Below are 72,089 nucleotides of genomic sequence, written 5' to 3'. Positions count from 1 at the left end.
AAGCCTTGTGTTTTCAAGCTCAACAAAAAAAACAGAGTGCATAACCTGCATGAGTTTGCATAAGGAAATATTCAGAGCTAAAAATTACCAAATTCACTAAGTGAATAATAAGTCTGCTTGCCAGCAGAGTTTGCGAACGAAATTCATGGATGAATTTCTAGTCAAGCCAGACAGCACCTTGAACTGTTTCAATTTGCATCTGTATTTCCAAACTTTCAACAACTTGGAAAGATTCATACATATGCATCATACGTATTCATGAGTAAGTCACGCATACAAACACATCATCACATATATTCTGTTTCCAGCTACATGTCCCAGCAGAGTATCTGTGTTTTGACTTCAAGGCAGTACTGCCCAATATACCTAGGAAAAGTCACTGTTAAGATTTGCAGGTCTCACTGTGGATTGGGCTTAGCCCACAGCCACAACTTCCCATATTCTCAGAACTGCTCCAGTATTACTTGCAACATACTCAAACGTCCCTATCAGCATGAACAGTGAAGCAGTGTGCTTCCTGACATGCACTCCTCTTCTCTAGGCCCACAGGACATTGTCATAGATGAATTTATAAGGAAATCAGTAACACTACGGTGGATGCAAGGAAGGGAGGAGAAAATGAAATCCGGTTAGCAGGAATTTTCATATTCAGCAGTTTTCTTTCAATACCAGCTGTGGGTGTGGCTGGGATGGAGTTAACTCTCCTCATGGCAGCTCATGCATTTGTGATAACGTAACACTGATAATGCACCAGCGCTATGGCTATTGCTGAGCAGCTCGCACAGCAGCAGGGCTTTCTCTCTAACCTCACCTTCTCTTCTCAAAGGCCTGCAAGGCGGTGTCAGTGCAAGAGGATGGAAAGGCAGACAGCTTGGGCAGCTGACCCAGACTGAGCAGAGATATTCCTCAGCACATGATACTGCACTCTGCAATAAAAATCTGAGGGGTGGGAGAGTGGGGAAATTTGTGGTTAGGGCATTTCCTCCAAAGCAGCCATTACACACACTGAGGCCCTTCTTCCCAAGAAGTGACCGGACGTCTGCCTGGTGATAGGAAGTGGAGAATAAATATCCTCTTTTTGCTTTGGTTTTCTATGCAGCCTTTACTTTTCTCGTCAGACTGCTTTTATCTCAGTCCTTGGGCTTGTTCATCTTTTATCTTTCTGACCCACGGAGGAAGTGGATCAAGAGAACAACTGGGTCTGGCAGCCAGCTGAGGTCACCACACCATCACATCTATTTTAGAGCAAAAATTGACATTGCCTGTTTCAAAGTAATGTTGGTGTTGCTGGAAGCTTGTACATTAGATTGCCTTGAGGGTCACTGTTATGCTGCCACAACAGGAGCCTCAGGACACCAACATCACACTCACATTCATGGTTTAATAAAACAGGACAATGTTACCTCTGCCAGTTTTAAAACTTCTGGTCTTTCTGTGGAAGCCAAATAAGTCACAAGTAGCAATATGAGTATGTAAAGCTACTACACTGCTTTGATGCAGTAGCTTCTCTAAAAGGACGCAAGTTTCCTCCTAAGATTAAAACCTTAGGGAAAAAACCAAAGAAAAATCCCAAACCCTGTACAGCCCATCTATGCTTTCAGCCACCTGAGCAATAAGATTCTCTCCAGCTGCAGCTGTATCACCTTAAGTGTTTTCCTTGTTCCGTCCAAGGAAAAGAAGATTGCAACTGTCTCGTGTGCCCAGAGATATCACAAGCAAAATAATTATTCATTCTATTGTCTTATCCTTGTGCCAAGTACATGACCATCTTTTCTGAGGCTACATTTGAATCAAAACTGCTGTGTTTTGAAGAGAGCTGTCAATGATACTTATGAGTTACACAAGCCTTTCCCAGGACTTACAAAATAAAGTCAAAATCATTTAACTATCTGCCATTCATATGTGCTTGATAAGTTGAAAAGAGCTAACTTTCAAATCCCTTACAAAGAAATGAAGGCATTCTTTTATGAAGTCTGACTGTAGCTAAAGACATAACATCAGCTTGGAAAAGTAGAGTGACTCAGTTCCTCTGACCATTTAGTACAGCAGACCCCTGCCACAAGTAAAGACTTCCATTTTGAAAGCATTGCCAAAAAATGCCTGAAATTTTAACCCCAACGAAACAGATATTGATTACATCGACACAAGAGAACCTTCCACATTGCTGGGTCCAGGGAACAGCCACTAGTGTTCAGTTTCCACAGAGCCACACTGCAAGAAACCAGCTTTAAGGCAGAGCCCCTCGGTGTTGTGTGATCCCAGCTGGCACAGAATCCTGAGGTGCAGACCAGGGAAACAAGCTGAAGCTGCAGTTTCTTACTTGGGAGATGAAGTGACTAAATTGCTCTAGATTTGCAAGAAATGCAGATCTTTTCCTTTTAAAAACTCATCCTCCTTGCTGAGGCGCTGCCAGTGAAGCCATGTCTCTTCTAAAGTATCCTTATTTTCCCTCTTGCTACACACAAGTCTACCAACTCTGACTGAGCTCTGTTTTGGCCCCAGCCGCACACACTTTGATTTTCTGTATTACTTCCATTCTACTCCCAAAGTTTTTCAGCTCAAACTTCAAAAACCTCTCTTCTTTCTGCGTCTTTATTTGTATAGTGACATGTCATTGCAGACTCACAGCAGGCACAGCAGTATGTGCTAGGTCAGCTGCTGTCTACCTCTCGTGTTCTAGGACATCCTTGGCTTTGGCTGCACTGAAGTCCTAACAAAAAAGAAAGATCTGAAGACAGCAACTGGTGAGAAAAATTCTGCTACATCTAAGACCTTGTGATAGGTTTTTTCCCAATTTTTGTACCCCAGGTAATTCCTAGTTTGGGCAGTTTACCACCATTTCTGCTTCAGGGAAAGCACATTTGCTGTACTTACATGAATATAAATTGTGTGGACATCTTTACTCAGTTAGATAGTAATGTTTTAGTTCACTTTGGGAAAAAAAATAACCCCCCCCCCAAAAAAAAAAAAAAAATAACAAAACCGTAGCTAATCTGAGTTAGAATAAATTGCCTTTCCCTCAGACATTTTCCCCAAGCTGTTAACCATTATCATTAAGGGAAACAAACTCATACAGCATCCTTATGTTGTGGAGGCAAGTTGCTGATGTCAGCATTGGCTGGCATGATGTTAGACCTACGGGAAAAATTCATGAGCATACTTTACTTCTTCCCACATGCTGTTTCATTTTCATTTCAAAAATGAGGGCATCACTAGTCTTTTTGCTGTAGTTCAGAATCAGAGCAGTCTTAAGGTAGGTGAGAAAACAAACTAGAAAACAACTGCTGGCTGGCATATGACAGATCAGTCAAAAACCTACAGATTTTCATCACTGCAATCAAAATTAACCAAGAGGGGGTCTCAGAGTGCCACATTATTGTCTGACGCAGCATTGCCTAGTTGTCTACTCAATGGATGCCCCTACCCCTGGAAGCATTCTCGACCAGAAGCTTTGAGCAACATTATCTAGTGTAAGATGGCCCTGCCCATGGCAGGGAGGTTGAATTAGATGCTCTTTTAGGGCCCTTCCAATCCAAAGCCTTCAATGAGTCAGAGCCTCACTGCCCCAGTACATTTGAAGAACACAGATTAGATAATTACTTTTATTGGCTATCAGTAAAGCAGCTTATATATATTCTTTTTTCCTTGCAGAAATTTTACATGCACTTGCTGCAGTAAATGAGGATGTTATGGCCGTGTGAAAGATCTGAGAGAAAACTCTATGGAGCCTGCAGGAATTAAAACAATAGTGCATCTCCTAAACACTGATTATGACATGATAGTTAGTGCACTGACTCTTATGGGGGGAAAAAACTAGTTGGCATAAAACACATACTTGTCTGCAGTTGGTGCTTTTCCATGCCAAAATCTGCTTATAAAATGAAGCAGCAATTTGGGTATCTGAAATAAATAAATGACAGATTCCAAGGCTCCAAGTTGCCTTATACCACATGGGGCAGCTGCTGAGACGTCTCAGTGACAAAAACCCTCTTGGCAAAGCAGAGTGTGGCGTTAGACAGCCACAGAACATCCCAACAGCTCAACTGCTGGCAGACTTCTGGCTTGGTGCTGAAATGAATTTGTTAACCCAACAATCATCTACGGACAAGAAAGCAGCTCTGGGCTGCATATTTTTGCAAGCATTCTGTAGTTTCCCCTGTGCTGCTGCAGCATAATGACTTTTCATACTGACAGAAGAACAAACCAGTGTTTTAATTTTGGAAGTGTCATTACTCATGTATCCAATCCTCATGAATTAGTTTAAGTAGAAGACATAAATGAATGCTGAAGCTGTGCATTTTCCTTCAGATTTATTCTTCTTTCATATGGTGACTACAAAATGTAAAATGTATTTCTGTTCTTCCTGTAAAGTCATACAGTCAAGTGTAGCTGAATGGCATCCAAAACTTACAGATGCAAAATTCTAAACCAAGTTTGTATAACTATATATTTTTATATTTTCAGCTTTCATCAAATTACAAACTTAACTAGAAATGATATAAAGAACCTCATCACATGAATAGTTAACACTTCCTCCTGTGTTACAATCAGCCCTGAAATTAAGAAACAATTTCAGATTGCAAACAATTACTGGATTTTTGGCAATCTCACTGAAGTACTTCTTAGGAGTCCATACTATGAACTAGGTAGTAGTTTATACACTAAAAACAATGTCAGCCTCAAGTCAGGCAACATTTACATACAAAATAGCTGAAACTCAAGTGCCCAGAAGGACAAAGTGATAGAAACTTAAAAATTATTAAAAACAGTACAGAAGTGTATGTTTAAAAGAGCATGATAGAGCTCACTGTTTCCAAAGGAATTGTTTTCACTATATTTATATTCAGAACAGATAAACAAAGATATAATAGAGAAACAGATAAAGATGATTTAATGTTATAAAGAAAGTGAGTCACAAATGTTTCATGGTTCCTTAAGCAGAAATGATGAACAAGACCAAGTAGCTGCAATTTTAAAGCAGGATTTGCTAATATAATGCACTACATAGAAGTGGGAATCAACATTTAGCTACATTACTGTGTTATTGGGCCACAAGTTCTATTTTTGAACAAAAAATAAAAGCTTCTGTAAGGAAAAAATAAGATTTTGTTTATATTTCTGTCTGACTGTGTATTTACATATGAATTTTTAAAAGTAAAAAACCCCAAAGATCTATTAAAAAGTCTTGCAATGTTATTACAAGAACTGTCTTATTTACGTCCTTTTTGTTTTCCAGTCCTTGTTCAAGCTGATGGTGAATGCCTTATATCTAATCATAATCCTGCTGTTATCACAGCTGTTATGTGCTTTATTTTTGATGACTTAAAGACAGATGTTCGAAAATTGCCCTAGATTCCTGCCAGCCTTTTCAATTGCATTATACAAACAATTAAACTTTCCTGACCCTATTCCTGTCTCTAGATAAAATTCAGACGTTGACACTTCAAGAAGCAAATCATGTATGTAAATTGGTTCTAATGACAGCTATTGATGTGTAGTCATATGCAAATAGAGTATTATCAAACATTAAAATGTCCAGGAGCAGTAGTTAGATGGATGCAGTCAAGAAAAATTAACTAGAAGACACATATTCCAGATACTTCCCACAGTATGTAATGCAATTAAACAGAAGCAAAGGGAAATTCACACTAGAAACTGCCTCTCCCCTGCCATGCCTATTTATTCCCCATCATCTGTTATTATTGTTGAGAATCTTCACATTGTGTCCCAATTAAGCAAATCTCTCAGAATTAATAAGGGTTCACCTTCTCCATCACCACATCTTTAACGTTTGGAACTGAAAACATCGCCACCTCATGCTGGATGTGAGTGTGAGCAGTTAAAATAATAATTGTAAGATGTGCTCGCCAAAAAATCATTACAAGTCAAGCTTTATTGCAAGGGTGTCTTGTTTAGAAGGATTTAGCACAATTCGATGGGGTGACAGCAGTTGTCAGGCATTGATACTAAGCATAATAACTATTAAAGAGACAACTCACTTATTGAATATTCAGAGGGCTGTGCCATTTAGGCATGTTTGGAATACAGATGCTTTTTGCTATGGTTTTTTAGACCTATAATGGAGATTTTAAAACCGTTACAGCAAAAAAATTTTTTTTTGTTTGATATTCTACCCAGTGGGTTTCGTAGAACCGAATGATAAGAAAGATGACAGTATTCAAAATTTCCTGAGAGTGTGACAAATTCGACTTATCCAAAGCATTTCTTGATTCTAACTTGTAAGTCACTTGTGAGATTTCAAGGATTCTGCTGTATTCTTCTGTACATTTCAGTTGCTTCAATCTTAGCATTGTGTCTTCTATTTTCTTTCTGTTTTCAAGTCACTTCTCCTAGATTTTGCCATTTCCTTTCCAAAAATATTGGGAAAGGATATGAAAAAAATTCCTCAACAAACTCTAAGGTTTATTTTTACCTGACACTATAGGACAAGCTCTTAAGTTTAAGAACTATGAAACACCTTCCAGAATTTTCCCTGCAGTCTGAGTCCTGTTCTCCCCTTTAAGTGTTGAATCCTCCCAATAAGCGTCAACAACCATTTTCGAAAAAATTTTGTCTTTTATAGTCATCCCTGATAAAAAAATCTTGAAGTATGATTTCGTTTTAGAATTTCTAGTCTAATATGCTGGCTCAGCACAGCTCTGTTTTTTTTTTTTTTAAGACTGCAGCATATTCAGAAGAGAGAGTTAATGCTGAAGATATTTGTGTTACACCACACAGACACAGTGGTGATCCACAGCCACTCGAGGTAGCTGCCACCTCCACATTCAGGCTGCTAATGTTGCACACAGAACACTAATATTTATCACAGCCAATGTTAAAGGAAAGCAAGGATCCATTTTCCTCCTACACACCATTCCACAGAGTGGAAAATGGCAGATATGTACTTGTGAAAAAAAGTGCAGTGAAAGAAGCAACTGTTTTGGGATCCCTCTGCAACCAGAGGAAGAAAAACTCCCCCGGGAAAAAGAAAAAAGAAAATCACAGGATAGATTCAAACTCAGCCTGATTTGCCTCCTCTTTTTCCAGTCTAGCCTGGTATTGTACAGAAATTCAGGCCAATATCCTACTTTATGTTCACCTGTCTAAGGCAGAAGATAACAGGAAAATTCAACATTATTATTTAACATTTTAAAGCTACGCCATTCCATTTCTGACCTAACTTTTTCACAGTATAATTTGTACCTTCATGAGGAGTGAAGCACAGGAAGGGAGCTTGGCCTTGATTGAACACCAGCTAAGTAAACTGGGTGTCCCTATTTCTCTGTCGTGAATGCGCTGGAAGCACATTAAGATGTAAAGCTACAATATTTATCCACATTCTCCTCTTTCTTCTTCCCCTGTATTGCTCTCCTTGCCCAAGGAATCGATCCTGGATAACACAAGTAGAGACTAATTTTTAGTGTCTGGCAAGTTACCAGTTCCTCGTGTCCAGAGAAGTAGTAAGAGTTCCCAGACACGTCACAGAGCTTCCCCAGGAGTCCTGGCAAATGCTTCAAGTTTATTGTGGATTCATTAATCAGGAGAAAAAAAGTCTTCACTCACATGTAAAGTAAAACTGGGAGACTGTGACAGTCACAAACTGTTCTAGTACAGAATCACTGAATATGATATGCTCTTTAGTTAGTCAGACTTCATCATTTTTCCTGGTCTGAAGGGTGACAGAGATGAATAAACATTGCTTATTTGCCAACAAATACAGCACCTTTTCTAGCTCACTGAAATCAAAATAGATGCCTATCTCATGCATAGACAGCACAACACTAAAATTACCTGTTCAACTCTCATGCCATAGCACAAAAATGAACAGAACCAAAGGGAAAATAAATTCACAAGGAAATCTTTCATAGTGCACCTGCTATAAATACACATAAGGAGGACAACACAGGCTTGGCCTGTTTTTGTTTCAGAACAAATATGTTCCAGTCGAATTCCTGTGCTTAAGATATTAGGTGGTATTCTCATGGGAGATTTTTGACTGGTTTGTACATATATTAAATACAGGGTTTTTTCCATGAAGTACCTCTTCAAGAGTCACCCTTTCCAACGGGAAAACTACATAAGCCATATCAGATCCAAGGCCAGCTGCTGCATTTAGAAACCTTGCAGGGATGAAACAACCCCTGGGATGTGGACACAGGGGGTTTTCCACTGCAGGAATTCCCCCTCCCCTTAAGCTGTAACCACTTCAGAAATTTTAGCACCATGCAAGCTAGACTCTTTTGGGAACACGATTTCCTTGTTTTGTCTTAGGCACAAGCCCACTGGGCCCAGATTTCACTCTAGTCTCTCCCCCTTACCTCATCATAAGAAATATACTTAAGAGAACATAGGTATTTTGGTGAAATTGAGGTGAATAAAGTGGGGCATCAGACACAACTCAGCAGATTTCTGACCTAGAACTTAGATCTGAATTTAAGTTAACACTTAATTGCTGGAAAAAGAATTCTCCTGTTAGGTCTATCATATAGGTATGCACAATTATCTGAGAGACTGAAAAAGGTTTTTCATTTAATCTAACAAGCACTTTTAACCAAACAAAGTAAAATCTTACTTCTAACCCAGCACATCACTTTTCTAACAAAGCCTTTATGATTTCAGCCTTGTTTCTTCTTTCTCTGCCCTACTGAAGGCAGAGAAAAGGCTCCAAACCAAGCTAAAAAAATTTCCCCAAAATACATGTCTTCTGTGTCTGTTGTGGTCAGAGACAGCTGTGCACATAACACAGTCAGACACATCTATCCTGTGTCAGCAAGCAGGCTGGATCAATCCTCAGTTTCAGCATTTGGGACCACAAATCTGGCCAGCAGTCATATTTGCTTCCTTCACCTTTCCTCAGTCTCCACCATCTGTTACACATTTTAATTATCAGGAATCTTTTAACTGAATTAGCAGACTTTAGGTCAGGCCTTTGGTGAATGCTTTTGTCTGCTGAGATTCAGGGAGTTCAGACTTACAGGTCTTGCTGCTCCTACTGTTCCTTCAGATGGACCTGAATGAATAGTTCCCTTCTTTCTCTACAGATCGCTCCATAGTTTATTTTGAACTACCACAAAATTCAATTATCCTGAAAGATCTTTCTTCCATAGAACTATTCATCTTTAAACTCCTGCCACATTTTTGGAAGAAACCTTCTTACTCTCAAACTTATTAAACATTTGCCACAAAGGCAAGATCATGAAAATATCTATGTTGTTAAAAAGCTTAAAATCTTCACATCTTAGTGAAATTATATGCAAAAAAGACATTTGAAGGGCATAAACAAGATAAACAAGAGACTTCAATGAATAGTGACAATGTGCATAAGTGTTTTCAGATTCTAAACCACAGCATCACTGATGTTTTATATTGCAGTTATAAAAGAAAGCTGTTCTTAAGTTTAAAATAATTACCTCAAAATAGTAAGGAATGCCAGCTCTGTCATCCATTAGGCCTCCTGAATAACCAGGTATAACAGGATTAAAAGCACACATCAGAAGTAAACTCAGGAAAAGCAGTGTGGGTGTATCTTCAGCTCAAGGAGCATATCAGATCTCAGACATACACAAACCGCATAGCAAAGTAATTCCAATCATGTTTTGTTTTTTAAAGACTTTCCATGCTTTTACATAGGCATAAACTGGTTAAATGAGACCTTCCTTAAGAAAACAAGGTAGCTATTCATCTGTGTTGATGATGAATTTATATTTGACATCAAAATGTTTATTGCATCATTCATTAGGTACATTTCCCTTAAAAAGGGCCTCTTCGCTAAATTACAAAGGCTTTGTAAAAACTTAATGCATATTAAGATAGCTCTAGAGCTCTTCCAAGGAGCAGCCTAATCTGATCTACATGTGCTGTTCTTCAGGACAGACCCCATCTAAGCCCTCTTTGATCAAAACCCTTTCATGGAATCTGAAAGTAGGGAAGGTCTTCCCAAGTGTCAGAAAAATTCTCATTAAAATGTGGACTTTGGGCACAATTCTCTCAGAAGGCTTTAATTTCTCACTGCATGACCACTGTTCCACATGTCATCTTATTTCAATTTGAAGCACTTCCTAATTATCTTTTTATCTTGTTAAAGGGTAAAAATTTTCCAAGTAGTACTTTCCTCTGGAGATTTGTTTCCACCAGAGAGGCTCTGTTAATATGTACAGTCCTGTTTGCTGTCCTCTTGAATTGATCTTGGTCTAAGGCTATTCCTTTGCTACAGTCAAACAGGTAGGCTAGTTATAAAATAGCATAATTCCAATATCTTCCTTTCTTCTTTTCAAATATTTAGCATTTAAAGCTTATTTCCATTTGCAGACCTCTTCCTTCTTTACTGTTGCAGTATCTCATAGAAGATTTTCACATACACTTGTACCTGCTACCACTTTCCCACCAGACTTTTCATTATCAGACAAGGAAGTTTTCAGTTGAAAAAATGAAGGAAACAACATCTTTTTTCTATGAGTACTAACAGTCATCTGGTTGACTTCATCGGGTCTCTGCTACAATGATCAAAATACACATTTCTTCAAACTGAGAAACAACAAAAGAGGTAATTTGCCTTCAATACATGAACTTTATCTGGATTTCCAAAATACAAGTTTAAATCAGTATCTATAGTTCAACCCCTGGTAAGTCTGCATATCACGAGTCTCAATACTGAGAGAAATGTATTATTTTTAAGACATACCAGACTGAGTAACATGAAGGAATTATTCAAACCCTTGCTGAGATCTCAATACAAAATACTGAGGAAATAAGCATTACAGTCTTAAATCTCAAGATAACCCTTCCACTCTGTGGAAGAACCTACCCACCAATTTGTCATCAAGCACTTTGGAAACTTTTTCTTCGTACTACATTTGCATGAAACACCTACATTGGCAAAATAACCTTACATCATGGTACAGCTCTTCGCCCGGCAATTGGCAGACCTCATGCTATGGACTCTGTTGCTTCCAGAGGCCAATTTGTGTGTGATCTATTAACATTCATCCTTCGTTCTGAAACTCCAGTGTACAGTTCAATTTTATATTTATGAGTACTACTCCAAACAAGCGAATGGCCTCCTGCTGCTTTCTGCAGAATGAAAGCATGTGTCTGACAGGAAGCAGAGAAAGCTATTTCAGGATCATCCATGTGGCTCAAAGTTAAACAGGATTTCAAGATGAAAATGTAGCAGATCTGTAAAATAACATAACATCTTTATGTTTCTTAGGGAGTATTTAATTGCAAAACCATGAATCCATATAATTTGTTAGCTAAAAAAAAACCAAAAAGGCAAAAATACTTCAATTTGAGATCTTTAATAACAGAAGCCTCATTTCTTTAAAAGAAAGGACCTTTTTTAGAAGACAAGGATCCAGGTTAACAAAAGGTTAATATCTGTCACCTGACAGAGATCAGTATCTCCCCATTCCAGTGGCTAACGTTTCAGAGGCTACAACAATTAAACCATAAGAAAGCCATGACCAGGGTAATGTAATAGTTGTATTAGTCAGGCAGATCATTTTACATTGCTGGGTATTCTGAAAGATCCCATGAGGATTCCAGATGTAAATTCTTGACGAGAAAGGAAATGATAGCAGTGTCTCAAAGATTTATTTTTACTTTCTGTACAGCAGTGAGCACATGGTAGAATAACGAGTCCATTCATTCATAATTGCAGATGTTTTACACATCTTGCTGAAACATGTGCATTAATGTGTTATATGGAGCTCTCTCTTCTGTTTCCAAAGTGTTAGGATAATTATTCTTTGATTTGCATGTTTGAAGTGTATACATATATGCATAAACCCTTGTGAGCTCCTGTTCCAGTTATCACTGCTACAACCCATGTCAATCACAAATCAAATCATCTCCTCATTGGAAAGCGGGGATGCTGCACAGCTATTGACACGCAACTACACAGTTCACACTCTGGAAGGTTCCGGCAAGGCAAGGCAAGGCAATGGGGCTCGTTCCTGTGGGCTGCAACAGTGTGAACCTCCTCACGCGTGTTAGCTGATAAGGCACCTCACATTACATGGATATTTATACCACCGCTGGAAGGTTACTTCCAGTCATACTGGAAATCCCATAAGCTAGCTGCTTACTGCACACAAACTTTTCATGGTATTCGAAGATACTATCACAGAGACTATTTCAAACAAAGAAGAAAACTACTAAGCAGTGAGAGAAAAGGGGCTTGGTGGGTTTCTTTGTTCTTTGGGGGTTTTTTTGTGGGTTTGTTTTGTTTTGTTTTTTTCGTTTTGGGGGGGTGTTTGTTTGTTTGTTTGTTTTTAATCAAGTACTTAAACTATTTGGATTAATTTCTCTCAGTTCCACAGATTTTTTTTTTTTCCCTTTTGAGTCTCACTTCCTCTCCTGTTCTTTCTCCTTCCTTGCCCTCCAAACCAGGAAGGTGGTTTCACTATAAAATGAAGTGTTTTCTCCAGGTTTATCATCAAAGCTTTGTTACCCTGATATGCTTCTACAGTCATTTCACCTCTAACTACACTGTGCAAAAGGTTTATCTTTATATCTTTTTCAGTCCTGCCAACTTTCTCTACTCAAAAGTGCTTTGCCAATATATTTGTTTGTTAGTAACAATAGTGTCTCCATTCATGGGATTACTGCATCCCATTTCCCAAACTTCTTGTGATCTTTTCACACAGAGAAAACTTGTTTGAAAAAGTTCAACCAACACTTTTTAAACTCCAGCACATCTGACAAGTAACTAAAGCAGAGATGTAAAAATTAAAGAAACTGCCTAATTTTCAGAAGTCCCAAGCCCTTCAGCCTCCATTGACTGCAATGTACATTCTGCCCCTTCAGCTGCTGAAACCAGACGCTACTCTAGACTCAGGGACTCAACCAAAATGCAAGCTGGATCACATCAGTCGTCTTGGACTACAAAAAGATTTTATCAACCAAAGATCACCAGTATTTAGAGTTTCATGGTAGTAGAGATTAACAAAAGTAGCAGTAACCCCAGGACCATTTGCAAGGCCAAGACCAAAATACAGACACTGAACAGGGTGAAAACAAGTTACTGAACTATTGATGACCACCAAGTGAAATGACAGAAATCATAGAATATGCTGAGCTTGAAGGGACCCATCAGGATCACCCAGTCCAACTCCTGGCCCTGCACAGAACACCCCAGGAGTCACGCAACATGCCTGAAAGTGTCATCCAAACACTTCTGGAACTCAGGCAGGCTCCTGACTAGTTTTCTTTGAACAGAATAACACTTCAAATCTACAAACCATTTCAAAGTTTATTGTTTCTAAAACAGTATTTTGCCTTTGATTTCTTTTTATGTTACCACTCTAGCCATAACATAAAGCCTGACACATTAAGAACGACTGGAACTATGTGGTAATTTGAAGAACTTTGCATAACTTGCTCCAGGAATAAGAGCCTGGTACACAGCATGACAGCCCCCATAGTTACATTACCACAAAAGCAGAACGAGAAGGATTTAAAAGGCTAAAAAGAGCTGGGACTTTTCTTTTTCTCCTGAAAAAGAAATCACTGAGATAAATGATACAGGAGAAACTCTTCATAAAGATAACTTTCAGCCTGATCTTCATCATGATATCCCTGAACATCCTGGTTATGCTTGGTAACACGACAGCAGAGACACAGAAGGTCACTTGCTGCCCAACAGCCTCTTTCCTCTGGTGTTGGTCAAGCAACTTGTTGGATTAAAAGATGCATAATTATGAAAACTGCAGTTCAAAATTTTTATTATTTAGCCCAAAAACTACCATGAAGGACCTGAGCCGGCAGTCCCAGTCCACAGACACCTACTTGGATAAAGCTACCACATGACAACAGCAGTGGACACTAACCTGAAAGTAGACAAAACCTTTCCTGCTATGTCCTGTTTCACACAGAACCATTTTAAATTCTTGAAGAACTTAAAATGTTTTCCCCAGGTTGCTCTTCACTTTCTCAACTAAACAAAGGAAATAAAACCCCACATGGGCTCTTTTAGCACAAGAGAGGCGCTGCCTGATCCTCAAGGTGCATCTCAGCCCCCATGCACATCCTCAGCCAGAGAGGAAGGGAGCATGAACAGAAGGTGCAGTGTCCTCAGATTCCCACCCATGACCACAGCTCTGATGAATAATTCCTTCAGCACAAAAGGATGTGACAGTGTTTGTCCATGTCCAGTTCAAGGGAAAGGCTGATGAAGCTGTGCACTGATGGATAACAGAGCTCTTATAAACAGTGTAGGAATCTATAACAAGAGTATTCTGGTGTGTTTTGACTACACTGACAAGAATTTTGCTGCATGGACTGCACCTGAGGTCTTTCCTTTTCATGGAATATTAACACATTTCTTAGTGCTTTCTGAATATTCCTTTTCCAATAAAAAACAAAACAAACAACCCAGCCAACCAACAAAACCCCCACCACCCTCACCTGTAGATGTTTACCTATTCTTTTAAATAGAGATCTGCATTTGCCACACCTCATGGACCACTTTAAGATTCCAATTTACTTGGATTCTTGATTCCTCTTAGTTTAAACAGAGTCAGAGGGAGCATAACTGGGTTTTTGCACAGACACAGAGCTGTTCTTTTCCCCGTGCCACTGAGTTTACCTGTAGTCAGTCTCAAAGATTACTAACAGCTGGAAAAAGTATGTTTTGCATTATTTGACTAGAAAGGAACATGCTTAGTTATTGACATCCCAGCTTCCCCAGGAAAGGACTGAAAAATTTATTTTGAAGTGCTCACACCAAACAAGTTGGCCCAATCTGTACCAAAACACTGTACAAAGCAAATTTGAACTTGGAGTATTTTCTAGCACATTCTACCTTAGCTCTGGACCTTACATATGTTTTTATATAGTTTACAGCTCTGCATAAGTCATCACTGGAGAAAATTCCTATTAGTGAGGGATATATGCTGACATTCTCATTCATAAATGCTGCATCATTATTCTTGCCTGAACACAGGTAAAGTTTATTTTTACCCTGTAATTTCTACCTAGTCAGAATGAGTTAAGAGGCTTGCACTTATAAAGTGTACAGGATACAAAATGAATTATAAGCATGTCAAAGTATGAAAGGGAATTAGTGACGATGGTTGAATCTCAGAAGAGCTTCAAGTTAAATTCACAAAGGGCCTTATTTGAACTTTATACAAAACCACATGAATCTGAAAATGGGGTGAACATAAAAAACACCATCTGTCAGTCTCAACCCTGCTCTTAGCATTCCATCCAGGTGAGAAATACCAGGAATCTTATTTAGATTTTTGATATTTTGTCTTCTAATCACTGCTGAAGCTGGAAACTGCAGTGTAAGACCCAGGGAAAAAAAAAAAAAAAAAAAAAAAAAAAAAAAAAAAAAAAAAAAAAAAAAAGGAAAGGTACAGAAACATTTTGGATTTGGGATAGAGAAGCCATGTGCTAATTTCACGCTCAACATACCAGGGTTTATTTACCTAAGACACATAACTGTAGTATGCAATGGTCCCTGCAAAGAATGAGAACCCAGCCATAGACTGGGGGACTCAAAGGGCTGGAGGGTTGGCATGGAGAGCAAATTACGAGGCAAAAAATCCCACAAATCCACATTTTTTGGATAATTAAGCTATTGGAGATTTTCATATGGATGAATGCTCTTGGGACACCTGATATGAGCTATTAGCTGAAGCAATGCAAAATTTAATTTATACAAAGAGTAAAGATCTTTTCCTAACAATTTTTTGTGGCAAAAAGAGAAGGTGGAGTACAAGAAGCACATTTGCCATGAAAAGTCATTTTTCATCCGTGTGAAAGAGTCAAATTTTCCCAATATGGTGATTAAGCAAAAATAAATGATTTTGCCTGGAGGATGCATTTTTTTTCACTCTGTCATAAAAACATCAGCTATTGAACTTATAGCAGGCTTTGGTGGACAGATAATTTTTCTCTGGATTAGAAATTAAAAAAAAACCAACAACAACAAAAAAAACCCACTATCAAACCCTTGAAAACATGCTTTTTTTAAACAAAGGGTGATAACATGAAACATGAAAACTGAAGGGGTTTTGTATTTGGGGGTTTGAGGGGGTTTAAGAGTTCTATATGTTTTGCATGTCACATTTATGTTAAAAAATAAACATTTATTATGCAAAACCTAAGGCATTCTGCACACGACATTGCAATTGGGCAGGCTTTGAATTTTTTTCTTGAATACTAAAATCTTGTGTGTTGCAGACACTAAAGCAATGAAACAGAATCTACAGAAGAAAATGGAATTATATAGCCTTAAGCATTATGGAGTCTGCATGCTGTTCTTTGTTAAACAAGCACCATACTCCCTTGTCTGTCAGGACTCCCATTTTCGGCAGTAGTTCAGCACCGCCTCTCTAAACGACACAAAGCAAGGAAAATAAAGTTTTCAATGAAGCCTCACACAATTAAAATGTTAAATATTTCACATACTATTCTGATGTCTGCAGGAGGTAAAGCTTCACAGGGAGCTAACTTATCCTCGCAGCCAAAGGAAATGAAGCAGTTTCAGCCATCAGATGGCTTTACCTCAGTGCGTGTTCCAAAGAGATTCACAGGCTTTGCTTTCATGTAAAAAATAATTTAGAAAAAGAAGGTAATGGAGGCCATATTACAAAGAGAACAGTTCAGTCTCATTTGACAGGCAGTAACTATGGGTCAGACTGTACAATTGATTTTTTCAGCAGAATATGCTTTTTTGATTTCTGTGGGGAGTTTAGCTTAAAAACTGATGAGACAATATGTCCTTATTAAAGCAACCATTTTAGGAAAAAAACCTCACCTGTTTAAGTTTAACTCTTGTTCCCACTGAAGACTGAGAAAACCATCTATTACAGTAGAACAACATCCCTTCAAGCCCCAATTTTTAGGAATTCTTAGACACAAAATCCAGTTTGCAGGATAGGATAAATACAACTGTCTACAAATAAAGTTTGCAAGTTCCTAAGAGCTTGTAGGGTTGGAACCCAAATTGTTGGCTGGGTTTTTAGTGTCACTTTTCTCTACCTTCCCCCTTAGAGCTACAAGGAGTAGGTTAAGTGTAACAGGAGTGCGAGCAAAGCACACACAAAGACGCAGAATTTATCCGCACTAACTTCCCGACAGGGACATGATCCAAATTCTGCAATAGCTCCACAAGCACGTGTTACAGGGTGCTGGGGTGCGATGTGGGCAGGATTCCGGCCCAGGACACGCTGCGATGTCAGCCGGCTCCCGGGAAGGTGCACACACCCCACGAGCCACAGGAGGGCTGTACCGGCGCTCCCAGCCCGCTCCTGCTGCCCAGGGCCCGGCACCAAACGGAGCTGCTCCCTCTGGGAGTGACACATGGCCTGAGCAGGGGTGTCTAAACAGCACACAAAAGCTCCATTAAGAAAGGATTTTAAAGTTTTCACTGCAGCGGGTGAAAGAAGCACTTCACAGAAAGTGAGTCACAGAAGCAACTTAATGAAGTATTTCACATGTCTTTCTAACTGGTTCTTCAGTTTAAAAACACAGCAAAGATCGGTGTCCTCGCTTACCTTTACCTATAACTGCCCACAAAAGCATGGTGACACTTCCCCTTTAGATGTCATCCAGGAGACTTTCACAGAATTCGCTTTTGGAGTGCAGCACCAAGGCTGATGTGTAAGAGCAATTCTGCTTCGCAGTTATTAATCATTGTTTATAACTGAGCAGCATTTAAGCCTGTGTTCAGTCCAAGTCCACCCTCTGTCCTCAGCTGCACACAAACATTACACACTTTCTCCCATAAAGTCCAACAACAGAGATAAGGCAAGATATGAAACATACTGAAGTCACGGGGGTCAGAGAGTTGGAAAGTTCAAAACATGACAGCCCCAAGTGCAGCAAAACGTTCCAGACGCATAATGCCTTCTCTGGAGGAAAAGAAACCAAACAAACCAAGCTCATGTCTTTGACTTTTCAAACCAACTTGCAAATTCACAGAATAATTTTTCATACCAAGAAAATTAAAAAAAAAAAAGGGGGGGGGGGAGGCAAGGATAGGATGATGGGGACACACACACATTTTGCAAACACCTGGCATGACAACCATGGTTTACAGTCCAGGTGTTTAGGATCCTTCCCCAAAAAGTTGAATCATCTTGGTTTACAATTGTCGTCAACTTAATCCAGGCCCTCCCTTACTACAAGGAGCAAAACAGATACAAGGGATACTCCACTGCAATCCTCAAGGTTTCACCCAGGGAACAGTATTCAAGTTTCTCCACTTTTCTAGCCCTGGTTTTCCACACCTTTTTTTACACATGCTCAAAGTCGAGCATTTAATTTTTTTTCCAAGTAAAAGAGGCGTTTTCGAGGATTTCTGCCAGAATGCCAAAGTCAGCAGGATTTTGACGAACTGCAGCAGGAATTTAAAGAGTGAAGGCAAAGTATCCCATCACCTGGAAAGTGCTGATAATGACAGCAACCAAGCTGGAGAACCACTTAGAACATTTAATCAGGCTGTGGTACAGATTAATTTGATACTACTTTTAAAGTGCTTTGAACATGAAAAGCATAACTTGTTTTATCTTCAGCCTCATCACCACCACTGTGCCTCGTCCCACCTAACAGTGCAAGGCAGCTAGTGAACTTCTGGTGTTACCCTGGGCTGTGACAAGGGAGAACTGGTTCCAGCAACACCCCAACCCCTTGATCTACTTTCAAGCAAGTAGCAATTGATTGCTGGGTAGATATTTGTAAAAACCTTCTACTTTTCATTCACATCAGTCCATCTGTGCAATTCCTTATGTATTCTAGCTGAAAGTTAATTCAGTACCTAATGAAGAAAATTAACAACGATTAACAGTAATAGTGATTTTCACTTCCAAAGCATCAGCAGCTGTGACAGCACCCAAGCAATTAACAGGTCCCTTTGGCTTTATGAGGTTTCATATACAAACACTGTAACTCCTACAGCTGTTTAGGTAGATGAGAGGACACTGTAATCCAAAGACTCTTTAACATCTCCCTTTGAAAACCACTTCTACCAAAAGAGTGTGAGAACAACACAGAGCAGCTATTTTGTTTATCCATCACTGTTAGACCAAATGTGAACAGTACAAATACATAGCAAGTGGTATCTTCAGTCTTCAATTAACTCTTGAAAAAGCAGAATTCATTTTTAAGTGATGATATCCTTTAGGATGACAGGAATGAAAGACACAGACATTCTGCTGTCAGACTGCACATTCATTGATCAGGGAACATGGTACAATTATACCGTATTTTAAAAAAATACATTTATTCAGAGGCTATCACCTCTGGCTTCTAACTACATCCTCAAAGACAAAAGGATAGGGAAGCTGAACTCAGTTCTGCAGTGCATCAAAATGCCTCAATACACAAGACAAGTACAGCACACAGAACTGCCAGGACTATCCACGTTTCTGCACTTTCCAAGGAAGTGAGAATTTTGCACTAGGAACAAGCACACTCATCTCAAATTACACCAAGAAATGGGCCTGCTGTTTTATTATGCTGTTTAAAAATTCGTCCCTCAAGCTTTGGGGATTATGTGTGCCTTTCTCTTTGGTGGGTGGGCATGGGGAGCTGCTGGTGATGATTTGGGGGAGAAGGACACCTTGCTTTAAGGGTGCAATACGGAGAACTGCACTAAGGAGAGGAACTTTCTATCAGCAACAGAAAAACTTGGGGGTGAAAGTAAACATAGGAAAAGAGACTGGAACTGCCAGGGAATCCCCACAGTAGACATCCTGAGCAAATACAATACCTGGCAAACACCACTTGTGGTGTCAGGGAGAACACACCTGAACAACCTCACAGTCTGGAACAGCTCCAAGGTACACATTTAAACAACATATCAGTCAAAAAGCGGATCAATTTTATTTGCATTTGCATCAATTTGACATGTTAAGTATGATACAGAGCTGACTTATTTTCTTGCTTTTCTCAGACAAAAGAATCAACTCACCTCAATGCTTTTTCTTTTCCTTTGTTTTTGTTTTGTTTTGTTTGGCTTTTCCTCATAACAACCAACATTTAAATTAAAAAAAAACCCACACAACTATCATGAAAGAGTATAACAGAAATGGTACAATTTCCTTGGAGAAATAAGGTGCAGCAGTAGGAACACACTAGCTAACACACAGGAGCCAGAGAAAAGAATTACAAAGTTCTTCAGTACTCCTGTCATAAATGCTTTCAGGCATCCACTTAATTTATAAATACTTCACGCAGGAATACATAGGCCTTTATTAATTCATCCTCCTCTTGAAAGGACAGGATCCTACAGCAAAACTCTGTGACCTGAGACACTGAGAGAATGCACAGTAACTCAGAATTTCATTTGATTTCTATCCAAACAAATTGAATCAAGCAGATTACAGATTAATTACAATTCTCTAAGTCAAAGAAAAATTCTGCAGCTTTTTCCCAGAATCTGATTTGTGGCTGTGTTAAAAAATGCTAGAGGATTTGCCACTGCAGTTTACATGGTTTTTTTAAAGTGGCTTATTTCATTATCTGTCTTAGAGCTGAGGGAACACATGAGCATGCACTTCAGCCCCCCTGGGCAACAGCCCCTCCAAAATTATTGCTTTCACAAGGTTGGTAATTCAGCTGGAGTGTCAACCTCAAAATTCATGAGAGAGGCCTAAACATAAAAGACTTGACATAAGATCGTTCTGCCGGGCAAAAGCTGCAAGGTTTTCCATGCCTGGGAAATCTTCCATTTCAAAACACAGGGACTTTTCAGTGGAATATCAGCAAGGTGGTTACAGCACTGTTGAAGCAATAGAACTCTTGAAGACTTACCACCAGCTTTTACATATAAACATAGTGTTCTGCACATAAATTGAGAGAGACTTCAATGGAAATGTTTGCATTTCAACACAAGTCTCCTTGGTGAGTGATCTAGCTTGTCTCTAAGATCAAAGAAGTGTGCATTAACATCTTCTGACTTGCAGAAGAAAACACACACAAAACCCACCCATAACTCAAAGTGTAGTGAACTACAGAAAAGCAGGCAGAGAAAACAAGAGGAAACAGAATGGATAAACCAGATCATCCTCCAGAAACAGGACTAAATACAGATGCAGATTAGCCTGGCAAACTGAACATTTCTAGGAAGTGCTGATATGTCACTGTATTGCCAAAATTAGAAAAACTGTGTAGGAAGCAATTAGCTACCGTAGCTTCTCCCTACTTAAAATGATTGTTCAAGGCTGTATTGTAACATGAAGTTGGTCATACCAATTCAGCACATAAACGCTGGCATGAAAAATGCCATTTATTCAATCTCAACTTCAAAAAAGTCAAATTGAGTTGAGAGAAATAACAGTTCTTTTCTTGACCATTCTGCATTTACACTTCCATTCTATTCCCAACACACAGCTTAGTTGTGCACATTGTATGTGTGTCCTCCATAATTAAAGCTTTATTTGAAACTCCCCCCTCTTTCCACAACTCTCTTGGTTAGATCAAAACAGTGGAGACAAAAACTGAAACATGCCTGGGGTGCAGGAGAGAACAAGAAAGACTATTTAGTGAAGTAGGCTAATGGTGGTGGGGAGGCAGGGGGCTGATTTTCACATCTCAGAACTGTTAAGCCTGCAAATATTACTGAAATCACATCTGGGAACAAAGCTCTGTTTTAAGGAAGTTCACCCATGAGTGTTGCTAAGCAATGGAGAAAAGGCGAGGGAGAGGGAGAGTGCCTGACTTTAGGATTAGGAGGATGGATAGAAGATCAAGTAAGGCTTCTGCACAGCTTTATTTATAAAAACTTTCAAGTTCTTTGGTTTTTATTGCCTGTCTTCCAAACTCCTTGTACCATGATTAATCAGGGCTCATTCATTATCTGTCCCAATGCACGCCCAGCACAAAGAGAGGTGCTGCATCCTGGAGCTCTGGCACAAGAATTTCCACAGCAGAACTGCCAACATCTGTCTCTGGATTTAACAGGTAAGAACAGGAGAAACTGTCCTGATGCAAATACTATAGAATTTAATGTCTGCATTTCATAGAAAGACTGCAGCTACTTGTTTTCCTGTAACTTAAACTATGTATGGTATAGGAAATAAAATACTTGTGATAGCTAGAGCTTGCTCTAACTCTATTCTTATGCTGGTTGTTACAGAAAGGTGAAGTATTTTATCTTATAAGATCAATAAATGTCATATCTTCACCTTACTTAAATGGAGTTTTTCTGTCCACTCGCTACTGGCATCTTGATATTGTAAAAGTTTCTTGTCCTGCTTTAGGAAGATTGCTTCCCATCCTGAGGAAAGCAACTACACATTTTCAGCTGTAAACAAATACATTGCCTCATATTATTTCCCAGAAAACATTTGTTGCCTTGTTCAGCTAAATGCCTCCATAAACTATAGCATGTACATTTGTAAAGCATGCTTTGTTGCAACAGTAAATTGAATTCTTTGCTTCATTTTTACATGGCAGCAGTATTTTTCTTCTTTTTTTTTTAATCATCATAAATACTCTGGAATGCTCATCTCTTTATTACTCAGAATTATATTCCATATGCTAAGGCATTTGCAGCCTCACAGGTCATTTCATAGGCATTAAACTTTTACTATATACCTGTCTTTTTAACATTTGCTAATAACTCATCTGGAAAGAGAGTGACATTCGTTGCTGAGTAACAGATGTCTGCACACACAGCATGAACTAGGAGCATTTCTCAGCCTGAGATCCTAGATTATGATTAACTACCTAGTCAGTATTCTAGTTAGAGGTATTATGAAGGCCTTTCCCAAAACCCAAGATATTCAAAACCTATCACTTCTGCAGCACTCCAGCAGTGTTCCCTGCACATGGGATGCATTTTCCTGACAGGAAAATGGCATTTAACAGACTGAACAATAGAAACTAATTAAGAAGATTGAGTGTTGTAATCACATTTTTATTTTATACACCTTGAATGTTTTCAAAAGCAGAAACTCTGAACCAAACATTTTAAGTTCAAAGAAGCATGGACACTGTACAAAGGCAAATTAAGCCACATGCTGAAAAAACAACCTACAAGTTTTCCTCTGAAAGGTGATAAATTAATTACAGAGATTGGGAAGTTTCCCGTGCCTAACACATGAAATAGATCACCTCTTGTACTATATTTTATTTACATACACAGTCAGTAGGAAATCTATGGGCAGTTGCTTTAGAGTTGAACAGGCACAGTCATATCATTTGTCATCCTCCAAGAACTCATCCAGGCAGTCCAAAACAAAGTGATCAAGTGGAAATATAGACCAGGATGGAAGAAAGATGCTGTGGATAACCCAGCAGTTACCAGTTTTATATAGCAAACCTCTTGAAATGGATGTAGAAAATGTACTGAGATCCATCATGTTGCATTGCCTAATTGACCTTTTCCCCCTTTTGCTTTTTTTTAATGAGAAGCAAGGTATGAGAGAAGAAGAAATCTTCCCTATCAACAGCAGCAGGGGTTGCTGCAGCAAGATGATAATTTCCTCCTGCTACTCTGCTGACAACCACCAAGCTGCACAGGAAGAGCAAAGCATTTTAATCATGGAATTGAAAAACGTAGCAGTTCCTAAAGCTTCACCTTACCTTGGTTGATTTACATTAATTTAGGATCAACTGGCTTTCAGCAGAATAATGTTATCTATGGAAGATAACAGAGGAGGAAAAATTCAGTGTAACTTCTAGTTTCCCTCTGCATAACAGGCAAGGATCTATGTATATAAACAATTCTGGGGCATCTTAGATAAGCAAGGACTATTGAATTCCTTAAAAGCACAGTGCAAACTTGAGGGCTCCCTAATCCCATACTAGATGTTTTATAAGTGCCATGCTTTCAAATACACACCATTAAAAGGATAAAAAGTACATTAGCAACTGGCAAGTCAGGGTCCAATACAGTGTCCACTGGACCCATCAGAAATCCTGTGACAGAGGCCTCAAGGTTTTGGCTCTCGCTCTTTCATCAGAGTATCATTTATAACAAAGGCACTCCATAAGGAGCTGCTAAGACAAATGCAAATCTTGTGTCTTAGACAGTCAGACACCCCCCAAAATTAAAAATTTGAGCACACAGCAGCTTACAGGCAGCAGCTTTGGGCATGTGGCACAACATCTGCTACAAAAACACTAGAAAGCAGACCTGCAGCAAACTGGAGCTGTGCCAGCTCTGGAGATTATCCCCCCTCCAAGGCTGTCAAGTAAATGGACAGATGGCAGGCGATGCACTCACAGGATAGTTAGCTCAGTTAACAATCAAGTATGCTAAATGATTTCAGATTCACTCTGCACCAGGCATTGTACTTTCCACTGAACCATTAACACTGTGTCCTAATAGAAATATGGTTTGGTATGAAGGAACTGGCAGATCCTGTATTTTACAAGACAGTTTCTCTGGAACAATTTGTCAGGGAACATTAGATCTGCCTTCATGAGTAAAGTGAGAATCTGCCAAGTTTGCCAGGCGGGTTTGTTCATGATTTTAATTCTGGAGTGTTTGAAGAGTGAGGATGGAAACAAACACAAAGATGCAGGTCAGTTATCCACACAAGCTGCTCCCAGGGATGCACTCAGTGGAAAGCAGGAGGGATGTTTGGAGCACACAGGTTCTCACTTCACAGTAGCTGTGCCCCTGCAGTGCTGACTGCCTGCTGCAGGGCATCACACAGCTCTCCTGGGCAGGACAGCTATCACAAGCAGCCTGCTGGGTTACACACTTGTCACCCAAGTGCACAGATGTGGCAATTCAACCCAGAAAAGCTAATGGTTCTTGGATTTAAATGGGTAAAACCTGTAAAGAAAATTTGGCCCCTATACACAAGGGGGCAAATAATTCAGTACTGAACACTATAGCTTAGCATACAGGTGGACTTCTGGCTTCAACCTTACAAGATACCATTTTAAATTCTCCCTCCTTATGGTTAGATATGATTGCCTTCAAGGACATTTGTAGATTTACTGACAAATTTATTCTATTGATTTGCTTTTCCATAAACCAGCAGGGCAAGAATAGTCTTTGAAAAAAATTGTTGGTTTCTTTTCCCGCCTCCACCCTCTGCTCCTGTTGCATATCCCTTTTATCTATCCACCCAAAATCCCAGGTAGCTAAAGAGCTGGTCAAAAGTGTAATAGAATTTATTAATGGTATATTTGACTCCCACGGCCATTTTATTCATCACTGTTGCACCTGATAAATACCCAGAGAAAATACACACCATCACCTCTTTTCTGCCTGCATTGAAAAAATCCTGCAGCGCTAAGTAGGGGAGAAACCCAAGAAAAACAAGTGAGAAAATAGAAGGACATGGAAGAGAGAGAACTTAGTTCTGTTGAGGGAGGTAGGAGTTGTGCCATGGATACCAGAAAAGCAGCACCTCACTCTTCTTATCTGTAATCTCAGTTCCAAAGAGTAGGACTGAAGAAAACTGAAAAACTTGAAGCATTTCTAGTGGGCAATCAACAAATGAGTTCCCTACACAGTCAGGTGAGTGCCAGCTGGAGAGCAGCAGCTTCTGACCAGTGCTGTGAAGTCTTGTGCTTGAACTCCCACTCTGAACTCTCCCAGAGCACAGAGCTCATACTGCTGCAGGTGCTGAGCCCAGAGAAGCTGCAGTGCATGGTGCAGGGCTGCAGAAAGTGCCCCAGCAGAGCTGTGCCTGCCTGGGCTGTGAGAGGACATCACACAGCTCTGCTCACTCACCCTTTCTGCTATCACACTGAGTTTTCTTCAGGGATGTTTACAGGGTATGGCCACAGTTATGCCAGGAAAATCAGCAACAGCAATCAAGAATTCATATTCCTCGCTCTTCCAGTTCAGATGTGGAAAGGTGCCACAAAAATATCAGACCAGGAGCAAGAACTCTGCACTGAGCTCCTCAGCAGCCCTCTCCGCAGCTTTCCTCTCTCTTGAGGAGGCAATGTTGTGACTCTGGTGTGTGATCAGCAGAGCAGGGAAGTCAGAGATGCAATTTGAAAAAATAAAGAGCAAACAGGTCAAAAATGGAGACAGAAGCAACCTCATTTTCTGGTTCAACTTTATGAAAATCTGATTAGACCTTAGTGAAATTTAATCTTTGCTTTCCAGACCTCCTGAGACAACAATAAAGATCTCCTGAGCTCATAAAGTACCCAGAGAGGAGAGATATCACTCAACTGTAGGAAAATAGCTGAGAAAAATTATTTTTCTTGGCACTAATCACCAGGTAAATCTGCAAAAAATGTCATTAAAAAGTGAATGATAAAAAGCTACACATCAGTATTTTCAGATACAAGAATACACCTTATCAGACAAAGTAATAAAATAATGTGAAAAAGACAAGACAAATTAGCTACAGCAATAATTAGGAATGCCAGACATTCAGAAGAGAGTATTTGTTCAAATTGCTAAGACAGTCAAGAGACAGAAAATTTGACTCTCAGCAATCCTGCACTGCTAACATTTCTTTTTCCTCTTTTTCCTACTACAAATATACAGCAAAAACAAACCAACCTACTAGATATATTTTTATGTTATCAGCCCTTCCCCAGAACAATTCTGCTTCAAACCACTCATTAAGCTGGAACTGGCAAAACCCAAAGTTCCAGTCTTTTATTCTCAGCCACAGGGTCCACGTTTCTCCATGTCCTTCTAACAGCTGTTCCTACGTTGCCTCATGAGACAAAGGAAAATGGGATTTTTTTTTACTCTCCTCAAAACATTTTCACTTTCATGGTCAGATAATACACGGTGTCATTAGCCCCACGAGAGGCCACACAAAATGCTGCTTCCTGGATGCGCTCAGCACAGATCTACATAAGGCTGTCACTGCAGGAAGTGCTGATTTTAGGGTGTCATTCCCCCCTGCCAGCTCAGCAGTGGCAATGGCACCAAAAGAAGCCTTTCTGCTCATTCAGCATCTGTGGTGGAATATTTGCCAGGGGTTTGATCTTGACCTCCTGGTTTGTGCCTGCAGTGCCCAGGATTCCCAGTGGGTCTCACAGCCAAACCTTTCCTACTTTGGGGTTGCTGAGCCCACCACAAGCCATGTTTTGTTGGCACAGTGTAAAACCAGCAAATCCTACAACATTGTTTCTTGAATTCTTCCAATGCTCTGCTTACAGTCCAACAAGATCAGCTTTTGCAGCTTTCAGGAAAGAAAGCAAGCAAGTCTTACCAGAATACAGCAATCTGGGAAATTAAAAAAGAAAAGGAAAAACCAGATATGAACAGGTGGTAAAATTGTATTTGCAATCTTCTCCTCTAATAATGTAATATAGCACCCATCTCCAACAAACTCGTTTTTATCACATCATACCAGACAAAGTGATACATGCAGGAAACATTAAAAAACAAACAGATGCTAAAAAAATCCTAAACTATGGGTGTGCAGAGCCAAAATAATTGAGGATGATGTGCATGTACTAAGTAGAGTTAAAAACTAGAGGGTGGTAGATATATATATATATATGTGTATATATATATAAATCATCTAGGAATTCAATTTCATTTTTGCATCCATTAATTCCCCCATGTCCTCATTGTTGCTTATAGGCTCCTTCACTTACTGATTCCGCGTCTCTTACAGCCATGCAGCAAAAACGTGGTTAGGTTGCATATGGTTACCTAGCAGGATGTCTGTGGAATAAAGTTTGCTGATTAAAATCCTATTTTAATCATGCAATTAAAAAGTCTACAGTAATATTGCAATTACAATGCTTGTAAAATGCATCTATGCAGAGAGCTAGAAAGCTGGAATGAATATGATTTTTTGATCTCTTACTGTACAGATGTACAATAATTCTCAATCTGTTCTTGCCTGGGCAAGTCAGAGTCTGTGCAATATTCAAGATTAATTAGATGGAACACGTGTTCCTCATGAATGATGCCATGTCTAGTACTAGATGGAAATTAATTTATGTCAGCATGGGCCATGTATCATGGTTTTTGGGGCTTTTTTTGGAAAAGGATGTGCAATTTTTTTGACGGCAATTACTATAGATTGTCTGTTGATTTTACAATAACTGTGGAAAGATTCTATAAAAATAAAACATTGGACAACATGTAAGTTGGTTTTCTGCTGGGTTTTTTTGTTATTGTTTGTTTGATCTTTGCCAACTAACGGGGCTAAGAGAATTTAAAAGATATGAACACATTATATTCTGTTTGGGCATCCATAACATGAGCAGAGTGGTTATCACAAAGGCTCAACAGCAGCCACTTCTTCCCAGCTTCTTGCCTTGAGGAAACAGCACTGCCTCCAACACCAAACACAAAATAACATCACATTACACATGCAGAATCCAAGGTCTCAGCTTTAACTGTCCTTTGATCTTCCATAACTGAAGGAAGTGTAAACCAAGATCAAGTTTATTAACTACAGATCAAAGTGCAGCCTAGTTCTCCCCTTTCCAACAGCAATTAAAGACTGGAGGTAAATTTCTAGAGAAAATTATTTTGAGATATATAGGTTATTTTTGCAATCACTGAATGTGCCGTTCCAATTTAAAAACACAACTTCAGGACACTGTGACCCATATTTCTCCCAGCTCTTACTTGGAGATTCCTGTTCTTCCTCTGGCATGAGGGTGTTTGTTAATTGGGAGTGAGGACACACAGCATCCTGTTAAGGGCTAACAGAACTACTGCAGTAATACAGTAAAAACTTGAAGGTCCAATCATTTTATTTTAAAATACATTTTATCTTCAAAATACATTCATCCAGCTGATTCAGATGTACTGAGAGATTAGCAGTACAGGTTATTTGAAAACTCATTGAGTATATAAAACCAAATATATTTCTCCAGCCTTGGAAGCACCTTGGAAATTGCCTTCTGTTCCCAGCATCATGTGAATTCATCACTTAAGTGCACAGCAAAACAAAAAAAAACTATACTGCAATTGGATTTCACTTTTAGGAGCACTTTAGTCACCTTTTATAACACAAGGATTGTAATTCTTTACCATAGCACCAGCTTAAAACGCATTATGGTGTCTAATTTTTTTGAAAATTAGTTGTAGAACGCTCTTAATCTGGCCTTTAAAATAAAACACAATCTATGTACCATAAAAACCTTGCAGCTCCTTACACAATTAAATTCATTGAATGAAAAGCACCATCTTGCAGTTTTGCAAGTCAAAGCAGCAGATGTATATGCTAAAGCACAACTCAGGGTAAGCAGATGCCATTAATGATTGAGGCTTATGACTGATTTTTTTCCAAATATAAAGCAATATGAAACCAAAATACCTGTGAATTACGTGCTTTTGGGGGGTATTCATATAGATATATCTGCTTTGAAACAGGACAAATGTTTTCATTACAAGTTTGATCATTCCCTCAGCAGTCAGCAGGAGGTTTGGGACACAGTTTGGGGTACAGGTGTCAGGAGCTTGAGTGGTTCCTGTAAAGCATCACCACCCTCAGCTTCCACCATGCTAAGTCAGCTCACCTAAAAAAACATGTCCTAAAGTAGATTCTATTTCTTAAAATACCAGTTGAGAGACAAGTGATAACAGCTAAAACTCAGACTACCTTCTTTATTAAAAATAACACAGCCCTGCCTCTTCAAATTAACACTTTCACCCCCTCTTCTCCAGCTCATCTCCAGTATGCTCTGTTACATTCCAGTGCTGCCAGACCCTCACATCAGTGGCTGGATTCCATCCAGGGTTCATCATCCTACAGCTGGTTTCAAAACCACAAGGTATATTAGCATCTAGCCATATAGATGCCCAGCAGTCATTGCCATACTATATTCAGCTTTCTCCTTATATTGGCAAGTGCTGCTCAGTATAAAGTGTAGGGTTAAAAAAAAAATTCTAAAACTACAGGCAATACTGACACGTTTCCTTACATTCCTAAATTAGTTGCATAATGCTGTTGCCCTTTTGTAAAGATAGATCACACTGGCACTTCAGAAATGGCTGCGGTTTCCAAGTGATGACAGAATTTCACATCCCCGCCCTATTCCCACCGAGTGCCAGGATCCTTTCCAACGCCTGCAGCAATGCTTTGAAGTAGGTGCAAATGCAGCAAATGCAAAAGATTAAAGGATTCTGGAGTTCATGGAAAGAGGTGCAGAGCTCACTCTCACCCGAAAGATTCAACTAAACATTTTAAATTTTTATTTAAAGGATTTCATCATGAGATGAGCTACACCATAGTACTTTTCCTTGGGATATATTTTACATAACTGTCTATGCTGCCTGTGACTAAATCCTTAGATGCATAGAGATGGACACACGTTCAGCCTTCCTCCATCATCTCTGAGACAGTGCAGATCTCACACACAGATAACAGCATACCAAGAGCTGAAAGGTTAAAAAATGTTCAAAATAGACAGCAATATTACCTCAACATTTTCTTTTTTAAGCAGCTTTCACACAGAATGTTTAAAGGAGAAGTTTCACATTTAAAACATCCTCCTACAGGGGGAAGCTGCAATATTTCTGACAGACATTTTCATTTTTGCTAGGCATTTCACTTACTCAGTATCCTGTCAGTTTAGGAACTAGGAATCAAGGCTTTCAAAAATCAACAGATGACATGAGTTCCAGTCACTGTCTGTCCCTCCAAAGGTGGCTTACCAAGCATTATTTAAGGCAGGAGGAGGGGGAAAGTAAGGTTGTGAGTGATTTTTGGTTTTTTATTAATCCTTCAAATCAAAACTGTTAGCCAAGTCAAAGTCTAATATTCAAGTAACAAAGGTTTCTACCTCAGTCACTGTTGCTGAATGTCCTGGAGTGTACCAGTTGCAAAACCTGCATAGCCACAGGGTATCATAAAATCTGTTCACTGAGACATTTTGACATTGGCCTCCAGAAGATGCAGTATAACACAGGGTGCTGCCAATTTAGGTGGCTTTTAATATAATAGGTCATAAAAGAATTCCTAACACTTTCTGATGAGTATACAGACATTTGAAAATAAAGTCGATCAGCTACAGTGATATTTTATTTCTGTTGTTGTCTAGAGATAAGTGTGTCAGTTTTGGAAACAGAACTGGTCTTAGATTAAAGGACATAAATAGAGAAGCAGAAGTGCCCTCTGTTTCTCTGCTATTTCTATTCAACTCTGGATCTGTCTGCCCAAACTTCATCCTCAAACTCGAGCTCCAGGCTTTTCCCTTCCCAGATGGCATATCTTACCTTTCCTAATCATGGCCTCAACACCATACCCCTTTTCCTCCAGTCTTAATACCACAGGCTTCTTCTGGCAGCCCACCACAAAGTCTTTCACTTGCTGCCCATCCATGCTCCTTCCTTGCCCTCTGCCCTGACTGCAGATCCCAGCAGTGCCTTGGGTGTACCAGAGCAAACAGCAGCATGTTGGAAGTATCCTGCAAGAGCTGAGCCACAATAACTACAGCAAGATGCTTTCACATTTGCTGAACTCTTGGATCCACAGTTCCCACGAACCTGCATGGAAGGCACATGAGATGTGCTGGAACTCTGCGCCTTACAGCTGACCCAAACAAGCATCAGTTGGACTTCCATTACTGCTGTGTTTTCATTTTAGAGTTGGCAGAAATTGTCTAAATACAATTAACAAAGGTCGAGTTTGGATTTTCTCCTAAGAACAGCACTGCTGAAATGAAGCTGAAGCAGATCCAGTTTCTCTTCCTGGACCTGTGATACACTGCCACCATTACAGATTTATGCTATTTCTAAAGCTTGTCTCCCTTCCCCATCCTAGACAGAACTGCTAAAACAATTTACACATGGGCATTACCAACCTCACTGTCCTTGTATAAGACTCATTTCTTTTTGATCTGTTTCCCATTGCTTTATTAAAATTTAAGAAAGAGAGGAAGACTGGGAAAAAGGAGGAAATGAGGGTGTGTTAGTTACATAGTTTGAACTCTTAGAACTGCTGCAAGGTAGAGAACACAGTGTAACTAGTAGAAATATTTGTAAAGATGAGTTTAAAGGCCTAACACATAAACAGTACTCTGAGTTACAGAGCTTTATGCTTAACAGAGTCAGCATAAGAGCCCTAAGGCTACAGTAAAGTTAACAGGCATGAACAGCAGAATTGCCAACACCAGGACACAGTTTATATATATCCTGTGCACATGCTTTTTCAAATGTAACTAATTTTTACTGAAGATAAATAGGAATACTGATGAATATCTTAGCCTATGGCACCAGGTTGGTGAGGTACCATGCACAATGAGAAAACACAACAAAGTTATGAACTTCTAAAAACATGTTAGCAGTAATAGCAATTTTTAGCTTCTTACTGTTTTGTCTTATATTTTCAGTGAGAGCCAGTGAAGTCATTTGACTTAGGCAATGAGTTAAATTCGCTGTGTAGATCAAGTCAGGCTTTTCTAAGAGGGTTAGTGCCAAGATACTTGTATTTCATCTGTCTTCTTTACAAGCTGGAAGAGCATTTGCCCTTCCCTAAACTCTATATCACACGAGGGTGGAACACAATCCTAAACTACTACATCCTCAGACCTCCTCTGGGCTTAGGAGTTAAATTCATCATTTTTCACCAATACAGTCACACCTAGAGGCCCCAAGGAGTGAACAGCTAGCACTGTTTAATCCAGTCTGCCCCCCACTCCTTCTCAACAAGTCCTTTAATAACCCGAAGGTGTGAAGAGATGAAAGCAATACAGCAAAAGCCAACAACTCAAAACACTAAATAATTCTATTCCCTGACTTGTGACTTCTAAGTTTCCTTGGCCAGTCCTCAAAGGTTCTTTCTGAGACAAGGAGGCCTCATCTGATGGAATTCAACATCAGAAACTTCAAAGTCATGCTCTGCAGGCATGATGGGGAAATCAATCCAGCTGTGATACACAGTATTAGATCAGCTATTGCCACTCAGAAAAGAAACCTGTGAACCCGCCCGTGGAAGTGTCAGCTCAGTGTTCACCAACAAAAGAAAAAGTGAGTCAGAGGAGCAATCCTCCAAGGCGCAGAGAATGAAATCTAGCACACCTTCATGTGTCTGTTGCTACAAATTTGGATGGTAGGATTCAAGGTTTGTTAAGCTGTATTCGGCTTTGTTTCTAATCCCAAAAGAGCACTGGGGACAAGAAAATTCTTGAAGAAAAGGGCAATTATGGATAGAAAATGTCATCAACACTAAAAGACATTAGAACTATGATACTCTTTCAGACTGGAAAAAAAATGGGATTTAGATGGGAATAAACTACCACAACACAGTTTTGGAGTTTAGAACACTTCTCAGTGCTAGAACATTTCTTCAAAGCACAACTCTGAACACCCAATTTAGATCCAGGTTGCTATGGGCAAATCCCTCAGAGCCCCCAGCCAAAAGGTTATTAGAAGTGGCGCACAGCAGTAGAGAAAAGAATTGTACAATATTTTCCCCACCACCACCATGGCCAGAGGACAGCACCAACCCAGGCTGATACAGTGTTCCTACCAGATGGTGTGTGCCAAGAGGCTCCCACAGAGCACTGGCTGGAAGCTAAAGCTGCCCCCAAGATAACCTGCAATCTGAAATCAGAGATTGTGCAAAGATGCCACCTGCTCCCCCTTGCAGTGTAAGCAAGCCTCTGGATGGGAGCCAGTCCCAGGGGCATAGAATTCTGCTGCTTGTTCACACATACATGCACAGGAGACTGGATGTGTTTTTTCCTAGTGCAGAATTTTTATTCCAGAAAACATAGGGCTGCTGGGTATTTTCTCACTCCCCCCTTCTGTAGATGCCATGTAGTCTGAAGAGAAGGGAATAAGAAAAATCCATGCCTTCTTAAAAAGCTCCTTTTAAATGACTTTAACTCCTTCCACCGCCTTAGGCAGAAGATTCAAACCAAGGTGAACTTGTGTTTTCACACTTTCTAGCAAGTCTCATCAAGACCAGGCAGCCCAGAAGTAACACAATCAATATTTCTCTATAATACGGCCTAAACCATTGTAGAAGGCTTTTCATATAAGTAAGTTGATGCAAAGAGCCTCCTCATTCTTTGAAATTTAAAACCAAGAATTTCTGCCAGAAACTGTCCAATATTTCTCACCAAACAGGGGACTATGTCTCCCAACCCCACAAGCTCCTGATACAAACAGTTGTGCCCTCCCCTCCACAGCTCTAGCATATCAAATCCTGCATTTTAACCCAGCACTTTTCTCTGTGTCTGTCTTTGGGCATGGTGAACACAACCTTTCTTGAGGCCTTTGTGTCACAAAGTTCTTGCAGATGGAGGCCAAAGCCTGTGTCCACTGGTGTAAGACCATTGACCATGAACGAAGCACACACCCCACCAGAACTAAACTGATACTGAATTGAATGCTCTGCTCTGTTATAAAGAAAAAGGGACGAGTGTGTTGTTGCCTTTTTCCCAACCTGGAAATGAAACTCGAGATAATTTTAGTAAGAAGGTGATATAAAAAGGGGATATTTATTTGAAGGCCTTCAGAGGCAGTTATGGAAAGATGTCCACAAAAGCCCTTCCCTCCCCCCACAGTGGTGAGAACATTTTTATAGGTTTTAGGAAATTAGCATAATTGATAAAAAGCACCAGTTAGGAGGAGAGGTGGTGATGCAATTCCCCCCACGTCAAGCCCCTTCTCTGGAGCCCCTCCCTCATCACTTTGCCCATGAAAATGCATCTCCAAGAGTTGTTCTTGGCCTTACTTCCCAGGAAGAGCCAAGATAGCACTGGAGCCTTGTACCTCCTGGGGCTTGGAGCCCTGGAATTTGTTTTGTCTTTCTGTTTAAGGACAGGCCATGGAAAAGTATTGGGAAAACTAGTCACTAATACAATAGTCAACAGAGCTACCAATATATGTGTGAAGAATACAGAGAACATAAAAAGACAAAAAAGGCAAAATCTAAAGAGTATCAGTGTGAGCATGGCAATTGCTATCTGAGATCTAGTTCATGGGAGAACCAGCTCCAAGACTGTATTGTAGTACACCAGTCAGAAGAAAATGGAAAGGAAGTTCAAATTTCAAATACTGGTACAACATTTATTTTCTAATTCAGGAACTGAGAAGGCTAGCCTAAAGGTTGCTTGAAATTACCAGCCTATTCCTCTAGGACTGGTCCTGCAGATCAAACTCCAGCATAAGTTTAGTTGTCCCTAAGGCATCCTGCACCATCTACCTGGATTTTGTATGCCTGACCTCTTCCAGGAGACACCAACTGCCCTGCCTTGGATGCCAATAAGCTATTAAAGGTTTCCACAAGTCATGAAATTTAATAAATTTGAGGTTTGAGTTGAGGGGGGAATTACAGGGATGAAGATGAGGGGAACAGTGGGAAGAGGCTCATAGGTGACCGAAGCAGTGGGTCAACTTGTGCTCTCCTGGCTGGCAGTCTCCCAAGTCACTGACCTCCCAAAGAGCCGGTGAAGTATCTGTCACAGGGTTTTCCCTGTGCAGCTTCACACCCCATTAACATGCTCTGCAAAGTCTACTGTCTGCACAGGAGGAAGCATCACCTCTTGAATCTTTATACCACTCACTCCTGTTTTGACAGAGCTTGATTATAACCTATGGTGTAAAAAATCAAATGCATTTGCCTGCCTGCATTGCAGAGTGAAGATATGTAGCAGATACATGGTATAACCTTTCGAAGTTACATCCAGATATCAAATTGCAGAGAAATAGTCTGTTGACTGCTTCTAGCAGAAACACTGAGAGAATTATTTTAACAGACTCAAAACTATTCATTACTGCGGCAGAAACCAAAAACGGGCATATCTGGAAGAGAGCAAGATCCAACAATACAAAAATACAAACCCATGACATGGAGGACAGCTGTGGAGAACGAAATTAGCAATGCTTTCACTGGTCAGCACATACTGAAATCATAACTAGAAACTCAGAGTGATATTATTATGCTTTTGTTATATGACCTTGTCAGAACTACACTCGGCTGGAGAAAGTCTTGTAGTTTTGTGCTTTCATTTCAACCCTAGAGCCAAGTATCACTTAGATACATTTATTTTCTCAGCATGTCATTTTAGGAAGTTGTCATTTTACTCAATACACAAAGTCATTTCTCTCTTCTCAAAAAAAAAAAAAAAAAAAGCCTCTATCCAAACTTGTGCATTGTGCATCTAAACAGTAAGGAAAATCATTGCATTAAGGAAAGCATTCCATTACCAGCCATTCAGACCACATCTTTGTTGAAAAATTGTAATGAATAGCATATTTATACTACAGGCTTCCTTATGTTTTAAACTATGTTTTAACCACAATATCCACACTCAAAAACCTTCCTGTCCACTCTTGCACATCCCACAATTTTTACAGTATAGAGTGAAATTCCTATTTTGCTTTCAACTAAAATCTCTAAACATACACATTTGCAGCATAAGTTCTGCTAAAGTCCTGCTGGAAGACAGAGCCCATACATCTGCTCTTACTGTATCGACATGGTCTGTGCTGCTTTCTATTACCTGGTTAACAGCCCTCTCATTCCTTCTATGAAAGCTGCTGTGTTAAGTTGACCAATGCCTGGCGTTTCCCCAGTATCCTTCCAGGTGCCCAAGGAAAAAACTAAAACTGTAGATAAAATTTATCATGCCCCTGTATTCATTTTAGATGTCCTGAGCAGTGCTTGAAAAGCACAGAAACAGGAACACCTACAAGAGTTCAGTAGAATAAGGGTCAATTTTAAATAAGAGAGCAAAAGGGGCTTGAGCTGGATGACCTCTGAAGGTGCCTGAGCCATTCCTCAATTTCCAGGCCTTTACTAGCAAATTCAGCAGTGGCAACATTGCTGATACAGGATCAGACCTCCTCCATCATCTCTTTGGCCTTGCAACTATATGTAGTACCTGCCTAACAATCTAATTAAACCTTTTCCTGCTAAACGCCATATGGTCAGGCCAAGCCATGAGGCATTGCATGACAATGTAAGTTATCAGAAGGAACAAAGCAGAAGGTCATGTCCAAAAGGTCATTTGCTGCCTTTCTCAGCAGGTGCTCATAGCCCTCATATTCCTCAGCAAACACCCACAGGATGGTGATCAGCTTTTATAGGCTTCAAATACTTACACACACACCTTGTAGCAAATGAATTTTGGGAACCAAAGTACTGCTGCAGGCTTGAGTAGGGCTTGGGCAACCTGTCCTTTCCAAGGCAAACATGCAGTTGCACTGAGCACATTCACCAGCCATCAAAATATGCATAAACCAACTTCTACTCCAACTGGCCATGACACTCCTGGGCTGACATCTCCCAGGTAACATCAAGTTTTTATCACAGGCTTCCTGACCCTTATCAGAAAAAGCCAACCATACACAGAATTTCCACTTCCCCTGCACTGACTATAGTACATGATGCCAGCCATATGTCACTGACTCTACACACCTGCTTCAAGGGCAGCAAGCTAGACTGTGACTTTTACCAAATGCCTTCATCCTGCCAGGAATTAATTTCTCCCTCAAGCCCTCCTGACATTTCTGTGAATCAGAAACTGTTAATTAAACACTTCCAGTCGTGTCCTTTCTCCTGGTTTGCATCCTGAATGCAACACCAGTGCAGCTGCAAGCTAGAAGCGTTCATCTGCCTTGCTTCCAGCTGGATTTGACTACAGCAAGGAGCAGAGATGAACTCATCCATTCATCCCAGCATCCTTCTCTGGAGTCATTATGGACAAGAGAGCCCTAACATTAACCTAGTACACCAATCATGAAACAATTAAATCCTTGAGGAATATACAGAGAGCCCAATGCCCCACAACAGCAGCACTATAGCCATGGGTACACAGACATCATGCACCTCTACCCTTGGAAATTTGCAGCTGTGCTTTGTGGGCTTCAACTGGCTCACAGGGAGCCTGAGAGCTGCTGCAGATGCCTTGAACCAGCACATTGAAAAAGTTTCCAGCTTCATTTCAAGATGATATTTTTCTGATAGATTTTTATCTTACCTATACCAAAAAATTTGCACTCCTGGAGGTTTTTTTCCAAAAAACTGTTTCCATGTATTTTGCCTACATGCACAGGAGAAATACTTTAAACAAACCTGCTCCTTTAACTATTTCCTTAAGTGGATGCTATTGCAATGAATTATCTTTCTTTAGCCACAGCTGCCTCCCAATGGATTTCTTCTGTTTCTTACAGGGAATTTAACAGCACTCTCCAATCCAACAGAACTGACAAACTGCTTTAGTTTAGTGAGGCTCCATGCTGGGAGAGTCCCAGAACCTCCTATTCTTTACAAACAGCATTTCTTTTTAAAAGGTGCAGAGAGTTTGTTTCCATATGCTCAGGATTTCTCAATACTGCTGTTCTTACAAACTAGTAAATGAATGCCTCCAGCTAGCAGTAACATTTCTATCAATGTAACAGCCCAGCCCACAGGGATCTAATTTACTGAAACTGGTTAAGTGCTACACAAACATCATCTAGAGAGATTAATTGGCTGTTAAAGTTTGATTGCTTTGCAATCCCTTGGTGATGGTTGGAAAATGAAAAAGTGATCTTTTGTCATTACGTAAATACCTTAAGGTACAGTATATATGCAGGGCTTTGTGTACATTTTATAAATACAGCAAGTCTTCAGTGGGTAGGAGAGCCATGACCCATTTATTTATACTGAAATTTATTTAGTATATCCATTATGGATGACATTTTCCTGAAGTTTATTTAGGAGCAAAGTCTTCCCAGACTGTAATTAATCCAAATTAAAACACATTTATGCTGATCATTAAAGCAATTTGTTGCAGACAAGTTTCCATTTGATCATTTCCCAAAGTCTGTATTACTGTATTCTGAATCTTCCATTTCCTAAGCGCAATTTTCATTTCTTCTTCTAAAAAAAAAGTAAAAATACCATAAGCCAGATACCCCTGGCTTCTGGAATTTTTCCACTCAGAGACTCCCTGAAGTTATAGGGGAATTTGGTGTCACTCTTCTATGACTCGGTTTTCTCCATTTCTGGTTTGTAAAACTCCTGCTTAACCAAGAGTTTTATAGCCCTGGTTTTCTCGGGGGGAGAGCCCTAATCAGATGTGAGGAAGGGTGTACAGAACAGCTCAAAGCTCTGTTCACTGACCATACTACAAGATTATGTGAGGAATCAGGACTAGAGACCAGCCAAATGAGCTGTCAGTGTGATCATTCCATACAACTTCAGCAAATGAAAATTGCGGATTTACACAGTGCAATCCCGTGGATATAAGAAACTACTTTTTCCTGAGAAACTGTCATAATTTTTTCACAAGCTATCTCATTGACGACAGTTACATCTCCAATACCTCCAGGCATGCTCAGAGGGATAGATGCCCCTCATTAGTGTTTGTATGAACATTTAGGATGGTGCAGTAAGGAACAGAAATACATAGGCAACAGAATAAGAACAAGTGCTATTAAGATCAGAGTGGAATTACTGAAATCACTACTAGCATTGTGAATAAGAAAAGAAATGTTTTTCAGATTCAGAGGAATTTGAAGCTCTTGCATAGTAGGAAAAATCCTTTTTATTCTTAGGCTCAGGAAAATCTGATCAGGAATCAGCAATACGAAATCCTCAGCATCCCACATTAAACTGCTCTTCCACTGATATAGGACTAAATATCCATAATAGTTCAGCATCTGGGTTGCATAGAAAGCTGTAATACAGAGGGTGGGGAAAAACTAAGAACCATAGCACAGACTTCATATAAAACAGTCTTAAAATAGGCTTTCCAAAAGCAGGGCATGAAGAATTTAAACAATTTGCGGATAGCGATACATTTGTAGTCTGGATATATGAACAAAAAACCACTTTGTTGTATGCTGTGTAAGTGTGACAGCCCGTTTTTTAAAGAATTTCCACAGCTCTGAAAGAGAGAAAACTGAATAAACCATCTCCTCCAGCTGGGGTGTAGGGCGAGGGGATGGGAGTTTCATCTGTAGTGAAGTCCACAGCTGGTACAGGAAAATAGGTAATGGCCTTTTGGGAAAAGTAATGGAAAAATCCATGGTTGTGTGCATTAGCAGACACTCCTAAGCTCCTATTGCAAGACAAAGTGCTCAGATACCGTGGTGATGAGATGTTATAAAACAAAGAATGAGTACCAGCTTACACAGTAGAGGGTTCTAGCAGAACTGTCCATCAAATGGGCCTGGACCTAGCTTGTTTAAAAAAAGAAAAACAACTAAAAAAACCACCAAAACACACCAACACAGCCCCAGGAAAGGCATCTCTTGGCATAGGAAGTGCCTAGCTCAGTCCTTCAGAGCACCTTATCTGCCTTGTTAATTTGAGCTTTCAACTTGCCTTTGGCCATTTCATCAGATCTTGGGCCAGCAGAGGGAAGGGAGGGGAGTTTGAAGTTTGGAAACCAAGTTCTTCCAAGCTAAATGCAGATGTCAGCTCTGCCAGTGTTTTCAAAAGCTGGTCTACACATCCTTCCCCTTCCCACCTGCCTTCTCTTCCACCACCGTTCCTGATGCTTAGAGAGCCATGCACTATCCAGGAGCACTTAATCCAAGAGATGCCACTTGCATCCAAAAGATTATCACTGGATTTGGCAAGTGAGATATGCTGGAGGGCAAGATTAGCAGGGGAAGGAGGGATTTCACTGTTTGGAACTGTTAATTATCGTCTACCAAGCAAATCTTCTGTCGCTGAAGCCTGAATTTGCACTCTGCACTAAGGGTGAACACACCAAAACCTACTTTAAACTATTTAAAACTATCATGCAGCTGGCTTGGCTCATGTTTGTGTAAAATAGCTGACTCAAAACCTCAGATTGCTTATCCTGTTCAGATTATGTTCCCTCACTCATTCCTGTATTTAAACGAAACAGTTTCAAAATAGGCACCTATATCACTTAGGAAAGAAACACACTTTAAAAGAAGTAATAAAACTGTCTCCTTTCTACACTGAAAAGGATCCTAATTGCCTTACACTTACTAACACCTCCCAGATTTATGGTGCCAGTTGGATTCATCTCCCTCATATCCCATTAAGAGTGGCTATTTCCTGTCAAAGATACACTGAGCAGACCCCGTGCTCATGCTCTAACCCGCAGATAACGAGAATGGCAGCTCCCTTATTTACACTGCAGTCCTCTGGCAGCAACACTGTTTGCCTTCTTTGCTGCAGCTGTGCATGTTGGGATCAGCACTTCAAGGATTTTTATGTTCACTTGAAAGTGTCTTTCCTGGGCGGCACGCTCTGGAATCTCACCCATTATATACGACGCTTTTAACTGGCTCCCACCTTTTATAGCTTCCTAACTGACTGCTTTGCAATTTATGAGTAGAAACTTAAATTATCTGAATCTCCTGTATCTAATTGCAGCAAGGGAGGCCACAGCATTTGTTGTGCCTTTTCATTGATTTCTAGCCTCAAAATCCTTGCTTTGTGCAGCATTGTCAGAGGCAATTATGGTAAACGTGTACAGGTTGGATTCCACCACAGATCCTAAAATCTCACACTGCAGAGACCCTTCAGAACCTGTAATGCTTACTGATGGTTCCAATTTCCTTTCTTGGCCCCAAGTCCTTTCCCTCCTCCCCTTCCCACTAAGTGTATTGAGTTGATTGGTTTGTGGAGGTTATTTTTTTTTTTAATGAAACCAATACCTCATTTTCTTAATATCTTTAAAGACTTTGGGCATGTTCAATATAGAATTTTTGTCATCTGGCTTCTGTTGAGAGCAGCAAGGCACTGATAACAGAAGAGCTGCCAGCACTTTGTAATGCCCAATGTCATCTCTACACAACTCTCCTCAGAGATTTCACGATTCTGGAAGGATCTCTTTGGCTTTTCATACTGCTTTGCAGCCTGCCAACAGGACTGGTTTGGAATTCAGGAGGTAAAGGGTTAATCATGTGACATTTTTTCCAAATGTTTTCTCATTTGGGCCATTAAAATTCACTTAAACTTTAAAACAGCTTCTAAGACTTTCCACTTGAATGACATCAAACAGTGCAGTCTAAAGTTTTCCAGTATGTTACTTGACCCCTCAAATGAAGGCGTTATATGTTAGTCACATTCTAGACCTCAGGAATCACTTAAACTTCAAGGTTTTATTTATTTGTTTTAAAGTCTGCTTAAAGCCTTTAATCTCTATTTCCCCATCCAATACTTGTCGATCCCAGTTATATTTGCCACATACTACCTACCATTTCTATTATCTTAAAACAATTCCTGTGTTGCTTTTCTGGTGGAAACATATCTGAATGATGACTAAAAGACATATTTGCACTTCTAACATACAGTTACTGCACCTGCAAATCTTTCATCATAAGTCTGAATGATTTTCCCATATTTTGCAATCATTGCTTTCTCACTGAAGGGGTTAATAGAATGCCTTGCACTACAGTTTGGATTTTTAAATCTAAAGTAATCAGAAAGTTATTTGACTTCCATAGGCAGCCCAGTGAAGGACTCCCTTAGTGCCACCATCTAATAGCATTCACAGCTTATATTAGAGTGTTTTAGCAGTGATTAGATTGAAACCATATACGGAATGCTTTTTTCAATTATGTTATTGGAAATTTTTTCCTAAAGTTTCGTTTATTTTATAAAGTTGAAAACATAAAGTATTTAAAGTCAGACATCACAAGAGCTTATGGATGTTTACTTTTACAGATCCTAACTTGGTGTACTACTTTTCTTCTATGATAATCAGCCTAATGCCTCCATTCATGCTATCACAGACAGAAACTTGAAATATCACCTATCCTCTGCTCACCCCAACAATTTGGCCTTTAATTCATAAGATATCACATACAAATGAGAAAGAGCTTAATAGCATTCCAGTCTTTTACTGAGAATTACAAAAAAGTAACGCTACACTTGCCATTTTTCCACTGAGCTGCACTTTCTTTAGATCTCTTTGGTAAAGGGAGCATTGCCCACTCTTTAAACCAACAGAGGATTTAAATTATGAGAGGCTGATTTTTAAGTTCTTTGCTCAAGTGAGAGAATAACACAGATACATGGCATTAGAGGAAATTGATAAAAGAATAGGTGAAGCCAAGTATGGCACAGATTCTTCATCTTCAGTTTTATTACGAGCAGCACACAGAGGGGCAAAATTTACACCATTTTACCCTGGGGATAGAGAGAAAAGTGTGGGACAGAAGGGCTGAACAAGGCTACTGACCACATTTTCTCTATTAATTCCTATGTTTTTCAGCACAATACAGACCCACAGATACTGTTTGGGTTGTGCCACAGTACCCTTGAAAGGAATAATGCTCTGCACACTTGCAAATAAAACACTAGATCAGAGCACTCATGTCAGTGTAGGGACAAATCAGTTTTGTTTCCACTAGACATGAAATAATGACAACACTTATCATCCCCAGTTCTTTCCCACCCAATTCTCCTTATGACTCCTCAAGGAACTGTAACCTCATTTGCCAGAATAAGCACAAAGACTGTCCTCACAGCCCATTGTGTTCATTTTTTCTTATTAAATTCTGACACACAAAGGCCAAACCCAAACAAAACATGCACGTTCCGGCAATGTCAGTCATTGAAGACCTGCCTTACCCTAGCAAGCAACGTTATCTAAATATCATTAAATGTTACACAATCAGTCAATATCAACATACTGACTGTCTGCAAAAAGGAGTTCCCTCTACTTTCAGGTCAAAAAGCCCTGCCCCCTCACCAAAAAAAAAAACAACCTACAAACAAAAAACACTCCCCACATTTGGGGTAAAGCCATTCTCAGGTTGATCCTCTGCAGAACAAAATTTTCAAGATAGACAGTTCAAATTAGCTAATTCTGAGTATTCCTATTAACATTTGGAAACAAGTTTTCTAAACAAAGTCCTGACAGCAATGCTGGAATTACAATTCTAGAAGTATACACAGGTGCTGATCAGCTCCTAAAACCAACAGCCCTGGTATTTTTGTTAAAAAAGCTATCCCTGCAAGCATTCTTCTCTTAGCACAGCCTCAGAATTATGACATTTCTTGTCATTCCTGAAGGAATTGCTCTAATATCCTTGACACTGTGTTTGTGCAGCAGATACAGGAGCACAGAGCACAAATGCAGACTTCCAGGAAATTTCACCTCTGCCTTTATTGTCTTGTTTTCACTAGGCAATTGCAAATATCTGGCTCCAGAGTTATAATGTCTAATTTATTCATATTAACCTTACTGAAAGCCACTACTCCACTGATGTGTCCCTCTGGAGAATCCATGACTTCGGTTGCCCAAGGTACTTTTCAGCTGTGTGTTTACTGAAGCAATACTTAAAAAAGGAAAATAACAACCAGAAAGTAGAAAAAAAAAGAAAACCAAAACAACACAGACAAATGCAAGAGTTCTCAGGAGAGTGAATTTAACAGCATTTGTAGACCATGATGTGAAGACCCACCCCCCTCAAATGATTGCTGTAATTTCTTCAAGAGAATTGCAAGGAGAATTTAAATTTATTTAAATAAGGTTAATTAAACTGGAATGCCTGACAACAACTTGTTTCCCATGCCTTAGGAATAAAAAAAATACCCCAAACTTTGAGAAGCATCAAAAATTTTGAAGATGGGTTTGCTTAAAACGTTTGTTCACATCTCAGGTTACAAAGGAAATCTTTGCATCATTTTCCCTCATATGGGAATATTATAAGGGCAGATTAATATTCCCTTTAAATTTCTCAATACTTGAAGCTGAATATCACAGCCCTTTCAAATTACATAAAAAACAACTTGGCATGAAATTAATGTGGATGTGGGGCTTTGGTTATTTTTAACAAGTATTTCAAGCACTTTTTTCACTCTTGCCATGCAGCAAGAACTAAGAACATTCCAGTCAAAGTTTAAAAAGGCATTTGACTAAAAATTGGAAGTGGTTAACATTCTGATGCAATTTTAACTGCCACGTGAATATCTAATTGGGCAATCTCTTGCCTTAATGGACTGTTTCGAAGTGCCCTGTCCTCACAGCTAATGACTGATTTCGTTTTTACAGCAGAACTAACTCAGATTACACTTCTTATCAATTTTAATTCGTACAATCTTATGAGTTCCTTCAGAAAGTGTAGCCATTTACCAGACTCCCATAAGTAGATATTCCTCACACATTACCAGGGGAGTGCTTGGGGTAAGGTATGTGTGTGTGGTGTGGTGGGTGATATAAGACCTCCTTAAAGCATTAGGTGTTATGAAAGCCAAATAACACTTAGGTAAAACAACTTCTCCCTAACACCCCTACTTTATGCTTTTTAAAATACTCAGCCAAGCAACTGCTAGTTAAATACCACAGAAATGGTCATGATACTACACAAAATGTAGCATACCCAATAAATCTCACTGGATGATCACTCAAATGCAATAGTGGTGGGTATATTTTAAATTTCACATAATCCCATTATCTAGCAACACCAAATGCAGACAACTGTATAATTTCCAAAGACAGCTTCTTGGCATATTAACAAAAGTTATCTCCTTACTAATAAATTAAACAACTTTCATTTTGAACCTAAAAAAAAAAATATATATATATAATGCTCTGTGCCAAGGTTATAAATTTATGGGCTCTGAGAAATTAAGGAAATGTTATCTGCACAGAAAGAAGTCTCTGCACACACAATAACTCCTTTCATTTTCATGATCAGCCTTTTGTTCCAGTCCCTTCATGAAGATCTACAGCTTCTTCCAACTTTTGGTTCCTAAATGCAACTTTCTTTTATAAATAAGGAATAAATGTGGACCCAACGTCAGTGACTTCACCCAGCTTTGACTCTGACCCATTGATATTTTTGAAGAAAACCAAGCAGATGAACAAATAAATGCAGCAGCTTTTTGTCCCCCTATACTGGGGGAAGGCAGTCAGGAGATCAGTGATGACCTTTAAATTAAGGTTATGGGGAAGAGGGACCCAGTGCCAGGACTCGGTTGGCCATAGGGACACAGGAACCTTCTCAGGAACCAGCCCTAATCACTCTGCTTTAGCACAAGATCATCCTCCTCATTGCTTTGCTGAACAAGATCTGTAGCCTGTCATGTACACATGAGTGAAGAGGCCTGTAAATATGCACAGATCAAACTGTATTTGCTACAGATTCAAACTTAGTTATGCTCTACAGGAATGTTGTGGCCCAAAATAAATGACAAAATAAGTCACTTTTTTCTGGTGGCTTCGATGTGACTGTAGAAAAAGCCTCTTCTGTCATCAAGATGTTTCTTATTCTATTAAGTGACCTGATGTAATCAATTAAAAAATTCATTAAATGCTACCGGTAGTGATGAAGTAGAAGGACAAAGGAAAGACCAACAATTAACTAAGGTCTGACCAAACTGAAAACACTACAAGGATTAGTTTGTGCTGAAGTTTAGGAGGAAATTCAAAGCTTTAGGTTTTTTAATAGGGTTTTTATTTGTCATTTTTCTCTGTGTTTAGGAATTGTGGTCAAAAGTGGAATTATCTGTTTGTTCTGAGCCATGACAGTGTATTCTTGCTTAAACCCCTCCTGTGGAATGCTAGATGAAGTCCAGTGAAAAATAATCTTTTGGTTTTTTTATATTCAATCAGATACTCATACCTGCACCAACACAAGTTTTACATTTCTTACAAAGTTTGGGGTATTTCCTCTGAACTGAGGCTGCTACTGCTGGTTCCAGCATCCCAAACCCAGGGCAATGGCAGCAGAGCCCATGAGGAGCTGCAGTCATGAACAATTTAAGCAGGCACAGACTATACATCTGCAGGAACATTACACCCCAAGCTTCGGTGGTTTGCTTTTTCTTTGCACGAGTGCTTGCATTTTTACTATGTGGCAATAATATCTACAGGCGTAGGTTGAAGGGGTTTTTAATCTATGACTTGTTTAACTTCAAAACAATAAACAAAAAATAAAAATCAATTAGAACAGCCAGGAAAAGAGAGCTGCTTTTGTTGGCTTCGAATTATGGAGTCTAATATATCCTTTCATAAACAAACCTCCTCTCTGCTAAGGTTTCTTGTAAGAACAAGGCAGGCTTCAAAAGAGGTTCAGAGATTCAGTGAGGATAGGAACCCAAAAGTTCAGAAAATTCATTTGTCTGCAAAGCAGAGCTGGAAGTCCCAAGGGAACAGCTTGAGTGAAACTTTCTAGCACTCACCATGCCTATTCAAGCACCAAGGGCACTGCAAAAACAACCTCTCAGGGTGCTTTTCAGGAAACTGCACATTTTCTGCTGAACCAGCCAGAACCCATTAATTTCAATGCATAAAATGATGAATAGAAAAAAAAGCTAGCTGCCCTCAAAGGTAAACAGAGGTCAAGGTGGAGCTTGGTAAGCAGCTAGTTTTTGGTTTAAAAACCACCCCCAAAAAAGAGTTGTTTCATGTAAAACCGCTCAGATTAAAGGAAATAATTTACATAAAGATTTTATAAACTATTTTGTTCATCTTCCAGGAATAATCCACTTGATGAGTTTAATGGCAGAAACATTATCAGATCAGAACACTTTTAGGGAAAACCAAAAAAACCATGATTTTGTATGTCTTGTAAACTGAAACCATAACCCATTTCAATGTGACCAACTAACTGTGTATATTCCTGTCCAAACAAGAGAGGCCTACAAGTCTCTATAGATTTTATTTAGCATCAAACAAATTGCAAGTTATCTGCAGTCGTCAACAAGAAAATAAGGTTAAAAGTCATTAAATGTATTATTTCCTGCTTATTCTTCTCTGGATGTTAATAATTTTATCAACATTGGCTGTTACTCCTTGAACCACAGTGCTGGGCCCTTGCAGCTGTAGCAGGCTGCATGTTTAGATACCCAGGAGAGGGCCCAGGTTGCAAAGGAAAACTGACAAACATTCTTTCAGAAAATCTTTATGCTGTTACAAGTAACCAAGAGCCTTGACTGACAAACCTTCACAGGCCTCGGTCAGTAACCCATTGTACAGTACAGGTGCTCAAAGCCAAGATCTACAGGGTTCCTGCTTTTTGAGTACACAGATGGGGTTAATAAAAATGCCAAAACTGGAGTAATGAGAACAGTTTTGCTCTTTCCTTTCCACTATCCAGATAACCCCGTTTTAATTTCTGCCTAACCTCACATACAACTTCACTCTTCTTCTGATGCTTAGTTTTCTCCAGACCCCTTCTAGCCCTAAGGCAAGACAGAGAAGGTGAGGGCTGTCAGAGGAAGGAAAGGAAGAGCGGGAGGGAATGGCCTTCCCTTGCAGCCTGAGCAAAACAGGTTTTCAGAAATTCCCCACTTGCTCGTCTCAGGCAGTGCCAGAGAAAATAACTGTGGAAAGCAGACACCTGAACCCATGGCCAGACTCTTACTTACATACCCCACTGGCCTCTGCTTGCCAGCAGATGTGATCAAACATGTTCCTAGCTCCAGGGATCCCAAACTGACACATTTCATACATCAGCCTTCCACAAAAGTAGAAGGAAATCCATCACAAGGGTTACTCATTACGCAGTCCTAAGAATCAGCTGCTCCTGATGCCACTGGCTTGCTGGTGGATACAGGAAGGGGACTGGAGGTGCATTTTCATTGCATCACCCAAGAGATACCTATCTGCCGTCTTTATGGAGCAAAATCTGATCAGAGGAGTCTACCTCTACCTATAGCCAAAAAAAGCTTTGCAAAAGTACAAATCAAAATGTCCTTGCCTTAGAAAAACATTACAAATAGATATTTGGCTTGCACTTAGAAATAAGAGGCATGTTCTGACCCAGGCAAGTCCAGGCTAGGTTGCCCCTGACCCTGACTAATCTTTTCTTGGCATTTTTTTCATGTGTATCATCTCCCTAGAGCACAGCACACAGAGAGCTCCCAGTAACTAATGCAGCTCCTCTTTCCTGAGCATACCCAGATGACAGTTGGAATCTAGATTTTCCATGAAACTTATTGTCATAAAACCTTTAAGGGCAAGGGAAGACTAAAGAATTGAAATTATGATATTTAGAGGAAAACATGGGATAAAGGAGAGGGGAAAATTGAGATTCGGGTGCCTGTCATACAGCAGGACAAAGCACTTAGATCACCCAGGTCTGTTAATCAGCAAGGAAAAGCTGGATATACAGCGCTCTAGTGCCTACAGAAGGGGTGTAATAAGCTGCCTTAGCCAAAAACCCTCATCCCTGCCCCGGAGCTATGGTTTATCAGATAACTTAATTCACATTCATACAGCAACTTTTATCCTAGGATCCCAAAACCACTTTATAGGCCATGCATCCAGCATAATTTACCTATTCATACATACTCTCCAACAGATGTAGCCACACCAAAGTCAGAAGCAATATTTTATTTTCACCAAGAGGTGAGGATTAAGTGTTTTCCTAAACCAGATTCCTCCTGCTAACCAGAGAAACACCACATGCTAACTAATAGAATTTTCCTTATACTGAAATAAGATTTTAATTATTCCCTAATTTTGCCAGCTCCTATGAGTCATGAGGAAGAGATTAAAGCGAGAGTAAATATTGGTTCCTTGTCCTATTTACAGTAATCATCTCAAACAATGAAGCTACTTGAGTCACTTACATTATTAGAAGGTGTATGTAGTTATATTTTCCTCATTAAATTTGCAGATAACTCCCTGCAAACCAAGTGTTACTCTGAAAAATTACTGAAGTCTAAGCAGCAGCTGTGCCCATGCTACCAATACAATGCAATTTTTCTGAAAATTCAGCGGCAGTCTATTCCCAGGCATGAGCAGAGTGGCAGCTGAGAGCTGAGTATTGCCAAACAACAGCAGACTGTAAACCTTACAGAGATCAACAGCCTTACATTTATCAGCAGCTAAAGATTTTCAAAGTGTGATGAATCAAATAAACTCCACCACTGTACAGCTACCCTTTAAAACACACCTCTCCTCAAAACTGGCCACTAAATTAATTTTCCAGGAGAGCCTTAAGTATCCTGAGCAAATAACACTGTACTACATCCTTCTGGCATTCCTTTCATCCCAGAGAACACTGCACACATCACTTAAATCAAACACTTGTGTTTTCACTCTTGTTTTTTCAATGACCAGATGTTTGAACACTACTATCAGTGATTAGAGGAGAAGGAGGCAGAGAAGCACGATGAATAGCATGAGGATGAGTGGGCACCATTTCAAAAAGTCTGTGCTTTAAATCCGTTAGTATTCAAGAGGTTTAAGGGCCATGATGCTCAATTCATTTTATCACAATGATTTAAATAGCCTGTTCTGCTACTGTAAGTCAGAGAGTCAAGGGCATGAACATTTTAGCAATAAAAGCTTGAACAGCTACAACACTGGTTGATAATTATTGGTGTAAAATTTTATGGAGAAATCTTTGAACTGAAAGCCCAGATTTTTCTTCCTTTAGACTGGCAATTTTATTTACAGAAAATGAAAGTAAGACATACTGTTTCCTAAAAGAAAAAATTCAGTTACAATAATGCCTCACAAAAAGATACCCAAGTCATATTTGTGCTGGCCTTTGAAACAAAAGCCTCCATTTAAGGGAAAGAAAAGCAAAACAGTTCACACACAAATACACTTGACAGTACGAGTCTTTCAAGAAACATTGGAATAACAAATACACAAAAGCATTTTGGTGTAATCTCACTACCCTCCTGATCTGAATGTCATAAAGAAAAAGCAGAAAGTTAAAGTTCAAATCTGGCTTATTTAAAGTTTAAGTAAAAACATATCTTTGACACAGTTCATTATACACACTTCAAAGCTCTTTAACTGGTTTTCTCTATAAATTCCATTTCACCCTTTGCCTAGAAAAAAGCAACTCTCTCAGTAGAATATGCAGCCTTTAAGGGCAAGTACTTTACTCTATTGGGGAATAAATATTGGAGAAAAAAAACTGAATGCCATATTCAACCAGACCTATGAAGGAAAACTATCGCCATCTTATAGTTCAGGTACATTGAGGTACAAGCCAAGTCTCTGGAGTTCAGAATAAAGGACAAAGGATGGATTTTCATCTGTGAAATACCAGCAAGACACAGCCCTGCCATAAGTGCAATGCAGAGACCCTGCCTTGCTCTCCAGCCTGGGGAAAACATCACAGGCTGAAGACAGCCACAGAGCACACTTTGTGACTGTGACAATCTGTTTTGTACCCAGGGGGCTCCTAAGGAAAAAAAAAAAAAAAGAAAAGAGTCAAAGCATGCAAATAATTGTAGACTGAGCAGAAAAATGGAGAGGAACACATTCAGTTCTGTCAGATCCCAAGGGTTTTGAGCCAGAAGTATTACCAGTATGATCCACCATCCAGTCCAAAATTCCCTAACAACATAACAAGCTGGCTTGACAGCACTGCCTGCAAAAGATAACACTCACATGAAAAACATAGACACACTTTCACAAAGGGTCACACAAAGAAAGAACAAGCAATGCAACATTTTTCCATGTCATCAGCACAGAACTCCACCAAAAAGCAAGACTGAATTTTAAAGTGACAACATTAAAGAAAAAGTTTTCTGGCTGTTTTCTGCATTTCAAGGCAAGCAACAGACTCTGAGTAGCAGCAAGTTCTCCCCAGCACACTCTAATCCTTCAAAAGCCTTTCCTCTTATACCTGAGGCTTGGCTGAGGGACCCCTGCTCTATGCACAAGCTCCTCACTCTGAAGTGCTCTCTTCTGACGCTCCTTACCCACCATGTACCACAGTCCAAAAACCTCTCCTGTGACTGCACTCAGTAGATCACTCTTGCCCCTCCTTCCAGATTATTTTTCCATTCATTTCTTAGAGAAACTTCCCAAGCCAAAGTCAAACAGCTGTCCATCACAGCTAGAAAAGGCACCCTAAAATCAGAACAGCTACCTTGACCTCCTGCCTTCCCTGTGCTCAGAGACGCCATTGGAAAAAGGACAGCCTTCCACTTAACCCAAGGGGTTGCTATTTTTTTATTTATTTAAAGTTCAGTACTGGCATTCAAACTCTTTACTAATAGTGCAAGGGAGACCACAATGGATACAAGAACAAGAACAGCAAAGAGTCTTCCTCAGATGTTGTTTCTGCATTACCTTATTTTCCAGAAAATGTAGTTATCTTGCATGGTGCATACTAATGTCATATAGCTCCCATTTCCTAAGTAAGATTTATAAATTAAGACGGATTTTCATCTCTATTCTTAATCTCAGACTTCTTTTGAATTAATCTATTTTCTTCCATGTGAGATTAGCAGGAATACAGAGCTTCATTTCACCCAGCTATAAATCAAAGTCTGATCAGTACTATTCCCAGAATTTAATGTTTCAAAGTTGCCTTTTCAACCATTAACTATTGTTAATAGTAGTAACAGTATTACCCCAATCATGACCATTTTTGTAACAAAAATCTCCAGTTACCTAGTACTATCATATTCAAGTAATTAAAAGGAATGTTTTTCTGCACAATTTCCTTGGATAAGTTGCATTCTTAAATGTCTGTACAATGGTTTTTAAGTAACTACCAAGTTAAAAAGAAAATGGTTTTCTGAGAATCACTGAGAATGATTCTCCTTAATTTCTTTTCCATTTTTTAAAAAGGTAATTTGTAACATTACTAAAAAAACCTACTGGCAGAAACAGCACGCAGTTGCCAAAGACCCTTGATCTTCATCGGTAACTGCCACTCCATGTTTAGTGAAGTGATTTATGATCGGACAAAATTCACAACTCTACATATTCCAGTCACTGGCTCTCTTTAAGGCAATTGGCATGACCATGCATGGCATGGCATGACATAGAAAACATTTTCTAAGCAACCATGAAAAATAGAACTACACCACTCAGTGACAGCAGTAATGAACAGACATCTCAACTCGCTAGACAGTTTTTTCAACCCTATCTTTACTCCTGAATTCTTTGCAGCCTTAAGTAGTGTATTGTCTACACATACTAAGCACCTCTCAGTATCATCATCTTTCCATATTCCAACACCATGAAAGCTGAATTCCATTAACTTTCTGCTCCCAACACAGGTCTAGACCTTGTGACCAGTCTGTCTTTTCTTCTAAGTAACTTCTCAGGTAAAAGGGGTTGCTGCTATCATAATCAGCCCTTTCAGGCTTTCATGATGAGACTGTAAATCTCTTCAGAACAGAACAGCTTAGGTTGGTTAAGAGTCAACTGTATTCTTTAATTAAAACAACTACCTTCCACTGGTCTGAGCAAATTTTACTTGCTTGATAGAGCTGATCAAACTTTGGAATCAATTGTTAGCAAGTGATTTCAATGATACAAGCATTGGGTTGTGCTGCTCTGTGTTACTAATTGGTAAGGTGGTGACAGGGTATTTGAAGGATTTCCAAACAAGAACAGTTCTACAGATATCAGTATGCCACAAGATTCAGGATTTATTTGAAGTTAACTTAAAATGGCTTGAATGGCCTATTTTTAACTGGTCGTTCAGAAAAATAATCAGGCAGTAGAGGAAAAAACCTCTGCCATCCATCCAGAAAAAAGTCATATGCTGTGAGCCAAGTGAAAAGGCATCCACCACAAAGGGTGGATAGCAGGAGAGAACAGTTAGCAAGCAGCTCATGTTGGAAATAAACAAAACGTGCTTCTGACTAAAGCAGTGAATAGCAGCTATGAGTGCTGCAAGTTTCATTTGCAATTGAAAAATAAAGGCACGGTATTTTCCAGCTCTGGCCCCAAACAGCATCACTTTCGATTGAAACTTGATCAAAATGTCACCTAAGCTTCTTCTGAATTCAAGTATGTCACTACATCATTGGTAATAAAACACCTAAATAATATGAGTGCTCCATTCAGAGCCAAGTATAATTTCAAATAATAGTAATTCCTACTTTTTTTTTTCCTGCTGAGCATGCAGTTTTATGAGAAAGTCTTAGTCTGTATATTCCAGGCTACTAGTCCAGTGCTACTCCTAATTAGGCAAGGACAAAAGTTTGTGATATCTCAGTCCTTGGCTGGATTTAGGCTATTTCCTGCTTTTCCATCCGAGGCTGGGCAGGCCTGTGTTTTAATGTAGCAGCATCCTACTGGTAGATGCACTAATGAATCTGCAGGAGCCCATCAATCCAAGTAAAACTCAGAGCCATTTGACACCGATTTAAACCTTTCCCTCTTAGCCCTCCCAGCTCCTTTTCCTCCAACACATTGTCTGAGCATTTCTTTCCAGCATCACTTGATTGGGTCCAGACACTGCATTGCATTTCAAAGTGAGATGTGGAATGTCTGCCCGTGACAGACAGGGTGCTGATCACCCGCATAAACATTAGCAGATAAAATACCCAGTGACACCTCCTCAGCAGATCAACTCCCAGTTGTGTTCAGCAAAGAACAGGAAAGAACAAGGCCATTGCTCAGAAAGTGATTGCTGAGCACAGGAATTGCACATTGACAAAGGAGAATCAGAGAATTCAAAATACTTGTTTCTTTACCAATAAATGCCAAAGGAAAAAAATAAACTAAAACACACTTTTCTTTTTTGCTGCAGGCTGGGGCCAAGCCACAGACTTCATGGTGTTAACACACCCAACAGACAACTGCAGTGAAATAAAGGAAGAATGGAAGACCACAGACTGACTCTTGTATAAGGAATATTATCAATATTTGCACTGAGGTAAAACCAGATAACAGGAGGATGAATGCCAGCCAAACATTAAAGCCATAAAGATGGGAAAAATTACATCTTGAATTCATCAGTCTGTTATTACATCAGTCTTTGGCCACTAAGAAACAACCAGTCTATCTGGAAATGGCAGATTTTCACTTTTGGTGTATTCATGTCTGGACAAAGAGGCAGAATGTGATATAGTTTTATTTTAGAGAGTGTTTTGTTGAGGATTTTTTTTAAAGCACAAGCACTCTCTACTGTAATCCTAAGTAATTAGGAAATCAACAGGAAGCCCGTTGAGAAGAAAAAACTGCTCTGCACTTTTTAAAATACAGCCCACCAGACACTTATCCTAAAAGTAAGTTTTGACAGAACAGAGGGGAAAAGATTAATAAACTCTTTATCTTGTCCAGAGATGAAATTGGTATTGTTGTATTTCAGTCAGTAAATTGAGTCAGTTATACTCTCTGCTCCAGTTTGTTCCTATAATAGATTGGAGCAGAGTTGATAAAATAATAATGATTAATGGTCACCACTGCTCTGCTCTTCCTTTACCTGCCTGGAAATACAATTCTTAAAAAATAAGTAAATAAGCTCCTCAGATATGCTGCTCCATTGCACTAACCCATTGCCTGCTTTACAACATGGCTTAGATGGCCCCACAAGGGACAAGGACCACACTGTCCTAAGTACTGTGCAAGCAAACCAGGAAAGACAATCCCCTAAGTATCTTCCTGTAAGCAAAAAAATAATCTGAGTGACAAAATCAAGTTGGAACAGATTCCTGCAAATAGGCCAAATAAAAGGAAGACTTCACTGGGTCAAAAGGTATTCAGCAAACTTTCTGCTGCAGGATAAGTTTCTCTCTATTAACACAGCTAACCTAAGATAAATATTGAATAATGGATGCTGTCATGGATAAAATATGCTCATAAAATTATAGCAGATAAAGCAGCCTCTCATTTCATGTAATGAAAACCACTAGACAAAGTTAAGAATATAATTTAGACACACTCAGCTTTAATGCTAAAGTATCCTATCTTTCTATTTTAGACACCACCTATGTTGCACAATCAAAGCAAAGACAGAGTTGGTACTAATGATCTCACATCTGCAACACAACAGAGGGTTTCAAGTACCGGCAGCAACACTGATTAGAACAAAGAGATGTCCCTGGACATTAAGTTCAGCTTTATAAGGTGTTCTGTGACATCCAAGGATGTGCATCAAAAACCATGCCCTCCTCTGGGCCCTGGGTGCTCCAAAGTGCCCAGAGAAGAGCTATTCCAGACCTTCAGAATGACCCCAGCTGAGCAAGGAACACTGGTCCAGAGCCTTGTGTCCACGTCAGGGTTGGTTTGGAGGCCTCAAGTCAGCAGCTCTGGCAGATGTCCTGGAAATAATACATTCTTTGTAAAGAATGGAGTAACTCTTACATGTACTGGGAGAACTCCCTAATTATTAGAGTCAAAAATACATTATTGCATTGAACTTGACACTTCTGTAGACAAAGGAAGCTGTCATTTAATCCTTCAGTGAACCTCCCCTGAAGTCATTAAGTGTTGGTGAGAAATGACCAGCCAAGGGAGTCAGTACTGGCAAGGATTATAAATGAGCAAGTGATTCCTCCTCCCACATTTGATGTCTTCAGCCCATGAGAGGAGGTTGTTTTGTTTGTTTTAATTTAGAATAGCCTGCCTTTAGATTAACATAGATTAACCTTTAGTATCTCCAGTGCAACTAGAACCCCAGATGGAGGCACACAGTTGACCATAACTACTCATGCAATTTCCTCAAAACTGAAATATTAAAAAGCTGTAAGAGGGTTGTTTTGTGAAAAGAAAATAATATAATCCACAAGTCCAGTGAAGGGCACTTGAATCTTTTTTCTGCCTTTTTATTAAAAGGCTCATTGCCACAACTACAGAGACCAGAAGAAAAATTATCTTCAAAAATCACAGATTTGATTCCAGAAATAAGCAGGGAAACAGGTTTCTCTCATTTGTGAAGTGCCAAAATCTTGATAGAGTGGTGGAAAACTGAGTTAGAATGAAACATGAGGTCAAGTATTCAGAATGCAAATAATCCACCCAGACCTAGGAGTTTATATCCAGAGTAACCACATTGAGCTGTCTGCCAAAGTTCTCTAGAAGCTCAAATTTCAAGGGGGGTGGGGGGGACAAAAAAAAAAGCACAACAGAAGACATCTATTTAGACTTGAACAGGGCAGTTCTAAAACATGCAGGAACAACTAAATTTGAGTACTAAAAATTGAATTTTCTTTAGTAATGCACATCTTTCCATGAATAATAAGAGTATCCTCAATGTTTCATGAGGTAGAGCTTAGTCTTGAAGACTATCTGCAGGACTTGCTTATGTTGATACTTTTGCATTAAAGAGATCGGTACTATTCAGCCAACTAATAAAGGGCAACCACAAGCTACAAAGACAACCTCAGAAAGCAAAAATCAAATAGGTCATTCTAAGAAATGGATTTGGAGCAAGAAAATATTTTTTTATTTCTTGACATCACTGCAGTATCCAGGAGCCCTGATGAGCCCAGACCCCACTGTGGTAGATGCTACTGTACATCCAATTTATGAACCAGACATGCTTCTCAATGAGTAAAAGAAAGTACATGCTAATAATGTTATTACAGCATCAGCGCAGCATTATCTTAGACAATGAGAAGTGTGGAAGTTTTATATGCTTTCTTTTTTGTTATTAAAAGTAGCACTGTTACCTTGGCAACTGCTGAATCACTTGGGAGTTTGTTAAAGAAACCCGAATGTTACTTATACTTGCACATTTGCAATCAATTTAAGGAAAACAATTGGGGTTTTGTTTGGTGTACTTTTTTTAAACAAATCACACATTTTTTCCTTATGACTATGACCCTGCAAATTTCAGCATTTTGGGGGTTTCTTTTAAATAAATCAGTTCTTGGGATTTAATTAAGGCAGTTCATGTGTCATTTTCACACAAAGTAATCTGCACTTTCTTACACAATAAATTCTAATAATTCATCTAGGATGTCAGTCAGAAATAGAATCACAGACACGCTGAAGTGAACACAAAAATTCCCATCAGTTTGCCATCTCCTGTGCAGGTACTGGAAATACGGACAGGTATTTTCCCTGGGGGAGTCTGGAGGGGGACAGGAACCCCAAACCTCTCTTTTGCAGGGGCTCAGACCACACTCCCAGGTCTAAAAGCACAGAAATGGGAAAAGGTGATTGCACAGAATCCTAAAACACCAGGCTGCCAAACCTGAACTTGCTTGTCTTATCTTCCAGGTGTTGGCATCCTTGTGGTTTCAAGGTTTTTTCACCCTTCCTCAGCAGTATTTGTCTGCTTTTAGTGTGAAAACTGGGTGCATGAAGATAGTGGGAAACTGCAGGAGGATCTGTTTGTGAGATGTGATGATTGTGTGGGATGCCTGTTTTCTTTCTAATTTTCATAAACATATTATTCCCCAAGTACAGGCCAACAGCAATGAAAAGCAGAACCCTGGCAACTCTCAGTTTTTCTGTCAAGGAACCTCATGAAACTCAATTAGGCCATAAAAATGGGGGCCAATTTTGCATAATCACAATTTTTTTAAACTGAAATTGCCACACACAATCAGTGTGTGAGTGTAGCCCAAGTAAAATGCCCATTTTTCTTAAATTAAACACAGCCAAAGGTCCATCAGACTCCTTCAAACTGTTGCCTCTAAGATGTACTGAGTCAACTGGATTAAAAGTCAAGGATTACATACAAATTCCCCTAATTGGAAGGATAAAAGGAGGCTCAGGGAAAGCCTTATCACTCCCTATGCCTGAAAGGAGGTTGTAGAGTTTAGTCTTCTCCATTAATTCTTCATCGCGTTGCACTTGGAGGCTCAACTTACACCATATCCAGAGGAACTCCTGTTTTAAATACTTATTTAATAACTTTGGTGAGAGAACATAACTGAAACCCACCCTCCAGAAAACACGAACAATCATGAGACTGAGGAAGGCCAGAATTCAGCTATAATTTAGTTTAACTTATTTCAATAGGAATATTGAATAGTTACAGAGTTCCTGTGATGGTTATTGCATTAGAAACTGCATAGGCAAGAGGAGAAATATTGGGCTGTTGGCACCTCCACCACAGGGCTGTTACCCCTATGGCCAATATTTATTATTGTATTTCCTATATGCCTTTAAGGACTGGATAGTTAAATTGCTTGAAGCATTTGAACCTTAAACACATAGTATTCCACATCTGCTTGCACGGATGTAAGTCTGAGACAATGACTCAGCCAGACACAACCTTAACTCTCAATTTCCTTTCATTTAAGGCTCTAATGAGATGATAAGAGAAGGGCCTTAGGGTTTTGTTTTACAAGGTTGTGTTAGAACTTCATAGCAACTAAAGACTCTTTCACCTGAGTTTGTTCCTGGGGATAAAGGAGGGCAGGACATGGAAACTTCTTTTCTTTCAAAGCTACAGCAGAGACTACCTCTGTAAATGTGTGTTTGTCACTGAGATCACTCTTTAAGAAGTGGCTCACATTAAAAAGAAATAACATAGGTCAGACTGTTTATTCACACACACATTCCAATCCCCAGACATGTTTCAGCAGGAAAACACAGAGTTCAGGATCTCTGCAGAGACATGCATGCTCCAGCCATGTTTAAAGTTCCATGTTTCTCTCCCATGAACCTCTCAGTTCTGTCAGTCCTCGTTCTGGGCTGACCCTCCTGTCTGCTATTTCCTTGTGCTGGGGCTGTAAAGACCACAGTGCCTTGACCTGACTTTGCTATTGATGTCGTCTACATGCACCACCAGCGAAGTTCAACCCCTCTTTCCAATCAGAACTGCAGTATGGAGCAGGAATATTAGCATGGAAAGTGTGCCTTTAAAAAGTGCCCTTTTTCAGAGAGAGCAAGGAAAAGCTTGAGAGAAATGAGAGATATCACTGGGATAACAACTGTGCTGGGGAACAGAGCAGCAAGACACACTCACCAAACTGGCACAGACTTGAATTACTTTCAGATTCATTTTCAGACCAAAGTGACACGACTCTTAGTCAAAACAAATACTGTGTAACACAAAGACACCAAAGATTTTTTAAAAAATTGAAAATTCAGACAGCGAGACCTGTTTTGACAAATCAAAATGGTTCAAAATTGGCACTGATACCCATGTCCCAGAGAGGACACAGATAAGAGGCTGCAGTGAAGGAGAGAGGAACAAAACAAAGCCTCTTTGCTGTCTGTGGAACTAAACTCGTCACTTTGGTCTTGATGCAATGTTTAGGGTTAACTTCTGATGCAAAGTCCTTCGAGCAGAAGCTGCAGACTTCAGTGCCAACCCAGATGTTCAGTAGCCCCAAGTGCTGCCACAGTGCCCTGCCTCACATTGCTGCTGAATAAGCCTGAAAAGAGCAGGAAATGTGTATACAGCTCCCCAGGTAAGGAAGAGAGTCATGGCTTGCCACCTGTATAAGTATACTCTCAGAATCACCCCCTGAGACGATTGGCAGCACTCATCCCCATCACATTTTGGGAGTCCTATGAGGAAGAGCAGCTGCCTTTTCCTCCTCGCCTCACAAGGAGGGGGGAAGGCAAACAGTACAAGGGGGCTGCCATGGACCTCCTCAGAGCACTGAGCAACAAGGCAGAGGTGAAAAGGCAGAGTGGAAGAATTAGAAAGTTGCCATGAATGCATTCTGCCTATGTTGTATTATTCACACTAACTTAAGTTCTATTAGGCCAGTTTGTGTTTATCCAGTTTCACATGGCACTACAACAGCACTCGAGGCAATTACCTCTGACTACAGGACATAATGTCTAAATAGCTTCAGCACACAGTGCCTGGTCTCAGAGCTGCCATGCATTTCAAGAACACCGCCAAAAAATGACCAAACTGGACATCCAATTCTGTTTTCCAGCGGGGAGAAGCTACCTTTGAAAATACACCACCATCATGGGGAAGGAAATAATTCCAGACTTCCACACAGAGAGAATAGCTCTTTCTTTCTGCCCCATCCCCACTGTCCCTTTCTGTTCCCCTCCAAAGAAATGGCAGGGAGAAGGTCACGGGCGAAAGCACTCACACAGCAAGACTGCTGCAGAAAGATGATGTATTTGTACACTCACTCCTGTGCCACCACATTTCCTACACAGCAGGATGCAGCACACCAGCTCCGTTTCTTCTCCAGCTTTTCTGACCCTTCTGCTCAAACTGCTTGTCATTTGACATTGCTACCTGCTACTCTGCTTTTTCCTATTCCACAATCTCACAAGTGAGAACATAAATTCCACACATCAGCCAAGGCTGCCTAGCAGAAAAGGAACCCCATGATTAAGGAACAGGACAAAATTCTGTCTTGCTTTTAAAAATAAATTTAAACAGGACAAAGAATAGAAGCAGAAGTGTTTTGCTGCATCTTCTTACAAAAAAAAAATTCTCTAAGCTCTAGCTGCTTATGCGCAAAGCAATTCACAGCAGCAAAAAGACAGGAGAGAGCTCTTGCTCAGCAGTGAATAGAAGCAATTAACCAAGAGAAGAGCATAAGCAACTTGCACTTTGCCTTCATACAGCTTATCAAGTTTATTCTGCCCTGTTACATCTGTGTAATTTATATAAAAAAAGCCAGCAGCTATTTGGCAGGATTTACATCTAGAAACAGCAATTTAATCACATATGAAAGATCAGTGGAAGTGGATGCCTCAGGACATTGCAAACTTCTCACCTCCTATTAACCTGCCTGAAACTTGCCCTGGTCATGCTAAATGCTCACTAAAAATAACTTTTAAATATCTGTTTCATTATTAGGCTCATCACTCTAAACAGAAACATGAAATTTATTAAAGTTATCTTGCAAAATATTGAATGCTTGCACAGCAGAAACAAGTAGTTTGCAAGTTCAGCAATCTTCTCTCTGTAGTGATGTAACTACTCTAACATAGCACAATTCCTTGCAATTTCTTGGCCAGGCAGAAATAAGTTGAATGGCAGATGTTAGAGATTCATCATGAAAAAACCCCTCCAAAAGCAAAACTGTCAAACAGGACTTTACTCCCTAAAATAATAAAAGGAAAGGATTCACATGTAACCCATGTGCAGGAGCAAATCCCATCAAGTCCAAGATACCCTGTCCTGTTGTTTCGTTATCACATTTCTGACATTTTAATACTGAACAGCAGTTATACTTACCAAATGCATCACCTTTGAAGCCTGACCTCAAAGCGTCCTAAAGTTTCAAATATCAGCACTATGACTAGTTAAGTGACTAATTTCAGTCAGTCCGGTATTTATTGCTGTTACACAAATAACAGAGCTCTTAATCAACCAAGGCTTCTCAGAAGCCTCATTTCTTTCTTCTTTATAAACCTCTTTATGGGCAACAATCAGACAAGACCAGAAGTTGTTTACTTGCTGATTGGTGCTCAGAATATTTTCTAAATGTGTGTGTGCCTGCATTGCAAACACAGTTGTTGCAACAGGTACCTTCCATGAACTCTTAAGAACTGGGATCAAGAACAGAAGGGGTTTTAAATTGGCATTAGTTTGCCAGACATGGCACTAATCACTTTCAAATCAAAGCTTAAAGAAAGCATGGACAGCCTGCTGAGCTGTACTTGATCTGTGAGAAACCCCCTCTCACTTTATCAATATTACACTTCAGAGGAAGGAATTTCATAGTTGAAAAAGGGAAAATAACTTAAGTACCCAATATATAAGCAAAGCTCTGCTCAGTGGGCAAAAAATGACAATTCTGCCACTTAATTGGAACTCTAATTAGAAAGCAAAAATACATTTCATACGCAAGCTGTTACCCTTCATTAAACCCCCTCTTCAGAATGGAAGAATCTCTTTGGGAGCTGTAGCCTGTGGGATTATTTTTGTTTATTATTTTCAACAGTCATTTATTTGCTTCTTGTAAAATACAAACAGGACCAGCACAGAGGAGAATTTTCATTGAATCCATGTGAAAATATCGAGTGCAGAAGTTAATGTACATGTCAATGCTCAGAATGGTGTGGCTTTATACAATTTCATCATCTGATATCTGTGCTGAGGCCAAACCTCACTTCCTGCTGTGTTCAGCTGTTTGCCAAACGTGGCATTATCTCACCAGCAGCAAAACTCATGAGACTCCAAAACCCCAAGTTTCCAGTGCCTGCCCAGGCCTTTGAACGTGCTCCTTAGCCCACATTTATAATCAGACTTCTCTTGAAGAGAAGAAATTGATACAATAGGATTCAGTCACATCTAGGAGAGAGTAAAAGATATTCAGACTAAATCGAGAGCTCAATAATCAGTGTCCTGATTAAGATAAGCTTGAAGTAATTGAGAAATCAAAGGCTTTTACACCATGAGTTCACTATATTCCACACCTAACAAACAACTCAATCCATCCATTTTTCCAGCAGCTAAGGCAATAAGTGCTACTGGGATTTTCACTAATAATTCTACAAAAACTAATCATAGAAAAATCTTTTTTTCCACAAACATCACTGAAATCTTAGAGCAGAGATCCTATATTGCAATCTTTTGTTATTATTTTTTTAAATCGTGCCACAACTGACTCTTCATTCATTTTTTTATCTCTGAAACACAAAAAGATTCTCACAATCATCCTATTTAAAAACAAATCTGATTTAAAATAACAGTTGTAAACATTAATAGGTTTAAACAATAATGATGATGACTTGCCTGCCGTTCCATCTGTAGCCAAATCTGTGTTAATTCAGAGTAGAATTTCTAACTAATTTGTGTGATGCCACAAGAAACAGAGCTGTGCTCAATTAGCATGACCAGTAAACTATCGAGATAGGGAAAAATACATTTCTATATAAACATTGCCTTTTACTACAGCAAAAATACGTGCCTAAAATTAATTTATCCTCTGAAATGTTGTCATTTTCTTTAATTTAGGATATTTGGACTCAGATACATTCCAAGAAAAGGATGCTAAAGAAGAATCCTTTATTACTACAGGGCTGCTGTTCCACATGGAGTGAAATTGTGTCAGGGTCCCTCTCAGCCTCAATGGTCCCAGTCTCTAAGGAGCACTCCCCCCAAAAGAAACCAAAACAGATATTCCTTGCCATCTTAGACATGCTAATCAATTTCAGGATTTTTTTCTAAATCCTTATGTGCAAAAACATTTCAAATTCTTAATTCTTAATCATTACCTGAAGGAAGATTTAAAAAATCTAAATCTCAAAGGCAAAGTACCCATAACAAGACAAAGTTGTTCCACACTGGCCTGTTGGAACAGTTAAAATGTTACAGCCAACATTACCCTTCTGCAGCCAGATAAAAGCCATAGCATGAGAAATCAGAATTTAAAAAAAAAAATAAGAAAAACCTAAGGATTTTATAACCTTGAAGAAAGGCTAACGTGCGTTTTATAATATCTAAGAGAAATTGTATAATATGCAAAATTCTGCTATCCTTCTTGATAACTCTCAAATCGCTTTCCATAAACACGGTCTATTTGGCAATTTCCAAGAGATGTCAGTAATAACAGCTATATTTAATTCAGTAACAAATTAAAAAACCCAAGGTCTTTTTATTAAAGATACACTTCAGTTCTGCAAACCTCGTTAAGCAGATTTTCTGTCAAAAGAATTTTCAGGTTCACTGGCAAATCTGAAAAGGTTATTAATGGAAAATAAAGTAAAGGTATTGCTTCAACCACCTGGACCATGTTGTGACTAACAGCAGTTTGGGGAGGAAAACAATAAATATGATCTTTCCAAAGGACACAGTCACAATAGACATGTAGTGCACACTTGTTCTGAAATACACCACGTTTGCACCCAAGATTATCATATAACCATCCATGTGATTTAAACACGGAATTACCAGCTCGTCTCTTCCCTCTTCCACAAAGTGACCAGCTGATGAATAAGAAGGTGAAAATTAAAGGTTTTGGTGACCTTTGAACAAAAGTCATTTAATCCACAGGAAATTAAGATCATATCTGAACAGAGTCCTTCATTTGAACTGGGAATAAAACTCTTCATAAGATTTGCCCATTGTTTCTCTGAGTTATTCTTCCTTTCTACTTGTACTATTAGGAAAAAATAAAAAATAACCAACCCAAAGTACAATGCACATCCCTGTAACAAGTTAGGAACAAGTATAAAAAGAGAAAATTTTGCAAACCAAGTATATTTTAGAATTATTTTTAAAAAGTCCTTCTGCACTGAGGGAGAAGTAATGGCTTCTCCCTCCACCCCCAGCTTCCTCTAAGTTTCAGCTACATAAAACAGTTTAATGCTTTTATGTATTTCACATGTAGATTATCCAGAACACTTACATAGCCTACCAAAAATCATTTTCTGCAATAAACGCAGTAAAATACAGGGAATGTAAAACTAAAGTTCTCTTCTAAGAAAGCTATTTCAAAAAGAAATATGCAGCATTCAAATAATTTCCTTACATTTTTTTTTCTGCCTAATTAGTTTCAGTCTTATAAGGATTGTACCAAACATTATTTAAAATGTCATAAGACACCAAGCAATTATAGGTCTGATTTTTTTTTTTTTTTTTAAGGACCAATTTAGAACTCAAATCTGTGTTTTCTAGGTTTATTTTCAAATTCATCTTGGTAATTTACCACAGTTTTTTCCAAACCTGGCCTCTAGTTAATAAGGCTTCTACACATATGGTCTGACTTTCTAAAGGGCCTATTAGGAAAGAAAGAAAAAAAAAAAAAGAAGAAAAAAGAAAAGAAATTCCATCACTGTTTTCATGCTTTTTCATTGAACCATCACCGCATTTGCTTGCAATAACTCTAAAGGAGGATTATAAAAGTGCTTTCCCAGAATGTGGACTAAAAGGAAAGGAGCTCCAAACCTGGAGAGTATCTGAAAGGGGCCTCTTGTGAAGCGAATTCTCCCATGCAGCCCTTTGAAACCCTTTGCCTGGTGGAGCTGTTGGGCCTCTACATACAATTAGCTATTACTGCAGCTTATCCCAAATACTTTCACCAGCCCATCACAGCAGTGATTAGGAAAACCCTTGTTGCATGTCTGTAATGGATCCATTAGCAGGATCCTACTTCACCTCGGAACAAGTTGAAACAATTTTCACTTTCTTAACACATCTTCACTGCATGTGGGCTTTTGAAGAGCCACATGTTAGTTACTTCTCTGCTCTCCACCATAAAGATTGTCTCCAGATATCCAGGTTTTAGTGATCAGAGGGGGTTTTTTTGCAGTCCTGCTTTGACAAATATGAAATGTTTTCAGCTTGTTAACAGCATGCACGTAAAGCAAAGCTCTATTAAAGTTCATTAATTTTATACACTAGGAGAAGTAAAAATAAAGCAAACAACCATCTGTACTCTTCACTGTTAGGCAACATTTGTTATCCTCTTATTGATGTGATTTCAAGCTGACTGGCCAAAACCAACACTTTGGATAGGCATACAGGGGAGATGGAATTAGCTGCAGTGTGGGGTAGAAGTCTTTTTGTTCCCAAGACAGCAATGCAGCAAGTGTCTATTTCTCTACATATGATCCCAAGTACATCCTCCCCTTTGACAGTATTTATCTTTATGAGCATGTCCCAACCACCCCATTACTGGTATTTTCCTTGAACATTATAGCTGCATATCACCATCTACCCATACTATGGAAAATCCCAAATCTTTTTATCCTCTTATTCATGCAAGGGAATAAAGTAAAGAAAGACAGGAAACACTGTCAAATATCCAAGTAGTCCTAAAGACCATTCATGAATTAAACTATAAAGGGAAGAGAAGGCAGCAACAAGGTCCCTGCACTTTTTTGGTTTTTGAAACAAAAACTTAAGGCATGCCACAATACACCTTAAGCCACATTACTTCAGGGAAGAAAAAAATAAAGCTGCACAGTTTGACAATTGCACTGCATCTAAAAAGCAGAACTGGAAAATCCACAGAGGCTGAAGAAGTGCCAAGGGAAACAGTGGAATTTGCTAGAAGCTTTGAATTGCAAATGCAGGGGGAAATCCTCTTCTGGAAAACATATTCAAACTCTATATACAGAGCACATGGATGCCAAAAGAAATCTGATGCCTTTCTCTCCCTTTTCACCTTTTGTCTTTCAACCCTTTTTTTCCTGTCTCACTACTTCACCTTTCCTTATCTCTTTTTTTTTTTTCTCTCCTTTATTAGCTGTGCTTTGTCACTGCTGTTACTTTCTTGCAGAGACAATAAATCTCAATGTTTATTCTGCAGGTCGGCTCAAAAAAGGGGCTCCATTTTTTCCTGGGTTACAAGGAAAATCCCACAAGATCACCCATACTAGCAGTCCTTCACTCATATTTACATCCCTGCTGGTTTTATTTTTCCAGTGCATGAGGCTCCATCTGTTTTTTTTCCCCAGGTCTTCCATCTCACCCCTGCAGTAGAAGGGGCATTCACAGAACAAACCTACAGCACAGAGCAGCACTGCCCGGGCACACCACCGCCACCCCTTCTCTGCTCCCCAGCCCTAAGCACCAGATGCAGATGGTTGGAAAACTCCTGGAATGAGAGAGAATCTGCAGTACAAGCCCCAAAAACCCAGATTCAAGCAATGAACATTGGTATAAATAAATGATGAATGAACCACTTACTTAGCTTAACATCAAGAGCTAATCGTACCATCCAGCAGAACTTAAAATCAAGCAGCAGACAAGGTTCTTTCCTCAGCAAGATGATAGCATATCTCCAAGTGCCATGCTAAGCTCACTATTTTAGTAATTAGGGTCTGATCCTGAACCAGAGAAGTCACCTGATAGCCTTCAAATGAACAAAACTAATGTAAAATTCCTGGGATCACAACCAGGCATTCCAGAATTGCAATCCAACACAGTTGCAAGTGTTTCCATTTATGTCTACTGTCATCTTTTCCATGTGAAAATTAATTTGAAGGGTTTGACCATGCTTAGGAAAGGAGGAGCAGCAGAGCTTTTACAAGACAAGCAGTTCAGTTGACCAAGCATTTTGCGAGCTGTATTGCTCTTGTAGGTACACAATTCATTAAATCCTACCATGGTATCATTTCCCCTTGGAATGGGAAATCCTACACAAAACTTCAGTTATGTAAGTTTAAATCAAGTAACTAGTACAGAATTTGGCACATGTCTTCTTATGAAATCAGAGGACATCAGCCACACACCGATATTTTATATTCACTTTCATCTTAAAGCAGTTCACAAACATCAACTAATTAACTTCCAGGTGTCCCCTGTGAGGTGTGCACAGGTAGGTAGAGGAGCAGTTTCGTGTGGGAATTACAAGCTGCATGAGGGAGGAGTTGGGAGGCAGCACAGCCTCCTCCTCCTCCTCACACCTGTGTATAGCCCTGCAGCATCACTGCACATAGACAATTTATGGATGACAGAAACAGACACTGAGAGGTTACACCTCGTAAAATAGATATGTGGCAAAGCAAAAAAGCAGGTCGTAGTGTGTTGGGGATGCAATACTAATTAAAAATAATAAGCCAACACCATGCTTTAACTTTCTCTGTGCTGCTGCTGCTAAGTGTGAAAATCAGACTTTGTGTTTCTGTGACCCACTCTGTTCTTGGTTTCCCCATCTCTAGGTGAGATTTCCCTTCTTTGAAACACTGGTTTCCTGAGATAAACATGTATCTATGTGCCAAATTCTTCTGGCAAAGTACCCACCTGTAGACTGAATGACATCTTTCGGGAAAGCATGAGCAGTGTGCAACATGGCACCAAAAGACTTTAGGACAAGTTTAATGCAGCCAAGTGAAACTACAAGGCTAGGGCAGTTTAAGATGGGGATTCAGATGACACCTGGGCTGATCTACCAACTCACTGCTACCAAAAGGGTTAACCCTTCCCCTCTCTGCCCAGCAGCATGCCCCTGTCCCCTTCCTGCCCTCAGCCCTGGTGCTGTCTCAGCCCAGAGACCAGTCCAGCTGTCTCAGCTGTAGCCAGCCATTCTCCCACCTTGCTGTGCCAGTTTTAACAGCAGTCTCCTGCACAGGGCCTGGGCCATTCAATGAAACAGCCCAAACTCCTCTGGCCTTCTGAGATACATTCGTTAGGTAGCACCAGATAATTACCAGTTGTCAAGATAATTGTCAATATGTACTCTAGAAAATTTCCATCTTTTCAGTCTTTGCCATTTCTCTGCACACACCCAGGTGTAACTTGCATATAATGTCTCTTTTTGATCTGCCCTCACATGGGGCACAATGCAGGTGTGGGAAGAGATTTCAAACCAGTCTCTCTGTTGCTGTGGTGGACCCCAGTTTTTTATTTCGTGTGTGTCTCTCTCAGCAGGCTGACTACACTAGACTACATTGAGTGGCAAATGCAACCCATACACTGTGCTGCTGTGCTATAGAAACTTCATTTCACTTTGGTTGTTCTTGTGCACCACTGTAAATGATGGGAGATGCAGAGTCCAACCAGCCCCAATGCTCAGATTGCATAGTTCTGTGTTTTCTTCGGATTTCCCCTTTCAGAAGGTAGTTTACTTGGACAAAGAGGTGTCTTTGTCTCACCCTCGATTATGAAATTCAAATGACAGCCCTTTGCCTTAGGTGCTGCTTCTGCTTTTCCTCTCTGCTTCTTTCATTTCTCCTCCCTGCTGCTACACTGGAGTGAATAATGCATTTTTTTAGCTAATTTCCGTGGATTAGGCTTCCAATTAATTCAAGCCAGTTTTACAGACTGCCAATTCAGGTTGCTAAAATTTAGTTGGAGTTATTGGGGTAGGGTGAGGGGGTTTCCCATAAATTTTTTCCAGATTAACTACAAGAATTCAGTGGAAACAAATCAGTCATTTTTACATGTGAGTATATACATCAGTATCTGCAGGATTTGTTTCAGCCCTAACTGAAAGCACAAATTACACTCTTCCTTTCTAAAAGGCACAAACATGGTTTCACACCAACTGACAGTGGTAGTAATTAATGTGAAGGATCCCTGGGGTCTTTTAACCTCCTTTCTTAGCTTTTGATGGCTGAGACAGCACAACCTGTGTGCCATTTAACCATCTATAAAACTAAGGGGGGAAAAGCATTTAAACACGACATTGAGTTTTCTTTAAACTCTCTAATGAGCTCTAGATAAAGCAGAGAGGTTTTTACTGTGGATTTTAAGAAACACTTTTTTCCCTTCAATTGTTCTCCCTAGGGCAGAGCATTTCTGTCTCCTTGTAGGCAGATGAAATCCAGGAACAGCTCCCACAAAATCCAGCACTACTGATTATGTCAAACAGGATTGCACAGTAAAAATCTGCTGTAGGACCATTTTACCCGTTTCATCAGCTTGGTGCAGTTTGCCCTGTCTCTATTCAGATGTAAAATTGTGACAACTGTTTTTCCTATGCTTCTTTCTTTGCTGCAGATTTGCCAGCTCCTCCAGGGTGGTTCGGAATTATTAGCTCATTCAAATAATGCAGCTTTATGACACTGCTTAAATCAACTAATTCCTGAGAGAGATAGCAAGGACTATCAGTTAGACTCAGGGTTGGGAGCTAAACTTTGCCACCAAACTGTGATATTGGGCAAATCAGTCAACCTCCTTAAACCCAGATCTCTGTGTAATACCTCAGAAAGGAAGCATCCCCCTGGTAAAGCACTTCAATATCCTCTAACGATGAAACTTGTTCTAAGTGTAGAAGAGAATTAGCTTTTAGATTGATTTCCAGTTAAGGGATTGCAAGTTAACAGCATAGGAGCTGTTCCTTGCTAAATATTCCAATACTTTGTACAGTAAATTACGAAAGAACCTTTCCAAAATACATTCCAAAGAGAGAGTGCAGATGCAAAGAGAGGCACCCATGTGCTTGAATTAAGGCTGCCAATATCCAAGGTCTGCCAGACAGGCTCCTGAGAAGGCCACCAGCAGCTGAGCCCTACCCTGTGCCCACCTCCAGAGCCAAGCAGCAGGAGCTGATCAGTTTTTTTTCTTAGCGCTGACATTTTAGCCGGAGCTGCCAAAGCAAATGGGATGCACTGGGACACGAGGCTGAGCCTCAGGCAGCGGGGGAACCTCTCCTTGCAGGGCCAAGGAGTCCCTCAAAGGGCAGGGAGGGGCAGCACAAAGCAAAGAGCTAAGCGTGGTGGTGCTCCACGTGTGCACCCAAGTGTCCAGCAGAGCCCTGGGCTTCACCCTGGGGCTCTGCTCATGCAGGACCAGATTCCCCTGATCAGATTCTCCTTTCCAGCAAATGGGGGAACTGGTTCAGATGGAGCAAGAGCGTTCACTTTCACTTCACTTCTCTCCGTGTTTGTCAAGTGTCTGAAATTCTTGGTTTGGGCTGGAAGTACAAGCAGAGCACAAGAATCCATTTAGAATAAAGCAGAATCTGCTGGTAATGAGAACATTGAGGCAGTTATGGTCTGAGCTTTATTCCTTTTATTTATGTAATGCTTTGGTTTACCAAAATTTTTGCTTTACAGAAAATTTTGACACAGCCTTACCCTGGTGAAGATTAGAATTTAAGATCTGACATCTGAAATTAATTAAGCATAGGAGAAACAGCAAGTGAAAAAATCAATTTTCCTATTTGGGGGGTTAGAAAAAAAAAGAAATCAGGAAAAAATTGATCTGAAACAGAAGCTGATGGTAGTTTGGAAGAATTCAAAAATACAAACAAAACAACCAAAATCAAATCAAAACAAAGAAGGTCAGCTACATCTTTCAACCCAGGCTGAAGTATTTTGGAACATATTTGGGAAGTTTCTATCTATAAAATAAAATATTTTTATATGTTAAAATGTCATCCTAATTCTATCTTTTGGCTGAAATAATTTTCCAAATTTAAGCTTTTAAAAAATACATATTTCAATCTTTTTTATTTCCCAACAAAATCACTTTATTTGAAAAACATCTATCCAGAGGACTGAACTGGAATTTCATTTTCAAGTGTTAACCATTAGAATTTGAACCAATAGCTGCTTCTTGGGACAGCTACACACCATGTCTGGGGTGTAGACATTCAGTTCAGGAGACCAGACTGAATTTATTCTGAAGAAAAGTCTTCAAAGAACATGCTGTGTGGATGCAGGAGCCTCAGCACCAACTTCTTTAGTCAGCTGATTTTCAACTACCACACTGATTGATGTCTTAATGTAGCCACAGCATAGGACATCTCATGGTGAACATCAGAAAATGCCATCAAATCACAAACAGCTCCTGAAATTAAAAGCAATAAAAGAAAGCCATTTACAAGATGAATTGAAAGAAAACAGGAAGGACACAGCAGAAAGTTTGTGAAATCACTGTACTTACATTTCTTCACGATAGTTTTTTGGTCAAGGCAGGAATTGATATCTCCTGTGTTAGGACAGAGATATCCCAGTCTCTTTTAGGTGATATTAGATAATATTATCATAGAAAACAACCTTGCAGCAAACGTATCAACAGGACTTTTACTTGGTAGAGAGATTGCAAAACCAAATACTGTAGCTGAGACACAGAAAATGCCAGCACTCTAATGGCAAAGTGTTACTTTCCTACAAATGTTCTTTTTAAAGTTAACATAGTAACTATGAATTTAGCTCAGGATTTTTAATATGACCTCACACAGTAGTGTCTTGGCCTGGAAAAAACTATGACATCATATGCAAACTATTCATTACAAATCCACTGATCGAAAACAAAATCCTTTGGAGCCATATGCTAATAATGTCAACATTTCTGTAAGCAGAGTAGAGACGAGAAGTTGTCATTCAGCCCCACCCCAAAATATTTCTATCACAGCCCAGTCTAACACAAAAGGAAGGTGACATTTTTAAGACATTAGAGAAGCTTGTAG

At 39.6% G+C, this 72,089-nt stretch overlaps 1 long non-coding RNA gene across 1 annotated transcript; it reads right to left on the bottom strand.

Annotated features, from left to right (window-relative positions):
- Window positions 1-25,969: 25,969 nt before the first annotated feature.
- LOC136297008 (uncharacterized) lies at window positions 25,970-65,242 on the bottom strand. Its single transcript, XR_010723062.1, has 3 exons — window positions 65,174-65,242; window positions 27,496-27,565; window positions 25,970-27,118 (listed from the first exon to the last, which is right to left on the bottom strand). It is a non-coding gene; the product is annotated as an uncharacterized lncRNA (long non-coding RNA).
- Between the last annotated feature and the right edge of the window lie 6,847 nt (window positions 65,243-72,089).

This window comes from Chamaea fasciata, unplaced genomic scaffold, assembly GCF_029207755.1.
Source record: "Chamaea fasciata isolate MVZ Bird 193981 ecotype frontalis unplaced genomic scaffold, bChaFas1.0.hap1 SCAF_14, whole genome shotgun sequence".
NCBI classification, from domain to species: Eukaryota; Metazoa; Chordata; class Aves; order Passeriformes; family Sylviidae; genus Chamaea; species Chamaea fasciata.
This window is presented reverse-complemented; position numbering and strand designations above follow the sequence as displayed.